The 72,089-nt window shown below is 33.9% G+C and overlaps 1 protein-coding gene and 1 long non-coding RNA gene across 5 annotated transcripts in view; one reads left to right on the top strand and one right to left on the bottom strand.

Annotated features, from left to right (window-relative positions):
- The first annotated feature begins 14,237 nt into the window (after positions 1-14,237).
- On the top strand, positions 14,238-69,158 carry LOC119641773. Of its 4 annotated transcripts, none has more exons than XM_038040613.1 (8): positions 14,238-14,576; positions 19,024-19,373; positions 46,965-47,065; positions 54,864-54,902; positions 56,022-56,219; positions 56,307-56,561; positions 56,630-63,176; positions 64,476-69,158. In XM_038040613.1, exons 3-8 carry the CDS (start codon positions 46,975-46,977, stop codon positions 64,576-64,578), a joined length of 7,233 nt encoding a protein of 2,410 aa, XP_037896541.1. In that variant the 5' UTR covers positions 14,238-14,576; positions 19,024-19,373; positions 46,965-46,974; the 3' UTR covers positions 64,579-69,158. The 4 variants fall into 4 exon arrangements, 3 of the variants coding, with proteins under 3 accessions (XP_037896541.1, XP_037896540.1, XP_037896542.1); XM_038040612.1 differs by having other exon boundaries at positions 18,611-19,373; XR_005247887.1 differs by lacking the exons at positions 14,238-14,576; positions 19,024-19,373 and having other exon boundaries at positions 46,975-47,065; positions 64,476-64,756; positions 64,839-69,158.
- Positions 69,159-70,597: 1,439 nt separating this feature from the next.
- Positions 70,598-72,089, bottom strand: part of LOC119641802 — a 1,652-nt gene continuing 160 nt past the window's right edge. Inside the window, exons 1-3 of the long non-coding RNA XR_005247891.1 lie at positions 71,434-72,089; positions 71,065-71,351; positions 70,598-70,996 (exon numbers count right to left, since the gene is read on the bottom strand). The exon at positions 71,434-72,089 is cut by the window's right edge and continues 160 nt beyond it. This is a non-coding gene — a long non-coding RNA (uncharacterized LOC119641802). The remainder of the gene's footprint in view (positions 70,997-71,064; positions 71,352-71,433) is intronic.

Here is a 72,089-nt window from a genome sequence, read left to right as displayed (position 1 = left end):
ACACAAGCATTTTTTTTCACTAGACAGGTTTAGACTGTGGTGAGTTGAAGAAAAAGAATGCCGACTTGGAAATCTCAAATTGAAAACCCCCAGAACGCAATAACCGTGCTTTTACCTACCACATTGAGATGAAAATCTTTCCAACCTGAAACTAAAGAACGTCAGTTGCGCTTGGGTCTAAATCATACCAATAGTATGAATTTTTTTGTGGGCATTAAGCGAAGGTCCACGGACATGTCGTACATCGTCTATGTTATAAATCTTATAATGATTTAACCTCACGGCACTTTGCTTTGTTTGAGGTACCGATTGCAAGGAAACATGTATATCATGTATATTAACTCAGTGGTTTTCATTTTATTATTTTCTGCACATGTGTCAGAATTGTCAGATGCAAAGTTTAGTAATTTAATATAAAGGTACCGCCAGAAAAACACATGCGGCGCTTTGCTTAACACTTTTGTGTATTACATGTTGAGTTGAAAACTACGTATTTTTATTTTGTTTTCAGACCCTTTTACTACCAACGATGATAAAACTGGACCACGAAATGTGTAATTAAAAAAAAAATTTCATCCCTAAAGTGGAATAAATATTACATTTGAACTGCGTAAAGTGCTTAGAAATAAGGAGTTCGGTTGGACGTACTCCATATTTCACTACCTTACATCCTTTACTACATGTTCGCCAATTTTCAAGGGAAGAAGGAGGAAAAAAAACAAAAAAAAAAATATTTACGCATCTAACCTAAAAGCAAAATCATAGCAGATATAAACCAACTAACGGAGCACCTTGTTTAATGCATCTAAGCCAAAGCTTGGCAAAAATATAAATATATTTATCACATAAAGAGATTAGATTTATAAAAATAATTTCGATTTTTATAAAGACTAGTGAATGTATTAAAAAAATCATAATTGAATTTGCTTGGGGTAAGTCTTATAAAACAAAGAATTCTTGAAGGATGAAAAAGAGCCTTAAAGTTTGTAACAGTGAGTCGATACCATTTATCAACTTTACCATATTGATTGGAATGATAGCATTAAGCATATTTTTACGTACTAAAGAAAAAACTATTTCGGAAAAATACTAAAAAATGGTAATGCCGGAAACACAAGGCATCTTCAATTAAAAGAGCTACGCCTATTTTCGTGCAAATTTGAATTTAAAAAAGCTAGAAAAAATCCGTTAGTCTACATATCTTTAGCTAGAGGAATATGTAGAAAGAATAAAATATGTTACTTTTGAAGTATTAAATTTAAAATTCGAGTTCTGGCTAAGAGGAATAATTGACTTGATACTGCAGATTAGAGACTCTAGAATGGGCTCAAAAAGTTTATGTCTCTCCAATTTTTAAAAAGATGTCCCGTAAAGTTTCTATAAACCGGAGCAAAAAAGCTAATTCTCCACAAACAGAAAATCTGCCTATTTTGATAGCGTTCTTGCATATGATAGCAATAGCCTAGTGAAATTCTTCCGCGTGTATTCTAAGAGTCCAAGATGGAGGAATTTCTGAACCAGCAGATAGCTGAGCTTTAACAACTTTAGGCATTGTCATACCTAATCGTCAGCTGTAATTATTGCTGAAAAAAATTAAAAATCATCTATTTCATACGGATAAGTTGTAAAAATATATGATATTATATGATAACCGGACGTTTTGCAGCTATCAAAAGAAATGAACAAAGAAAATAAAGTAACATCACTTTTTGAGTTGACAGATAGAATCGCTTTAGGCTGCTTAAGTGTGTAGATATCTTCTTAATCAAGAACGAGGAGTACCGCTGGCGGCTGGACTGGCAGAAGTATTCTGGCCATAGAGCATACTCACAAGAACAATCAGTTTCTTTGAATTATTCGAACAAAGTATTTTCCTAATTTTAACATTGAATAGCAGGTTGGATGTAGAGCTACCAACCAAGGTCTTGGAATTAGGCATCCACGAGAGATTTAAGACTTCAATCTTAGGCTTGTTGAAATTGTTAATTTTAAGGCTATCGCAAAGTGCTAACTAAGATCATTACTGATGTAGTTATAAAATGTTGTCTTTGTCGCTATTAAATTAATTGAAATAAATGTTGATGGTAGTGTTTATTTTTCTTGCTATTGTTATTATAAGGTTATAGTTGTTTGTAGTTGCTATTGTAATCACTACTTATTTGTAAAGTTCTCACTACTGCTATTGATTGCTGCTATTATTTTTAAATTCTTTCTTTTTGTTATTTTGATTCGTTCTAATGACTAATTTACCAGCTGCTCCGCTATATATGCGGTTCGTTTTATTACTTCTAACGTTAAGCAGTTGATGTTGTATTTTTAAGAGGTATTATATTTATTTAACTTTTCTTTAACGCTTTCCATCAGCAGTTCTAACGTTGCCATTTACGTACATTTGCTTTCAACGATTCATATTGGTCCCAAATTAATCTGATTTTTTTTGTTTTTTTTAATAAAAGGGAGCGGTTTTCTCGATGTAACCACCAGTTATGCGTTGAATTTACACAAATTTTTAGGGAGAAAATAAAAACAGCATTAAGTTGCGAGGGGAATTATAGATACAGTACATCATTTTGAATGCTCTACTTGCATCTTAAAAAGATATCTCTAAAATATACAAGATATCGTAAATATATATGATTTCACCGAAGCGTAAGCAAGAATGAGGCCATTACCTCGGAACGCTATATGTTCAAAGACATCCCACATTGAGTCTTCTGGATGACAATGAAAAGACCGTCTAGAAAACGTTTACGAGAGTGATAGCACTATATTCACGAGGCATTGTTCTTTTTGATCAACGCTGACTCCAGTCCTGCTTCCTCTGCCTATAATTCTTAACGGTCGCGACTGTCAATTGATAATTTATGGTTTTTCTGAACCGTTCTCTTATTTTTATGACAATAATCAAATGTAGATCCCTTCCCGTAATGTAGTAAATAAACACTTATTTTGTAGTTAGTTTCACGATTTATCCGTGAGATATCACTGCAGACGCAGAACAATTACTTGAAGAATGACAGAAAAGGTGTATTTTCTTCATACCGAGTTGTTGACATAAACTATATCAAGGGGTCTTGTGTTAAATGGATTTAAGGTAACGGGCACGACAGTCGGGATCAGTTTTTTTAAGTGTACTTCAAACTATATAACTGTATCCTCAATCCTTATATGTTACGAGTACATTCACTCTTTCAGGACTGTGAATTAAGCTTACAAGCACAACTTATCAAAGATGTATTTTGCTAAGAAAGAAATGTTAGGAATAATGCTAGAAAGAGCCTGCTATTGTGGTTCTATTGTTTTGCGCAAATATTGGTTGTGCAACTATATGTCTAGAAAAGTTTTTTTTGTGGTTCTGGTTGGAGTTTTGATAAAATCCCTTATTCAGTTCAATCTTTCTTTTTGAAAAGATGAACAATAAGTTGAAAACTTATGTAAACATGTTTATCCAATCTAAGCGATGCATTAAAATATTCCAAGCTATATGCATCTGCGTAGCTGTTGTAGCCATTACTTTCTGTCAGAACCGCAATTACGTTTGAGGCATGCAGCTGCATAGAAATTTAGTTGCATATGTATATATACTTGAAGATACATTCATCTTAATTTAGAAGTTCTTTAGTACCTTGAATGTTTTGCGTACTTGGTTTAAAGTCGTTATCGCAGCCTCTAGCTACAATCACGTACGCTCATCCTTCATCACCGTCAGTTATATGTATCATCGTTTTATAACACGTATGTATATATGTACCGTCAATATGAGCACACATGCTTCAACCTTTATCAACATATTTAAGCAGGGAATATAACGCGATGACTGCAGAACAGTTATGCTACGCTTCAAGCAGCTGGAGCAGTCATTTTCGTATTCCATTTTTTCTTATTATCACTGTTTTGTTTAGCTTTTAATATGTTTTCATATCGCCATCACTAAAAATGTACAACAACTTCATAAGCCGCCTGGCAACGAGTTAAGATCCTTTAGCAGAGAAGCTGCGAGCCAATGAATCAACGGTTAGCCTCTACCAGATATACGTCTGCAGCGTTGCGGCAACAACGTTATCATAACAAGATGAGACAAAAACCGAATTCCGATTTCAAATATTTTACTCTCAAGATTATATGTGCCTTTAATATAGGAATAACGAAATGAATCTGTGCTTTCTTTTTGCTTCAGTTTTAAATCTTAAATAATATTGAATAATGTTTAAACTCTATAAAATTATCAAAAAAATAGTTTTGAAAACAATTTATTTAACTCGCTGACCAGCATGCTTTGCTTATATTGCAAAATCTTTATAATTTAGGGACTTGCCAGTACGAAGCATTTGTGTAGTAGAGATGTTGGACGTAATGGACGTCACATTGTTTTGAAAACGACACCCTTTATGAAAACACGGATGTCTTTGGTTGATTTGCCCATGTTTGTTCATCGGTGCGAATAAATATCACCAAATATGTAGTTGTTCAAAGTGCCACAAACGGTAATGCTGTTATCCTCTTTAAAATTAAATATACGAATGCTAATCTTTGTGAAGTGCAGGCAACAACCGTGTACCTGCAGGAAAAACAAATTTCTAGATATCAATAGTTTGTTTATCATTACACGTACACCATCAAGTGATACCCTCGCAGAGGTCAACTTGAATTTTTTCTACAATCGCCTTTTTGGGGTTTATAATTTTTGGTGTTTGCTTTTTCTTAGTAGGTAAATTGCCGTACCAATTCGCATGTCTTCATAAACACATGTACGCATTCCTTGCAGAGCATGTTTTTTGGGGTGGCTACTACACTGTATATTCGATTGGCTGTTAACCTAAAAATAAATACGGTCTTTTTGTAAACCACACATATCATCCCTTTTATATTTTAGAATACGTCTAGTTTAAAAAAAAGTAAAATAATTTTATTTATATGACAAGAGACTTTCCTTCAAATTAAGCGACGGCGAACATATAGATATCTAATTTACTCCCTCCGTATGTTACTAAATTTTACATAAACGCGATGGCTCTCGAATACATTAAAGGGCATATAAGTTCAAAATAACATTTCAATGCTCTAGCATGGCAACAATCGACTATTTTAGAGGTTCGATGTAATATAAAACAAATTCCAAAATCTTCTTCAGAAATCGTGGAATCGATGAAATCAATATATTTTCACGCGCGTTATTGTCATTTTCTACTTTTTTCGGCACAATCTTTATATCTAAATGCATTACACGTAGCATATTACCATTCGATTTGTTTTGCAATTCAAAACTGTTGCGACCCAAGTCTCATGTACGATACTATGCTCGATTGAGATATCAAACGAACGGATATTTTCTCTGTCTTACAACCATATATCTGGTATGAACAAATGTACACTTTTAGGCAGTGAATGAAAGCAAGGAAGAAGTCCAGTATATGAGTAACGAAGAGTTTGTCGATTACTTCGCAAAAGCAAAACACTATGTGCTTTAACTTTTGCAACCCGAAATACAGTAAACTTGTGACAAAGAGATGACGATGGAAAGGGAAGAATTTATTGTTGTCGTCAATTTATGATATTGTTTTCTTTGATCTACGCAAACGCATTAGGTAAGAGTGCGCGAAGAGGTTTATAAGAGAAGAAAACTTTTTTCTTTTCTGGCAAAAAAAAAATTCTGGGCCTCGTTAACTTTTAATTCCTCAGAAGCGGGATGTAATATTTTTCTTATTATTTTTAGCACTATTATGTTCAATAAAAACCGATAGGCAGATCGACTGACATGAACAACAAATAGGAGTCCACATTTCATCTTATTCAAAATTGTAAGGCGGCGCAGATAGCCAAATTCAATTTTCAGAACAGAAGATATTTGAAAGTACCGGTTCAATTAATACGTTCTTAATCAAGCATACAATCCTGGCAGCAAATTTTAATTCTACATTTACACTGATAGCTTTGACAAGGCCTCTTTTGGCGCCTGAAATGTGCGACGAATTAATATACAAAAGCATATCAACGTCGCAAACTAATTGCCTTTAAGCTAACTAATAAAAGATTAATGCGCAAAAAAAGAACATATCTACTGTTAACAACAGCAACCACGATTTTTCCAAATGGTTTAGCTAATGCAACGCACGATCTATGATGTGAAGCTATGCACGCATGTGTTTTATTTAGTGCCTTTCGAACATGATTGCAAAGCACCTTATGCATTAAACGTAAGCTTTATAAAAATTTTGCTGGCGGGGGAAGGTAATAATCTTTGATATATAAAACGATTTAAATTTGTTTCATTCCGAAGCGATGCGAATCGGTTTTAGTTTCCTTTCTTTAATATATTTCATTCCGACATTACTGTTAAGAATAGCTGCTCCAAACGCAAGTATAAAATTAAAATTTTTTCTACCAACCTAAGTCAAGGAATAGAGAAAAGTAACGCGAGCGCCAAAACAACGTTGTAACATACAGAGATAATATTCGTTTGGAATTGTTTGTAGGGATTTTCGATCTTGACGCGACGTGCCAATATACAAAAGTTACGCTTGCTATGAAGCATTACTGCCCATGCGTACATATCCAGTAAGGTAGCAATACCAACACATCTTAAATCGGGTGTTGAGCGCTTGTCATACAAGCCAACTCATATTGGATTATCAATTCTTGTTTATAACTTACACTCATTTTTTGTTTAATAAAATGTATCTGCATAGCATTTTACTTGCACATTATGTTTTAGTTATCTAATAGTCTTGCTTTTCATCCCTAGTAAATTTTGAAACAACGATAATAAAAATTACCCCATGTACACGCAATGCCATGTAAGAGTTTCTTACATTTGCGCAGACACTTGTACACGCTAATGCCATAACAATTCAGGATTGCATTAAAAACTGAGAAGTTAGTGTTTCGAAGTCCTATCCCGATAAGAAATATATATACACTTCATGCTGTTTCTGAAGCATATTTTACGGAAAACCAAAACTCATACACTCTCTATAGATCTATAAAATATAAGCAAAGTTAATGTTAAAGGCAATACGAACAATGTAACCACGTAAAAGCAACTCATAACTAAGAACAAAATCACGTTATGTTAACAAATTGCCCTTGTATGAGAAAAGACGTGATTAGACTGTAAGATTCCAAGAGTAGAAATTGTACAGAATTGTGTGGGACTTTTGTTTTCGTGTATCACCTTTTCTTAACAACAGAAATTCGAAAAAATTGACTCAAAACATAGAAAGTCAAGCGTATTTGCATTTGAGCGTCAACATGCACAACACGCAAATTAACAAAACTCAGTCGTTGGGTAATTCCTTTAAACTAAACAATTCTAATGAATGATTTGAAATCAAAAGCGTCATGGAGTAAAATGTTGTTATATCCCTGTGTATGGGTTTGATATGTTTTTTCTTTATAATTTGCTTTGAATTTTCCATCAGCCTCTATTTCATAATCGAAACAGGCAGTTATGCTAATTTCTTCAGCCTGCTTATTATTGCAAGAAATAGGCATCAGAAGCCCGACGTAATACATGTCTATTCAATTCCACAGATGAACGGGACTATCTTTCAAAAGATCAATGGTTGGGAAAGTAAATTAATCGAAAATTTTAAGTTTTTTCTTAAACATATATGATCTACAACATTTATCCCTCTAGTGGAATTTGTCTTGGCGGGAGTATTTATAAGAACTGAATGAACTCAGCCCTGATTATCCAATATTCTCTTCAAGGTGTCAGGAAATAATGCACATCTTTATTAAGCGAAAACACAATTTTTTATGATAATGATAGAGCACTATATATTAAATTTTATATATTTGAATGAAAAAATGGATTGATCGGCTAGTCAATACATGCCTATATTAAAAAAGAAAAACTATGAAATGGAACCCAGTGGTATGGGATTTAAACACAGATTATCAAATTTGGAAGACAATCTTGTTTCCCTACTGACTGCCTCGATGCTAAAATAGTGGCGCGTAGGTTTACTCTTCGGTTAGAGTAGACCATATGAGAGTACAAGGTTCTTTGACGCAAAGATTATATAGTTACGTTTAATAGTAATGATGAGCAAAAGCCAACGCAAACGTACCGCGAAGTCTTGCTTTTATTGCGCAACATTGGAAAAGAAGTGACGTTATTATGAAATACTCTCCTACCAGAAATTCATCAATGACTATCGATGAATGGTTAATTGTAATACTGGTGACTTGATTCTTTGTAATTTTCCCTCTTCAACTTGCTATTCCAAAGCAGACAATAACGTAGGTAATACCTGGCAGTCGTCCAAATCCCACTTCAACTAATGTGGCAAGTTATAAAAAAAGAGAGATTTGAGCTTTGATCGAACTCTTTAAACCTGTAAGATTTGAATTTATTTTTTTCAGGTATTTTACATATAAAAGAGACGAGACGTAGGTCGTCCATTATTTAAAAACCCATATTTCATATATATTGCAAACAAGCACGCATACTAACAACCATCTTTAAGTAAATGTTTCTTCTTAGTTATAAAATGTTTTTTGGCAAATGTACGCAAAACTTTCAGTCATTTACACCGACTAGACGGTCTTAGCGAAACAAGATGAAAATTATAAGTTTCTTACCTAAATAATTTTCGAAATAATTTAATTAATTTCCTAATTTAGGCCGGGAATAGATATATATGTAACTATTTTTACAGAGAAAGCCTTCATGTCGTATTAAGAGTTGTAGCAGATATACGAAGACAATATAGGTTGTTACCTGTCCAACTTTTGACAAATTTAACATATCTTCTGCGGTGATAGAGCACAATTAAAAATGTCTTAGACCATCAGGCCCAACCCTCTTTAGCAGGCAATCGCATTGTGGAAAGCAATTTCAGGAAAAAAGCGTTTTTAATTTACAGAATTGTTTGTTCAAGAATCTGCGGATACTTTGGAGTGGCTTTTATCAAAAAACATTAAAAATATGGGTTTAAATTTATTGTTGCTTTTGTATATGCAATCCCTATATGATGGCCCAAACAAAAGATTCTTCAAATAGAAGTAAAAATATTTGTGATGAAAGCAAATTTGAAGTGAACACGTCAGGAAATTATTGACCGGCTTGTAACTTTATTCATCCCAACTTCGCTTGATTTTGAAACTTTGCACTTAATAACTTTAATCGCCGTCGACTTGAAACCTAAATAAAACTTTACCTTTTCAATATAAGCAATAAATCATAGCTCAGTGTATCAAATAATTTACAGATAACTGTTATTACTGAAATGATCAAGGCCCCTAGAAAGTTTCCGACAGACGCGAAGTATTTATGTTATTTTTATATGATTTGGAAGGCCAGACAATGCTAATTTGACGCTTGAGAGAATAACTTTTAAAAACCGCGGGCTAATATGATCGTGGCGAACAGGGTTAGCTTTTGTATAGTTTCCACACCTTTGGGACCTTTCAATTGATTTCCTCTTCTAAGGTTAGCCGCGAACTATTTCGCCTTAAAAGAATTAGCGGTGCAAGTTTTAATGGGTTTGTGGTGGTTGCATAAAAGTGAGAGATGGTGAACCAAGGTTTTAACATGTTAATTGCGTGAATTCTTTGAAGCACTTCTTTTGTCGCGCTAGCAACTCATTTACGTTTTCGCTCTGTTTGTACGCCTAGGTTTCCAAGAGTATAACATATCGTATTTGTTCCTATGCTTTCTGTGTGCGTATAAGCGATTCTACTTCTCAGTCTCAGTAGCGCTATCTAATATACATTCTTTCCAAACCAAAACTAAACTTTTGAATTAGGGGCAATAGTTTATTGAATATGTATATAATTGTTCCCATGAAAAGAACACCTTCACATGCCAAAAATTTTTAACGGAAATGGAAATTAATGGAAATTAATCTGTAACATTACCTTATTACCCGTAGCAAATCTGGACCACAGTTGTATTTTCCTCGAGTTAAACTTTGTGTAAGGGCTCCCATAAAAATCGAAGAAGCAATTGCCTTTCTACGCTAAAGCCAGAATAATAACTGTGTACTAGTTGCGATAACTGTGTGGGTGAAATGATGAAAAATATGAATGAAATATGAATGAAAAATAGTTTCTCACAGATGAAAGGTACACTTCGGTTAAACTGTGCCACAATAACAAATTCAATACGAGAAGTGAGGGTGTAGCTTTATGCATTTCAAATAGACGCAGGTTTTATGTTGCTTATGGGAATTTCATTGATGGAAAACTTATTTGTTGAAGTATCAGGGCGTAAACTGCTAATTGGCAATTATTTGCCATGGGACGATGTCTACTCGCTTAAATATGCAATCAAAGATATTTCAATCAAATACTCTAATGTTATTGTCATGGGTGATTTTCATTGCAATTCATTTAAGCCGTAAAAATATGCCTTGAGGTTTTACTTCTGTCATCGGCTAAATATATTGATTGTTCATGACAGCCTACTTATCCATTATGATATTGTTATGAAATTCGCTTTTACTAGATACAGTCCGTATCACTAGATCGTGGATATTTTGATCAAGAGAAATACACTTCAAAGTTATATATTATATTCCCTAACAGTAGAATCATTTATTTACAATTTTTTTGCGGCCGTACTCTCAACTTCTACGTTCTTGCCAGACTAACTCTACTTTTCACAAATATTCTATTTAAATACAATTTTACAAGCATCTTACTATACCTAAATTTATGGTTTTATGTCTTGGTGCAATTGTAGTGAAATCAAATTTCATATCTCTTTGCTTAATCTAATTTATTATCATGAGAAGGATGATCACTTTTGGAGAATTGTGTAACGAGATGAATAAAGCCAAAAATGCAATTAGAAAATCAGAAGAAATATGCACTAACTTTCAGATGTTCAAATAATAAGTAAGTGTGACGGAAATTACGTCAACTAGTATTCAAAGACTCGAAAGATATAAACCTAGACACAGTTGAGATAAATGCTATCAATCAACATTTTCTCAATAGTCATTTGAAAAACAGGCTGAAATCCGGTTAGCTTAAACGGCTGTTACGGGCTGCACTACTTTCGTGGGATAAACAGGCTCAAACTCCTAATGGCATTTGATGGAGTCATGTCTAATGCGCCAGGAATGTATGCCGTTGTTATAGTCGCCGGATCTAGCTAAGGCCTTTGATAGAATGCCGCAAATATTTTGAAAAAATTCTTCCTGGGCTTTAAATTTTTGAAGTCAGCTGCTGCCGTCGTAGAGTCGTGCCTCTCGGATTGCTTACAACTTGTAGCTGCGGATGCTATGAAATTAAGGCATTCAAGGTACGCAGTGGTTTACGTCAGAGCTCAATCACTAGCCCTTTGTTATTGAATAATTTCTTTAATGTGGTTAATTTTGAAGTAAACGGAGCTAAAAAAATGTGTGATGATTTCTCGGCCCGGAAATATACATGTAAATTTTGCTCCAAGGATGGATGGTGCCAATCTTAAAATTCAAAATAACTTGAAATACCTGGGAGTGATTATCGATGGTACTTTGATACACATATAAATTCCGTCTATTCTCTTACTTACAAAGTTTTATTCCTTGAATGTCTACATACTCACTCAGATCCAAATAAGATTGTTGTGATTTACTTTAATATGGGGTTTTCTACTTTTTTAATAAAATAGCCGTTTTAAAATGATATGGTGTTTGAGATACTTCGATACGATTTTGTATTCTTTCCGTCACAGTTTTGTTTGTCGGTGCAAAGGCATGCAGAAGGTTAAAATTTTGCCAACTACCATGAGGAATGCAAACTATATGCTCAACTATACGTTAACACGCACTATCAAAGTTGACTTTCACAATTCAGGCATGACATCATCATTTTCAGCCCATAAAGCCATCTAAATAGGGTCGTGAAATAACTTACATAAAACTTGTTAACCGTGGTTTGCAACACCGTGCGGTTAGTTCAACTCTTGTGTGTCCCTTGTATAAATCTCTATTTATTCGTTTCATTTTTCGCGGACAAAAAGTATTATTCTCTTCGGTGCAATGAGTAGTAAAAGAAAGAGGAAAAAGGACGTTAATACTCAAAATAGCTCTTCTTTTCACTCAACTTTTTCACCATGTTACAAGCGCTCAGTAGATGAAACTGAAAATCATTGTCATGGTTCAAAGTTCTGGAATTGAATATCATGTTCACGCACTTATTGCTAGAATTTAATTAAGACCTAAAATATCGTAAGCAAACAATTTCAATGCCCTCGAAGGCTCTTTGCGATGACTTAACTGCTTTCGAGAAAATCAAAAATTTGTTATCCTCGAACAATTAGCAATTTTTCACGAATCAACCATGAATCAAACCGCTTGTTTAAAATAATTCTTTTCGGAATTGAAAATAAAAAAAAATCCTACACAGTACATTACATTCTGATATTCCATCGCAGGGCTTAGCAAGCTGAAGTTAAAAAATTCACAAGACTCTATGATACCTATACGCCTCTAGGTGTTGTAAGTTTTGGAAATGGCTCTGTCTAACTGGCTGACTTAAAGAACGAACAAAAAATGTTCTTTACAAAACAGGTTGATTCAATATCATAGTGGTCAAACCTAAGGATATGGTGAAAAGGTGAAGGAATTGTGCTTGAAAGCACGCAATTAACGGATGCGTATCTACAACCAAAATCAAAACAGAAAACAAAACTTGTCTCGTAGTTTGCCTAAGCGTACACCTACGAGCTCTTATAGCCAACAGCTCAACTCTACAGCTTCCTATAACTTATGGCAAAGGTTTATTTTCTGGATGACAATAAATTGAACTCACTTTTGACGATATTACTCAATTCAGAGAATGTAATTCTGGACGAGAAGAATTTCAAGTCTTAGCTTGTTTTTAGATCGCAAACAGTGTTCGTAATATATTTATTCAACCAGTTAACTATTTAATTAATAACAATACAGATATTTGCTTAATTTTATAGACTTGATTGTCAGATACCCCAAGGATTTATTACCCTTTTGTCAACTGTCTTCCACCTGATCGACGAGACAAAAGAGGCGGCGGAATAGCTGTCGAGAGCTAATCAAGATTGTAGAAAACGTGAAATTAGTTTGTGTGTTATTCAATTAATTTCAATTAATAGTCAAGTCAACTGCTAGATATTGGTAGAGGAACATTGTAATTTGCACATAATTTGCGCACTTGCTTTAATTTTATCACTATTTTGGCCGTTTTTTTTAACGAACCAAGAGTATGAGTACAGGAATGTGATTTTCTCTCTAATATTTTGCGTTCGTAGACTTTTCAACATCATAAAACGAACGAAAAGATATTCCTCGATAGTAGCCATATTAGAAACTTGTAAAACTTTGTTGTTTCACATACAAATGTGAAAATAACAGTTTTGAGTCCGCTTATCCACTTATGTACAGTGTATACTCGACAAATTATCACCTAGCTAAAAGATAACATTCACTCATACTATTACATCTTTGCAATTAAAAAAAAAACGCTTCGACTATCCTGTTCAGCTGTCAAAGAAGCCCTGTATAAGTCTGCACACATTTCAAAATTTATATCTAGCAGATAGACATAAATATATATACGAACGCATTTATTCCATTTTATACGATCATATTTCTCGCACCAATTATTTTGAAAAAATTTAAATGCAAATGTATATGTATATGCTGAAAAATATTGGGCGTAACAATAGAGAGAGACTTAACAATGTTATCGAACATAAATATGAACGCGATTTATACGCGAATACGAAATATGGTTTCCTGAGGACTCTACGTTTTATGGACTATCTGTAATTTAGTGTATGGTATACTGTATGTATGTAATAAATGCTGACGTTCCAAGGCGATATAGAGGACACTAAAATTCATAAGTATAATGAATAACATTCACATTTTCTAGGAATAATGAAATTAACAAGAGCAGCTGAGCCGCGAAATGTCTGAAATTCACAGACATTTGCACATATGTGACGATACATACTTATTTGTGTCACGTTTTTCTTTTCTTTAGTACTCACATAACAACATAATCCATTCAAACCGTTAGTTGGAATTGTATGAAAGACGCGTGCGTACTTTTAACAGCATCGCAATGAGAGAAGATATCGACTCTCTCTGTGCAACTTAAAAGGATTTATGGCTGCCTGATGAATGGTCCTAAAAAGGATGCCGGCTCGGGGTAAATTCATTAAGTCTGCACATATGCTCGTATACAGTCTAATAATAATATTTGCAGTATTTAAACATTTCAAAGCGGTTTAAAGAAAAAAAAGAAAAAATGTAATAATCAAGTGAAAGAAAGTAGATCTGAGAAAATATGTAAAAAAATACCAACTATTTAAATTCGCAGCTATTTGCATCCCTATGTTCTTAATAGTTTTTAGTGGTACTACAACATACAATAAAATAATTAAATCATTAGTTATTCAATTCTTTCAAACTTACCAAAATGAAATAAAAAACACTTTCCCAGAAAAACATAACTGGTTGAAATTCAATGTTCTATGTTTTGCAAAAATTTAATTACGCGTTAAAGGTCAAAATCCAGTGTTGAACTTAAAAATAAAGAAACCGGTTACATTCTGCGTATCAGTGTAATACATCACAATCAACCCTATCGTTACCAAAGTGCGTATGTACATGCATCTATTCATATATAAATATTTTTATAGATACGTTCGGTATATGTGCGTGAGCATTGTGCGCGAACACGTACTAGTATATGCAACATACACGCAGGCATGCATATATACTTATATGCATAAAATCAGATAAATATATACACTTATATATAAACACATGTCTGAATCTTTTATAATTCCGCTGTTTCTACAGACGTGTAGTGAGTAAGGTCGTTTTTGATTAGACGTTGCGTTGGGGCGTACGGTGAATAAAGCTAGAACCCCCGCACATACCTGCCTGTACGACTTACATGCATTTATGTTTGTTTCTACGTACAACATTTTGAACGCTAGATGCTCGTTATTACTGATGAACTTTTCCACTTTGCTCTTTGAATATAGACACGTGGAAACTTGTTTGTTATCAAGGATTTAAATATTTAAATTTTCATTTAATTTTACCTATGATAAAAAATTGTATTCCCTGTGATAAATATCAAAATCAACGCAATGCGAGGAGAAGTCGCTAATAGTCAGCTTTTTTTAGTGCAATAACAAAGCAAATTGTTCATCACACTTTTCCGTGTCTACGAAAATCGAAAATTTCCACTTGAAGTACGTGTAGGCTTGCCGAAAGGTAATGAGCATCCGTCTTTGTTCATGCATATTAAGTTTGAAATTTTTATTCGGTAGGAGATTCGCGTTCGGAGGCGCGTTCTTTCTCTTATTTTAAACTGAGCAAAAGTTGTGACACTTTCCCAAGGCCAAATTATTGATATCGTCTAGTGGCTTATGAAGGCTTATGCACCCAAAGTTTGGACGATTTGAACAAATCATTGTATATATTAGTTATTGCTCTCCTCCATTTCCCTCGTTTAGTGCCGGAGTTTAATAGTTAATTAAACATTCATTGCAGAAAAAGCATTTCATATTTCTTAATTGCTGATGTTTCCGAACTTGTGGAAACTAACTTTTATATAAGATTTATGTGTCATATTTTTTCCGTAGCAAATTACTGAGAAAATGTATAAACACGTTTAACTTTTAAATAACTCTAACGAACGTACTTTGATGGACTCAGAATTAAAATCTAACTGATAAAGTACATAATCTTTAAAATATACAAAAGTGGAACCGGCCTGATCAGCGAAAGAGCCTAGAAGCAGGAGTATATATTTATCAAATGGCTTCTACAGTTGAAAATTCGTTTAGATTTCGGTTTAAAAGCGCAGTATGAAAGTAACTCCAATGGGCTATTTCCGTTTTTTTTTTTTGCAGAATAATATACGGTGAAAAACTATTTTCCTTCGATTTCTTCAACCAGCTCGCCATTTTTTTAGTTCCACGCTCATGAAAGATATGTGATCCAACGTACCTACATTCAAAAAACAACCTCATAAAAAAACGTCTTGTAAACTTTTTCTCTAAAACTTAGTATTTCAATAGCGTTGTTATTAATATAAACTAAATTCTGAAAACTATTTGGGCTGCATGCGAAATTGCTTTCTCACCTGTGAGGCATGTTTTCTGTTATATAATATATTTTGGTTTTTTTCAACATAAAAAAAATTTTATTTTGCTCATAAGTTTCAAAAGGCATGCAGTGCCATTTAACAAATAAAGAAGTTGGACCAATTTCAAGTTAGGCACTTAATCTATGTTGTAAAAGTTGAACATATGCGTTCACTCAACACTGTGTGATAATGTTAATAAATTCAATCACAACACCAAAAGAGCTCGGACAGCATGAAAGTAAACTTGACAACTTCTTCAAGCTCAACTTGCTTTTTCGAATTAATCCGGCTTAAATTTTGGAACGCTTTAAAAAATTCACTCCACAGTCATCTCGCAACTAGATTATATAACATTAACGATCCGAAAGGCCGTGGCAATGTGTTTTCAAGGTAATTGTAGAATCTTGCTTATCTGTTAATCCTAAAAGTGGCACTTACAATTCTGAAGTAGCTTAAGAAGCACAGTTCAACCTTTGTACCAAGTTTAATGCAATTTTTTCGCCCATATCCTATTCGGCGTATCCAATTTTATGGAAGCAGCACAACAGTGATCATCTCTACTCAAACTATCCCCTTAAGAAGAAAGTCTTCTTATTGACAAATTAAAAGGATGAATATCGTAACGCGCGCCTACAGAACTGTTATTAAATAGACTCCTAAATATGTTTTTTTATTAATATGAAAATAAGTAGCTCGCAATTTCGCATGAAGATTAAATTTGAGGAGAAAAGACTTATTTGTGTTCGGTTGACTCAGTTGCTCCTTTGCGGATAACCCAAATGCCAAATTTTTCTTTTTCTAATTTATATAAAGAAAATTTCAATTACATTACCGCTATTTATTTATTACATCAATAAAAGAAATAAAAAGTCTGCTTATGTGATTTCATGTTACATAAAGTACAGATAGATACATACGTTCACGCATGCCTGGCAGTGCGCATTAATTCCACAACATCCACTACAATTTTCGTTTTAATTCTTACATATATGAATAAAAGCATGCTCGCGTCGTAGATGCTATGCATACATGCTTACATTCAATATCAATACCTGTAGACATATACTTGCGTGCATATATTACGAGAATGCTACAGAAACGTTTAACTTGCATTGATGTCGTTTTTGTTTGTGAATATAGAAAGAAGTCAGCATCGAAATAAACAGTATACCCATCACCATATCATCGTGATGGCAATCGCACAAAGCAACCTCGAATAGGCCAAACCTGTCTGCGGCCAAGAACTTGAATATAGCCAAAGTTCTCACCACACAAGAGCAATAAAACCAAAAACGAAAAGAAACTACTTCTACATGCTAAGGACTAAAATTAAAAAAGAAGAACTAACTAATAAGACAATCGAAACAAAGACAAGAACGAGCCAAGCATAAACGGCTTTAAAGATCATATATTTGTATGTTGAGGCTCCAACGTCCAAAAGTAGTATGAAATCAGTAAGAACTGACCAGCCAACTCACTTCTAACTTGAAAAATTTTTTCATTATTTTTACTTTATTTCTCATCTGTGAATATGTATGTTCATACATAATGTATATATATAACTGTGTAGACGATAGTTGAAAACTAAGAGGGAATAACAAAATTTGCCGGTTATTGTATATAAATAAAATAAATATAAAAAAGCCAACATTCGCGGGTTTCATATTGGAAAATAGTCTTATAAACTTCCTTATTTACATTTAGTCTCTCTCTTGGTTCCGTGATGCATGTATAGGGCAGAATGAATGAATATGCTTGCTACGATAGCAAACTTGCTGTAAAGACCCTCGCAGTAAGCTTTGGTGTTCAACTTGACCGTCGCAATTTCAAATGCTATTGTATTACAGAGTACAGCCGCAAATGCTTGCTTGCTTGATCATGCTCAAGAGAAAAATATCAGCCAAACCAACAAAGACCGAACCTCAACCTCGAATAATATACTGAAGTTGTGTGTGTGTATGTGCATTTTTATTCTTTATATACACAATAAGATCAAAAATTTGCAAATTATTTTAATCTAAACCGGCGCAGTAGAAAACAAACACATTTTATTAGTATCACAGTTGCCGGCAGAGACGCTCTTGTTTGATTATGTCAGTTAGTTACTCAGTTCTTATACAGTATTTGACTTGTCCAAGTCTGATGTAAATTGTTTGATCGTTTTGTTTTGGTCTGGTGCACCACACCGTTCGTTTATCTCCATCCCAGTATTGCAATTTCGCTCTTTGGAAGCCAGTGCAGCGTATAGAGCACCGTTGCTGTTGTTTGCTAGACAAGACTGACGTCTTTTAATGTAAAAGCATTGCCACCATCATTTGTTCTTACCTTTCTTATTCTTCAAATCCGTTACGTTGGAATCGTTGTTCTTTCTGTTAATTCTATTTCATTGTATGTGTACGTGTCTGCAGTTACGTAGCGAGCTTTGTTGCCGTTTTTTTTATTAACGCGGCTATCGGTTTCAGCTCAGCGGTTCTGTTTTTATATCTTTGTCGCTGGCTTTTGCTGATTCTGATTCTCTATTCGGTAGCTGATGACGATGCTGCTGCTGAACAACGCGTAGTTGACTAATGTCCAGTAGTGACGCTGGTGTTATTGTAGTTTCTGCTGCTGCTTTGGTATGCCAAAGCGCCGCTCTTCGGAAGCTATATAAAGAAGACTAAAAACGCTATGAGTCCAAGTCTCTTTGAATTTAATGAGGCGATTGTGTCTGATGCTAACACATGGCATCAATTAAATAGTGAAGTTAGTTCTTGTCGTTCACACCAAATCTTTACAATAAACGGTAACAGCATCACAATTACATATTTGATTACCAGAAACAAAAAATACGCGCTGCAAATATGTTTTGCTTTTTAACCAACAAGTGAAAAATATTAAAAAATATATGAATTTAAAGAAAAAAATATGTATATATGTTTACATAACTACGTGTGCTTATAGGTATATATTTACGAACACACAAAATTACAACACAGGAAATTTTAAAAACATAAATGTGATCAAGAACAAAACTTAAGAAATATAGAGAATAAAGTTCACAGAGATATAAGAGTGGAAATAACTATACTAATGCAGGGTAACGAAAGGTTTACGAAAATTACGGCGAATTTCTATGAAAGGGAATAAAGCTAAGTGAGGACGAGCGATATTTAATTACAAAAATTACTTAATTAGTAAGAAAACTGCCGAGGACGAGGTGTGCTTCTGAATTCCCAAAGAGAGTGGAACACAGTGTGGAGTGAAAATTTCGCATTTGTAACGGCTTAAATATTTGAAAAAGTTTTTTAAAGGTAAGTGGAAATATGAAAAAATTCAGCTCATTTCAACGTTATTGAAGATAATTAATTTGTCGAACGATATGGTGCAGAGCAAAAACTTTCATTAGTTCGGATGTACGGACGAGTATTACGAATATTAAATAAGCGCAACTGGTATTAAGGCTACGTTTCATCTAGGATTGAAATGTAGATGATACTAATGCCATTGAAAGAGAAAGAGTATGTGTAGAAAGAAAAATCGTTTTTCCTCAGGTATTCTTTGTTGGAGATCTATTCGATTTATTTGATTTATCTCTTGTCTTCCAAGGTAAGGTATCATGAGGACTAAAAGTTACGTGAACGGTAAAGGATAGTTTTCAGTGTTCCATTGTTTAAGATCCTTTTTTACAGTTTAAGTTATGTTTGTGCACCCTGAAGTTCCGATGTAAGGTTGTTTGATTTACTAAAATACTCAATTCATTTAAGAATAAGCCATAAAATATTTTCTCCGACTTAATAATATACGTTTTCTATTGCGTTTCGATCAATGAGATTGGATACATCAAACGTCTATATAGGACGGACAAAAACGTGTCAAAACATGTGAAGTAATCATATTACTTATCAGTGTCATTAACCAATTTAAGGTTGCGAATACAACTCCAAAATTTTGCACGTAAAAAAAACTTTTCCAGGCCAAATCAGTATTAAAACTTCTCTAAACCGGCTTCGAGTGTTTTACGCTCGGTAGAACATTGTGATCAAAACATAAGGATATTTCGTTTATAAAATGGAAAACCTTTATTTATTCTTCTGAATCTCTCAAGTTCGTCGCCTTCCTCGCCTTTAAACACCCGAAAAATATTCCGTGCCAACAGTTTGTTGGCATGGCAGAAGATACCACGATTAATGAAGGAAAGTGTCAGCATGACTTTAATTTTTTATGCGACATTCACTGTATAATTTGATGGGTTTCATGACGTCCAACCAGTAATCATTATTACGCAACTATGTCTGTTGAAAAACTCACACAAAAATTAAATAAATAACCGACACAAAATGAAATGCAAAAACAGGCGAATACGAAGTTCGTAAATCCTTTAGCTGATTAGTATTCGTATAATTACGGCCACATCTTACCTTACGAGCGATAAGCAGCTCTTTAAGCCTGGCAAGACGCATTGTAAAATTTGATTTTTCAGTTAACCCAATAAACGAAAGCATAATATCGGTTAAAGCACATCTTTCTGTATTGATCGTGTTTACCTTTTTGAAATTTTTTTATTTAGATATTTGGCAATGTGTTGTCTTTTCGAGAGAAACGATGATTTGAATCAACTTACCTTCCGACGCTTCTATAAGCATATATAATTGAAACAACATTATTCATATTTTACTTAATCAAATTTGTCACAATATGTGGGACATGCATTTTATGACAAAAACATATCAGAAATCAAGGCTTAGCGTAATCTTGCAGACAAAATTTTACTTAACATAACCCACGTTTTATAATAAGATCTTTGCAGGGTTAGTTATATTACTCTATCAAATGCAAACGCGTAGTCTCTAAGTGCTAGTGAACAATCAAATAAAAACTAATTATGTGTCTTATTTGGAAGTAAACCCAGAAGTCTCCTTCTAATAACATAGCATAAGCATGTTAATGAAATTGAAACAGATCTATTGCTCCATCAGGATCAAATTCCTTTTAAATTTTTCATGGAACGTAACGAATGGTAATGTATACCCAATATAACCACATGGGCCCTCTTAAGAAATAATCAAAAATTCTTCTTTAATCACAAATGGATTTTGGCTTATGCAAAGTTTGAAACCATAGACAAGTAAAAACATTATATTTGGGCAAGGCTGACCGTTAGATATCCTCCACCACTTCATTTAATAAAGTTATTCACCCTTTGTGAAAATAATACACCAAATACGTACTCTTTTCATGCAAAGGCACAGTTTTCACGAAAACCCGTATATTGAAGGTTGAAAACGTAAACAATTAGGTCGTTTTATATTTTCTGAAAATCCTTATTTCTAGTGGTTGCCAAAAAGTACACCTATGTGATACAAATTCGGTAAGATTGATTTCGTTGTCAATTTACTATTATGAACAAAGTATATATGAGATATGAAAACAGAGACTTTATATCAAATCAACATTTATTTTGTTTTTTCGGGAGATTAAAAAAAATGATGAACAGACCCTTTGTCTACCATTTTGATCTGTCCTGTCATCTATTTTTTGACTCAGTTCACCGTCCCCTTAGCGGAACATGCTATAAGTGCGACGCCAACTTATATATTAACAATGCTTATTTCAGCGTCAGTGTCTTCGGTGTAAACGCTAGGTTCAATTTTACAAGCCAGTTTGCTACCAAATACTGTCTAATTTGTAATTGCATGCGCAACCAGATTGCTTCCATCCGTAAAGCGACTTCTTAAGTTTCAGACATCCATTTGGTTAAGACCCAATTCGTATTTTACCGCAATCGCAAATGTCATTCGCGGCTTGGGAACCTTTTCTTAGCTAGCAATTTTGCTTTGAAGCACTCTATATTTTCATATTTCCCTAAGTCAAAAATCCACTTGTTTGTTGTCTTTGAGGCAGCTCCGATAATTTCCATGTATCATTTTTAAGTAACGCCTGGTATTCTTGTTGCATGGCTTCCCGCAATACACAAGGCTTCTTTTGGTTTTTTTTCTGGAATTAAGACATCGTTTTAACACATCAAACATCCCAAGTTGTACAATTTTTTAGGCTTACAAACCGCGCTTGTTCCAAGTACTTTCGTTGTCAAGCAATCCATGTGCTAGTAGTGTGTTAGAACAATCCACCGTAACGTGTTCTGCGTGATTTAAATTTATTTCGCTGACGTTTGTCTAAAGCAATTGACATAAGCCAGATATTTTTAAATGTGCTGCTGCACCTTTCCTGTCATACCGTATATCGCGAGGCGTTATTCCTGCTAGCGCTCTACTTGATACCCTATTATGTAGATTTACTGCCGTGTAAACTGCTTCAGCACATAATTATCCTCTCCTCCTCCATCAATCAGCATACATCTTAACATCTTATGAAAGCGTTCTGCGATACCATTCCGTTGCGGTGTAAATGGCACTGCTAATAGGCGCAAAATTCCATTTTGGTTCAAGTAACAACCAATTGGTTTATTGACAAACACTGCACCGTTGTCACTTTTGAGGATTTTCGATTTCCTTCTCGATTGTCGGTCAGTCATCAGGTAAAAATCTTTTAATTTCCCAAAGGTATCTTTACTTCACAAAAAGTAAGCGCATGCAAATCTAGATTTATGATCTATCGAAATAAGCATATATTTTGCACCACAATTGACGTTTCAGGCATAGATTCACATATGTCCACATAAACTATTTTGATTATTTATTTTGCTTATTTGTTGAACTAGTGAATGATTTCTGAATGCATTTGCTTCTCATGCAAAGGGCAAAGGAAATACCTATTGGCAGCTAATTTTGAAATCCTAGGACTAACTGCGTCTGGGACGATTTTTTGGACAATCAAACCTTAGGTGTCAGTAACGATTGTGTCATTTTACTGTTTAATTGTGTCATTAAATTGTGTAATGAACGATTATGCTTGCAAAAATCTGTGCCTGTTGATACTAAACAGAAACTAATCAATGACCTTCTTTGCGTTTATGAACTGAACAATATAACAATGACTCAATGCTTTGGCTTTAAACTTCTTCGTAACTAACTGTATAATGTCCTTTGGCCTTGTAATCTCCTGCAAGGACAATTGCGTCCTTATACTCTTCGAACCCTTCGACCAAATCTCGGTTACAACATATGTGAGATGATGCATAGCTGTCAACAAACCAACTATCTGACGATAGAATCTTCTCATTTATTGCCGCAAAGAATTCAGTTTTACTGTTGTCATCATTATGCTGCTCAAACCTTTTGTCCCACCATCCACGCATATTGCCATTTTTCTTGTTAACGCTTGTGCTACCTACATATTCGTTGCTTTTGTGTATAACATGATATTTGCTTTTGACGATCGTATCTTAAGCCATGCGCACTTAGCCGCTGGTGCTTGATTCATTTGGTGGGTGCGCATGTGTTGCTTCGCTCTTCCTTCTCAATTAATTTAATGTTCAAACCAGGCAATTCGTCTCACGATTCCAACGCAATCGACTTTGGAAGACTAATCAAATTAAAATAACGAGCAACTCTTCTTGGAGGCTTAATCCGATTGTCACTACTTTTTCTGCTATAGCGTTAAATTTCCATACATATTTCCGCGCACATTCATCTTCTGCCATTTTCAAACCCAGCAACTGTTAAGAAAAACTTTCCTTGTTGACCTTTTTCATCTATAGATCATCCTTAGGGTTATTCTCCTCGCCACGTTTACTGGTTAATAGTTAACATTCGAAAGAGCGTTGTATTGGGGGTAAAATCCAGAACAACAGTCACCATACTTTTAATATCTTTCGTTCTCTAAGTCCTGACTTAGTCAATTTTTTTTGCGTTCGTCTCGGTCAATTCAGCCGGCATGACTTCCCACAAATCTTGTTGTAAACATATCGCAGAGTTAGTTTAATGAAGATGGTAAGTCTTTTTTATCGGAAAATTTTCTTAATCAACGCTGCAAATAATGTCTAGCATATATCTAGCTTGCAAGTTTAGTTCATCGCAGGCAGAATCTGTACCCACGTCGCGGAAGAGATTTTGAAAAAATACCATTAGATCTTTCGGCCTTTACGGCAAGCGAGGGTTTCTTAAATAGCTATAGTTGCTACTCAGTGATGTCTATGTATTAAATCTGTGGAGATGCAATTCCTTATGTTTGTAATCTAAACGTAAAGGCACTTCGTATACCAAAGAAGCTACTAACGTATGTAAATAAACTATTAACCCACTTATTATCTGCAATTAGAGAAAGATACCAAAAGCTTTTTATTTTGTAGTAAGAGAGCTCAGATATTATATTCCAATTAGATTGTCCAAATGCTGAACATATTATGTGCAAAAATTTTAGCGGCAATCAAGGAAAGGTAACATCTACTTACAGGTACAACAAGGTTACTAAGGTAGTTATTAGCAAACACGTGAATATTTATATGATCAATTAAAGAAAAAATAGTTTAATACATGTTAATGGATCATTAACATTCCCATTCAGCTGACTGAATAAGGAAACCTATTAATGGTTTACGTAGCCTAAAATTTTCTTGCAAGTGCGCCTTAAGCGCTTACCTTTTTGCTTTCTTATTTAATGTTTTGAAATACGTATTAAACAACTTATATGAGTTACTTTCACTTTACTTTCTCGACTAATGGTTTCCCCAATATTTATAGATGCGGCTTCATTCCTCCAATTCATAAAAATTGTAGTGGACAGTATGTTGACGACTGTAGTGGTATTGCTAACATGGCATATTACCTAACATCTGTAAGCACAGACTTTTTCTACTTAGCGTTTACGTAAACCTGCCTAAAGTTTGATCTCCATTCGTCGGAACTTTTTTCAACGGCCTCCATGTTTTTAATTAGATCGTATTGACGGGGGATTTTTTAATTATTTATTTTATTCATTTAGTCACACATGAAACTCAGCTAAAATAAATTAACAGCCGAATTCAATTATGTCTTAGAAGTAAATCTTACACTAATTACTATTAAAAGCTAATACCAAGTACGTAAGGAGAAGTAAGAAAAAAAAAGAATAAACAAAAAAAAACATGTACACCACTAGCATACAGGCACGCCCACAATCGGTACAAGGTGTATGTAAACCCTTAAGTGGTTGTAAACGTGCAAAAACTTGGCAATTGATAACGATAAACAACACCAGTTAATTTTCGAATCATAGTAAGATGTTAAAAATGCAAGTTACTTTAAATGCAAATGGGCAAGCCGCACGTATTAAGCATAACTACTTTAATAGATTTCTGCAAACAACTCTGAACGGGTTATATAACTCAAAATTACATTTACATTGAGTAAGATTTATGAAAATAGAGTGCCTAGTGCGGTTAGGAGCAATATCGCTTATCTCACTAAGTAATGTGGATGAATCAATAGTACCATTAATTAATTTAACTAAGTAGGAAACACCAAAAATAAATCTGCGTTTCTCAAGTGACGGTAAGGATAACAGAAGCCACCTATTCTCATAAGGAGGCAGACAAACAAGAGAGAAAGTTCTAACTCAAATTCAATTGGACCTACATAACACCTATAGGAAAGATACCACTCTGTAGAGGGATACTCAAGTAGTGGGCACATGTATAGCCTCTTTGTATTGTAACGATCTTTAATATGTTTAGATTACCTCTTAATGAAGCCTAGCGCGAACCCAGCTTTCCTTAAAGGGAGCTCAATGTGCAAGTTGAATAGAATCCCGAAATCGATGAATGAATCTATGTTTTCCAAATTCCGTAAATGATGAAAAACTCAATATTGAATGAATTCCTCATATATAAAGAAAATGTCTTGCATTTTTTTAGATTTAATTTCATAACATTTGACGAGCACTATGTAACTAAATTAACTAAGTCAATTTGAAGCTGATAAGAAGAAAACAATTTAACATCGTCATCGTATATTAAGACAGTTTTGATGGCCATATTAGTTTAGTTTCCATCCTATTTATTTGAATTTCCAGCTCCTGCTGAAGTTGAAATTTGACAATGAAAACATTGCATTGGATGTGTCTGGCTATGTGAAACATGACATTCTTTTTCACGATGTCGTTGAGGCTTTAAAATATACTGATAGTGGCACTATGTTGGCAGATTTTAACTTGCCATACGTAACGTTATAATAGAGCGATAATTCACACTATACGTTGGCATTTATTAGAGCTAACGTGTTTGTATTTTGTTTGTAATTATAATGGAAATTCTTAGTTCTTAATTTGGAAAATTTTGCTAAAATACTTTTAAATTGCTGTCTCCCTTTCACTCTACCTAATGATAAGTATCATCCAGAATCTTAGCTTATGCTTCTATTACGACTGCGCTTGTTCAGTGAGCCACTGTATCATGCTAAATCTCCCGAATCCACAATACTCCGATTATACAGCTCTCTAACCTAAGTATGTACCCACCGCGGTTCAACATAGTAATTAAATACTCTAAAACATTCTCTTTAAAAAATACGTGAAAACCGGATTTACGTATGACTTCAAATAACATACTGAGAAGTGTCAAAGCAATTACCATAACCACAAAAATTGTTGCCGGTACTTAAAAAAGTTAAATCTTCACTTTCTTCTCATTCCGTAACAATGCAAAACACTTTTGCGATTTGTTAACTCTAAAAGAATATTTCCTACATAGTGCGACGATATTTTTTAATGGGCTACTACTTCTAACAAATGCATTTTCTACTGCTACTTTCGATTCTGCAGTAATGAACCACTTAGAATTTACTTACTTTTATTTTAAAGGATGTTAAATTTACAAATATGCAAAAAGTTGTCATTATTAAGAAGAAAGTCATTTACCACTCAATATCTTATTGATTCACAAAAATTGGAAAATGTAGATACATTCAGTGGCTTAAGGGTTTTATTTGAGCAAAGACCTCGTTTTAATATGCAAACTGAGGAAAACTGATATGACTCAAAAAAATATGACTCAGCCGTCTTGCTTGCTGTGGTATGATTTTTCCGGTCGATTCGACTTTATCAAGATATTCGGTTGACATTTAAGCAACTGTTGTACTGTACGGCTATGGTAAAATTATCGTTAAGGGTCTTCCCCCAAGTGAAAGTCTGCATATCACTTACAAACTTTTGTTTGTGCTGTAGGTTGGTAGCCCTACGATTTTTATAACATTTTCTTTTTTTTTTTAGATACAAATTTAATATAAATTATTCCCCAAATGAATTTATTTATTTTCAAAATTTCGCCTACAGCAATTTTGAACTTTTACAGAAAACTCATTAAACTATAAACTCACAAACCGAACAACAAGTGTTAATACCACTTGTGCCAACCTAATGTACAGCACGCATATTTCAAATAAAAATTTCACGCAGTTTTTTTAACATAAGTACAAACATTTCAATTGATTGGTCATATAATATAATGATTGTAGTGGCACTCTATCTTTATTCAAAGGTAGGTTGAGGATTTTGCATCAAGATCTAATGCGCCTTTTCTATAAATTTTTTGCGAATATTAATAAATAATATATTTACAGCACGGGAATTCCATAGCGCATTGCCGGTGAAAGAATCACGAATTGGATGCTGGCGCAGAATAAGAATATATGAGAAGCTCATATATAAACACAAAACCGTTTACTTAGGCTTCGTCATAAAGTATGAAAGAACCAGCCACAATAAGTAAAACTGACAGTGTTCAGCTATAAGAAACTGTAAAACTTAAATAAAATACGGCAAAATACATACGGATTGTAAAGATTTAAAGCTACTACCATAACACCAGTATAGGACCATCAGCAATAAAATAACGCTTAAAGCAAAAGAAAGAAATTAAAAAGCGTAGATCTTATATAATCTTATTGTGGATTTAAAATGTGTATCTACGGATTATTTATTTTCATATATGTTTGCATTTGTGAGTACGTTACACGTTGAAGAAGCAAATTAAAACAATCTTGAAATTGCTATCTGGCTGAAATGACCATTCTCTTATATTATGCGTACATTTACTCATGCATTCGTAAAATATTCTATAGTATCGTTGACGATTGATTGACCCTTTAACTGTGAACGCTTGTAATTGTAACGCGTGTAATGAAAAGTTCTTATCAACGACAGGTGTTATTTGAAAGACGCCGTAACTTTATTTGATGATCTCGGATGCTAAAAACATACATACATTACGTGACTAACATATACTTATTTAATTCACCAATATATTGATTACTAGAAGTCATCTGTCTCTTTCTATTCACGAACTTCATTGAGACTTACTTTGAAGAGACGTCAATTTGTCTATTGGTTCCCTCCTAGCCTTTCGTACCTACCGCGAAAAGGTAACTGTACATCCATTTTGTAAAAAAGTTTATCATGCCCAAAACGAGGATTTAGAGGCTATGAAGTATATATACTTTAGACAAGTGTCAAAATCTGAGTCGGTCTAACCATTTCCATCTACCTTACTGTTCGCCTGTATAATACCCGCGATACACACTTGCTTGCTTGCAAAAAATAAGATATCAGCTTCAAGCACATTGCAGTGATTGCAAGTAAGTCGAAATGCTTCAGATCAAAGGAAATATCTTCAGTAAAACATAAATTAAGAAAATGTCAGGGTTCTGAGCTTTGCGCTCACAACTCATAGAGTGCATACAACGTCATTCTTTGGGTGGTCCTGGGTACCTACATACATATGCCAGATATCGACAACGTACTTTTAATATTATAGAAAATAAATATGTTATTCGTTTGTTTGTAAGTTTTTTTTAACATAAACTTTGTGGATATAAAAGATTCGATCAAAGCTGAATATAATTCTTGTATGCTAATTGTTAAGTATTCTTTAATATAATACTCACGCGCAACATATTGGAGAAATGGTACAAGTGGCACGTAATGGTTAGTGTGCAAGACATCTAAACAATATTTATATACAAATGACTTGAGTTGAACATTGTCGATCGAAATTGTTCGTCTGTTCTACTTTCATGGTAAACGTTTAGAAGCTGATTGGAAGTCTTTGTAGATTTCTACCCTTTTTCCCTTTAAAGGACTTTCAGTAAGTGGAATGATTTTCTACATGTATCTTTAGTCTTTTCTCTTAAGGACCTCTTAAAAAAGCTTTCCTCTTCTTGTAGACTGTAGTGAAGAAACAAGAACTAAGTATTAAACTTAAAAAAAAAAAATTAATTAAATCGAAAATATAAAAAGAAGCACTGGCAAGCTGTGTTCAGCTTTTCCATGAAAGTCATTATTCAAAACCAATAAATAAGAAAGAAAAGAAAAAGTCTTCCCGCCATCTATATTAAAAACTGTAACCTCCTCTTTTTAGTTAAAAGAGCATATGTACGTACCTACTTTTATTAAAAACTCAACCGCACTTGAGATTCGAACCCACGACCATCGAGTTGCTAGTCGAGATTCCTCGCCTTCTGCCTTCTGGCGGATGTACCTAATTTGCAAATGGCCAGGCAGTCTTATTCTTTCCTTCAAAATGTGATCGGTGTTCGTATGTTTATTTTTTCAAATTTTCATACATGCATATACCATGAAATCGTATGCTTCTATGATAGGTTATTCTAAGGAACCATTGTCTTACGAGAGATTTAAGTATAAAATGTGAAAATCAGCGGCTTCACACGGAGAATTGCGTAAGAATCATTGAATTGAAACCGAAATACTTTGAAAACTCTTAGGTGTTTACAATTTTGTGATCTGGAAAAGCAAGGAAGCTTCCTCATGATCTCTCTCAGACGGTCTTAAGTCAATAAACTCGGAATACACTCAATGGGCTATATTTAATTTTGAGTCTACATATAACATCGTGAATATCACATGGTGAATGCATATAAATAAGTAGATATAAATAAATAAATATGCTCTCATATAATCGTAGCAAAATGCACAAAGTCAAAATCAAGAAATCGACTTATTCATATCTGTTAGGCTGTTCGGATAGTCACCTCGTTGTTGACTCGCAGAACTCAAATGTATTTTTCATGCCCAAGTTCATGCGTAAGTAGCATTCTCACCATATATTTTGACAGCTGATCTACTGTTATCAAGTGAACGATTCACTTAAACAAAAACGAAAGAATTTATTATATAGGTTTGGTAGCCCGCCAAATATTTTTAAAGATGTGGTTGCTATAACACCCACCATATTCCTTAGATTCAGTACCTGCTGCTTATTGATCGTTCCGGTCCCTACACAATTTTTTAGAGCCCGAAACCTTCAGCTCGAATGACGAAGCGAAAAATAAATTGAAACAATACTTTGCTATCAAAGGCAAGAAATTTTATGGAGTTATGCTACTAACAAAAAGATAGTAAAAAGTATTGGACAAAACGGGGAAATTATAATTGCAAAGAATGTTTGCGTATTATAAGCTAACCATCTTTAATTTTGTCTAAAAAACGAAATGGCTTTCCGGAATCCCGAAGGTTGGTAGTCGTGGACATGACGATGTTTATGGTAATGACTTTTTTAATGTGCCTCTACATTGCCACGTGTGACAATACGATGATGGCTTTTCTTACGCCATTCGAGTGAAATGGAGAACTACAGAGGCATGTTGAACATGCTATGAAAACCGAAAAATGTGCTCATCAAATTATCAATTTCTCTGTATCTCTACTACGGTAGTTTCGCTTCACCTCAGCGAAACGGTCAAGTTCTTACTTTGATAACACATCGTTAATGACTTCTTTTAACGGCTTTGCTTTTTGATAAAAATCCAGTCCCTCACGGCGACCACTTATATCCTATTGTATTTTTCCATTACATTAACCATGTAGTTAAACCATGGGCCCCTTTTAATATCGGTGACAAAGACAACTCGTCTTTCCTATAATCCAATTCAGTATGCTTGGCTATATGGCCACCACCTACTTCTGTGATATTAAACCCAAAAAATGCAAGATTCGCTCCTGAGTACTTTATTAACTCATATAAATTGGAAAATGTAGATTTGTTCATTGAGCTAATTGCTCTCTACTTTCAATCTACAAAATGACTTCCGCATAAATAAAGATAGAGTCGTGCTGGCTTTACTCAACGTTCATCTATAGAGTACTATTGACTTGCAAAGAGCAGGAGTTTGATTAAACCAATATTGAAATATCCTTCTTTTTATTGTCATGAATCAATTAAATATTGTTTTGAAACGATTCTTAGTGAACAGTTCAGAACGAAGGCTCTAAACAACGTGGGTTGTGATCTGCTACAGCCGGTGCTATCACATGAGTAAAAATTATTAATTGCAGCTCTCTTTATCTTCTATCTTCAATAGAAAAGCTGAAGTTTATATTAACTGATATCTTCTTGACAAAGTTTATAAATAGTGTTACTGATTTGCAAACTTTATTAACTGAAATAAACTTCTATATTTCTACTTTTCTTTCTTCGAATTTTCTTTTCCTAAAAATTAGCTTACAGAAGTTTAATTATGAGTTATTTAACCCCTCCTAGTGTTCCTGTGAAAATCTAAATGACGTTTGCAATTTAGTCTCTCCAACAACTTACTTCATTGTCATAAAGTCATTATATTGTTACGAAAATTCCAAATTCAGTTAATGTCAGCTAAGTAAATTTCGTAATAATAAATCCCCTAAAGAAGAAAAAATCAAATGAGCTTTTGCAGGCGCCTCATGCAGCTGCAGGCTGATGAAAACGATTAGCGGAAAAGCAGACAGGTAAAAACTAAGTGCACATTCGTAGGCGCGTCATGCAGGTGCAGGTCGATAAAAACGATTAGAGGAAAGCCAGGCTGGGATTAGAAATGAAACCATAAATTTAGGTATAGATAGTATAGTAAGATGCTTGTAAAATTGTATATAAATAGAATATTTGTGAAAAGTAGAGTTAGTCTGGCAAGAACGTAGAAGTTGAGAGTACGGCCAAAAATAAATTGTAAATAAATATTCCTACTGTTGTGAAAGACAAAGTAGTAAAATAAAAGAACTTTGAAATGTATTTCTCTTGAATAAAATATCCACGATCTAGTGATACGGACTGTATCTCTAAAAGCGAATTTCATAACAATATTATATATGTTAGGTTGGAGGGAAAGTTCTGCCGTATTTTAAATAGGCAGATAATTTTTGTTGTATATAAAAAACACATCTGGCTAGAGAGTCATTCGGTTTTTTATTTGTTTTTTTAGCTACTGTATGATATAAAAATAGCCTTTTTACCGCTCATCACTTACTTGTGATATTTAAAGTGAAAAGCATGTTAGTAGATAAAGTGCATTTATGACACTGCATTTTGCATGAATTCCAAAAAGGAAGCAGCGCATCGGTTGCATGTAAGAATTTATGTGCGGTATTTGCAAAAGATATTGTAAATGTTCGTGCAAATTTCGTTCCGGGGATCTGAGCCTCCAAGAAAGTCATCGATAACGATGTTTTGCGATCCATGCTGTAAAATAATCCACATTTAACAAGTCGAGAAATTGCAGAAAAGTTAGGCATTCATCATACAACTGTTGGAGATCACATTAAATCTCTTGGATGTGTGTTAAAGCAAAGTACATGAATAAAATACGACAGAACTTTCCCTTCAACCTATTATATATATGTTATTATTTAAAATTATAGAATCTGCTCTCTTTAACATCCGTGTCCGATGTGGATTACACTAAATTTTTAATTTTTTGATATTTCCTATAATTTGCTTTTGTATTTTTACCTTGAGATCGCTTCTCAGCCTTTATAGATTTTTTCTAGCTCTGATCCCTGTCGGGTGAACGGATGCTTCTATGCTAGATAGGTACATACTTTTTAACTTTTTTTCTTGTGTTAGTTTATCGATTTATGGTGTATATTTATTATGTTTATTGTTTGGTTCATGTGTCTTTCGATTTATAAACTTTGCAAAACTATAAGCCGTATATACTATACTTGAATATTATTCAATAGTATCTGTATGTTGTATAGAATTAAATAAATAAGTGATTCTTAATAGATTCTGTCCTCCTGCTTTATAAAATGGCGATAGAATCTTAATTGAAAACTTTAAGACAATTGCCAAGTTTCTTTATTTGGCAGATTCCTCGCAAAACACATTTCTTTGCCTTTCTACTCCCTTTCGACTTTCGTATTTCTAATTGCACATGGCGCCATTGAGAGAAGAGAAACGGTTGCAGGTGCCATGAACATTTATTGCTCTTTGTTGTTTTCCTAAACTTTTCTCCGAGCTGCATACGATTTGCTAGGGTTTTAATGCTTACTGATCATGTCAAATTCAACCTCCTTTAGCAAACTGGCTCTAATTGAATGATATGAGTCACATTCAATAAGAATTTACTTTCCATTATTTAAAAAGTTATCTCGCGGGCTCTTGAAAACTTTAATGGGCTACTGTATATACAAACAAGTTCTTCACGCTTTCTACCCCCTTTGGAAAACGTCAGTGGCGAAAAGCCCGATTAGAATTGAGAAAAGATAAAATATTAAAAAGCAGCTGCGAAATAAGGATCTTAAGCTCGTCACAGAAATCATGGCCTTTCATTTGTCAAATGAAGTATTTTACAGTCTCTCATTTTTAGTCTTGTATAGGTAACTTCCCCGAAACCAAAAAGAACCTTGTATAAAGCAATACCTATGTACCCCCCTTTTCATGCAAATAAATATTTCGTTATTGTTATGTTGCTATTGATTTGTAAATGTATTATTCACGCCAGTTTGCTAACCAAACGCATCTGCGCAAACAATTTCAAAGGTGGGTGTCCATTTTGACGACGTAAAGACGAATTTTAATGCTTCGAATGCACTGTTTTTCAGTTTCTTTCTGCAGCTACCAGCAGTGCATAGCATGAAATCGCCTGCATATCAGTGTTGACGTAGAGAGCAAGAGACATAATATAAAAAATCAGCGTATTATTATTTTAACACAGGCTATCGCCTCCAATTTATAAAAGTGCATTACATATTGAGCCTAGCAGTTTTGATAAAGTAATAAATTGTATTGGTATTCTGTTTTGTAGATGATTGTAGAATGTCCATAGGGTTAATCGTTCCAAACGTAATACTTCTAGCCAAGGTAAGGTTAGGGCAGTTACAAGGAATGTGCTTTATAGTGAGAATTTGTCCGCCATTGCATACTGGGGAGGAAGAGAGAGTTGCAATTGTATGACCAAGGCGAATTCTCAAAAATGTGTGGATCTTGATTTTCTCAACCTGTCTGTTCATTTCCCAACAAACTGATATGTCTAGGTACCCATAACATTTTAATTTTTTCGCCGGGTATTGTAATGATATTCCTTAATTTGTTGATGGTGCTCCATCTCGAAATCGAAGGATTCCGTATAGATTTTAATACAGCCAAACCATCAGTAACAATGACGGTTTCGAGTTTGTTTTTATGGGAGAGGTTCGCAGGATAGCTCTAGCTTCGTTTGTGAAAGTTGAAGTACTTTCGTGAAATACGTGATTGAGAAGAACATGTCCTGAAGCATCTACCACGGTATAAGCAAGTGGGAGACCAGAAGCTTTTGAGCCGTCTGTGTATAAAAGATTCCTACCAGTACTCTCCAGTACTTGGGTTTTTTCAGCTGTTAGATTTCTGAAGACGTAATTTGGAGTACCTTCTTTCTTGTGCATAGATACCGAAATGTCAAAAGAGCAGTCTTTCAAAATCCAAGGACGTTTAACACCAAAATAGCGGAAAATTTTTAAGGGAATGTCCGATTCCTTTGCGACGTACAAACAATAGTCAATTGCAGATAGTGGCTTTGGATTGTTCTTCGCAATAATAATGTTTCTCACGTCATGTGTTGAATTAAGAAGCTTTTAGCTCTTAATTCATAAAGTCTATTTTCTAAAGTTGGGAGACCAGTTTTAATTATAATATTATTTATCGGCGTTGTCCGAAAAGCATAACAACTTGCTCTGAGTTGTTGCTGAGAAAACGATTGCGAAGGTGGGATATAGAGCGAAAGCACTGTAAATTTTATGTTTAAGGTTATTTGTCTCGCTACTGCTTGTAATTTATGCGCTTGTTTGAACAGCATTCTTGAAGTATCCAGTATATGATTTGCGTGGAATAGGACTAAAAGAGCTTCTATAATGGGTCCCTTGAAGCGATATAATGGTTGGATTAAAATCACTTATGAGTGTACGGAGTTCAACAAAATTATTAATAAATTGCTTCAAGTTCCATTGTAGAATTTTAAAAACTTTATTTAATTGTAGTGACATGGAAACGGAGTGGTAGGTGGGTTAAGTTGACATGTCAGCATGTCCGTCGAAAAGGTCGCTATAGGAATTTTGCGTGAATAATTTGTTCTTCCCAGCAGAATAATCTGTACTTAGGAGGTTGCGTATATTTGAAGTGCAACGAATGGGTATAATTTGAAATTGAAGGTTGAATAATTTGAAATTGAAGGTTGATTAAGGGATGAAAGATTGGATTCATTACAACTTGTAATTTGTTGACTAGGGTTAAGAGCTGTTGATTCTGGGGAATTTAGTATATTAGATTTTAGGACACGTGTTGCTGTTTTAATTTTTTCAGTATTTGCTATTGTTTTTTTCAATATTATCTTTGACGGACGGTGGAACTGGTTTCGCAGTATAATTTTTGGTTGATGGTAGAATAGGTATTTCGTTCGAAGGATTTGGAGTTAAAGGCTTATTACGCTCGATTTGCGAGGCAACAGCAGCGTAGGTATTACTTTTGTTAATTCTTTGGTAATGATTTCGACTTTATGAGGTTTTCGGTTGCGCGCGGGTTCCCAGCGAGGACAAGTAAATTCCCAACGCGTAGAATCGAGATAGAGTCTATATATGGTGCAATGCTATCTAGGGCATTTTTTATAGCAAAAGGACTGATTTGTGAAATTGTTATACTAACATCGGTTGAAAAAATAACAACATATTTTTTATCAATAGGAGTGATGTTACTGATTGGCAATACCGGAAAGTCAGAATTTTTAATTTTTTTTCTTGGGGGGGATATGTCCGGTAATAGATGAAATCTATTTGAGTTTTTATCTAGCGGCCCTGGGGCCATTATGCGTTATGGTTGTCTATTATTTAGTAGTTTGGGAAAATACCACTCAATGGAAAAAGATTTGGAACTACTAAGGGAAAATGTCAATTGTTTTAAATTTTTTTATTTTTGTTTTTTTTGTTCTTCGTTTTTTTTATTTTTTTATTATATATAGAGGAAACAAAACCACATAGGGTGTCCGCGATATCCGCAACAACCAGTTTTAGCAAAATATTGAAAAGACACGAGCTAAATACACAAAATCACCGAAACAATTAAAAAATAGCAGGCGAAAAAAAAAAACACGCACCACTTAGGATATAAGCCGACTACGAATGAAAAAAAAATCAGCGAATAAGAGCATCGTTTCACTGATTTTCATAGTTGACCTGCAATGAAAATGTAATCAATTGCCTTCCGTCATTTTTTCGTTCTTAATATTATAATTATTTTAAAAAACTGACAATCGCGGTAACTCGGTGTGGCCTCCCACTTTGGTAAAGGAGTCCCTGATTATATGAATTGAACTTTTTACAAAGCGCTTGGATAAGAATCAGCAGCGAATTTATAAGACAATATGAATTTTCAATTCCATTTTATTCTTAAATTTAAACAAAGCAAGAACATATCTCAAGTAGAAATTACGTGCGGTATTCTTTGCTGTGGAGGCTGCATTACAGTTTTGCTGCAGCTGAGACAGTACTTTAGTCAAACGAAGTGGAATTGTGACGGCAATAAATTCAAAATTTTTCCCTTTAATGTACATAAACCTTACTTCCCTTCTTTTCTTTCCTTTAATAAAAATTGCTTCATAAGAAGTCTGCAAAGTTTATGAAAACACAAATTTTTAGGTGTTTCAATGTGACCATCACATGACGCTGAAGTCCTGATAAAGTTGAACGGAATATATATATAGTATATATAGGAAATATTTAAGGAGTGAAATCTAGCAAAGAACGCAGGATTTTGCAAATGATTTTCCACATAATATCATGAATTGAATGTATATAACCTCGTATATAGACACATATATTCTTTGCTCGTAGGCAGCATTCCTCCCCTTCTCGTTTGTAGAAATTTCTAAAAGTCGTGTTGCCGTCAAATTTTGTTTTATTAAAACAATTTCCAGAATTTTTGTAGCACATCCAACAATGTAATCACTACGGGTAGCACACATGTCATATTTTTAATACATACATTTAGCTGTACACAGCATACAAAATCTTACACAAAAAGATATTTTCCACCCCATGTATGCAGAATTGAGTAAACTTTGCTTAGGAGAACTTGGCTGAGGTGACGGCTAGACAAAATAGACACTCCCTTTGAAATAACTTGTGTATTTGTCTTGCAAAATATAAAAAGTTTTTCCAAAAAATTTTCCTAAAGTTGGCAACAGCTTCACATTAGCAGTGAGAAATTAGCACGTATTATATTTTGTAAATATTTACTACCCCAGAAAACATAACAGCTTTACAGCAAACAAGGGAAGTTTTGTCAACGTTGTGTCATCCATATTTAGTTGCTAATAAGTTGAAAAAAGCAATTTGGTTCCCCTCCTTAGAAGCGAAAAACTCTATAGACTATTGCTGTTCATTGATATTTATATTTATCATCATTTTTTTTTGAACCAGAAATATATGAGCATATTCTTAGCTGATTCGATCATATTAAATGCGATGACCTGGGATTTTAAAAAGCTTTTTTTTTGTGTTGCATAAATTACATAATTTAATGGGAAAACAATGATCGTTTATACAGGTAGTTGATGTTATTGGAATTACTCACTTATTTAGTTGTGTCTTAAGAAACGCTGGTAAACATATTTTTACAAAAATTCACCATTTGATGATTTATTTTTGTATGAAAACCTTTCAGTTTCCTAAAAAAAATTGACAAAAATTATAAAACCAAATATACGTTCATTACGTTTTGGCTACCTCATGAGACTGGCGATTTTTGGAAAAATCTACAACAATTACCAGAATATTTAACAACAAAAATGATTAATATAAAAATGTGGAGCTAGGTACCAGTAAAAGTGTTTATAAGCACAATACTTTTAAAAGGTAAAACCAGTCGATACAAGGAAGTTGAATCGTAATATTCAAATTTAAAAGATTGTAAAAGTAAGTTGCTGTAAATAATTTATAAATACATTTGCTAAGAATCGTAAGTAAAACCTACGTTAACCTAAAAATCACAATTCAGGGCTGGACTTGGTCAAAGAAGTTGAATAAATACGTGAAAGTCGCAAAGGGAAATGTTGTGTTACAATATCACAGTAGCTTTCCTGGCACAATCTCCTTTATCACGAAAACAATGGAGGCAATATATTCCGAGTCAGATTTTCATACACAATCTGGCGATACTTAATTTGACTAACTTAACAATACGTTTACGTACCCTGTCCCACGTGGTACAGAGCCTAATGGTGGAATTGTAAAAATTAAAATTTAACTCCTACTTCAAATTTTTGAGGCCATCGAATAAAGAAAGAAATTAGCAGCACCCTTTTAGATCGACTAACACAATTTGGCTTAAGGTGGGATGTTATGTTAAGGTGTTTCAACAGCCGACTAAATTTGGTGCATTAGAAGAGGGATGATATATGCTCTTAACAGTCGGCTAATGCATAAGGACATCCTATGAAATCATCGTCCAGATAAAAATGTAGAATATAACATATAATAATACACTTTCAATTGCTTTCTAGAATGTATTGCATGCTTTATCAAAGCAAACTTATTCAGCTAATAAATAAAAGATAAATTTGAATGGCAAACACTAGCTTTCAATAAGCGACCGCGAAAGTAACTTGTATGATTCACCATTTTCCCATGTCTTCTCACATCCTACCGTTTTCATAATTATTATTATGTTATGATTCTACTATTATTATTATTATAAACTCTAGGGTTAACAGAAGACTGACCATTGTAACTAAGACTATCGGGTCTTCATTTTTTAAAGATAAACTAAGCGGTTTATTCCTTCCTTGATTCACATTGTTTTGGGTTTTTAAACTTGGTTTTAAATATTTTCTTTTTAAAATTACCAAGCCCCTTGCCTAATCTAAGAACCAATCGATTTAAGGGCTCTTAGAGGACAAAAATTGACTAGCAATGTGTTCATTCGATAATTTGTAAGGAAGTAAGATAATATATTTTATTCAATACTGAAAATTGCAACTAATTCACTTTAACGAATCGAGAAACTTCACGTTGAAATAAGCTGATTTAATGTTCTTTTTCAATTATTTATGCTTAGAGCAAGTCTTGCACTTACAAGTCTGTCGACGATTTGTGACCAATGATAGACGGAATGAAACGTAACTTACGTTTTTGTTTTCGGTTAGTTTGGCTTCCTATGTAATAGCATTCAGCATTATTTGATGATTGTTGATATTTTGGCTTCAAGTACGCACAGTAGCTGTTACATACATTCTCTCATGTCTTTGCGTGACTGTTCCAATTCCCTTACACTAGCTAAAAAAAGTTATTTGTATATTGCTACATGGTCTGCAAAAGCTTTGAGTTTTTAAAAGCGTCTCTTAAATTAAAATTATAAACAATTAGATCAAGCGATGCTTTAAAGACAACAAACATACCATCGGTGATCCGTTTAGTTATAACTTTGGAGGTGTTAGATTCTGTGGAATTTCCATGAAATTTTCTTTTAATCCTTGTTATTGCTTATAATTAAGACTGCCTCCATTTTATAACTTATATCTTTAAAAAATTTTTCTAATCCACAATCGCAATTAGCCTCTTTTTTTTGATACCGGCACCTGATAAATATTACAATTATCTATTTCTATCATATGATATTATTTTTTAAATATTGACAATAATACTTGTAAGTTTGATATTTTTTAATGCGCATTTGCTATGTAAGTTCGAAAGATGGTTCGAAATTCTTGCTAAAAATAAATTGCCGTCTTTATGATTAACAACAAATCAACAACACCACAAGTACTTTGTGATGGAAGTGGGTGCAGAACAGAGTGCATTAATATATAAATTTATTCCGGTCTATTGTCTGCATCCCCTTTAATATCACACTTCTCACACTTCTTTGCTGTTAAGATTCACAGTTTGTGGTGAAGCCTTAAACTTACTTACAAATCGAAGTAGTGTCACATATACAATAGACGGCCTTGCCTTTTTGTTTCAACGTAGAATTTCCGATAATAGATGACACACGATCATGTGAGGGTTCGTATGGATTCAAAATCGTATAGAGTCTTTCATGTATTCGATTTTACATGTTTCAATCGGAATTAAAACTTTAATATGTTCACATTTTTTGGCACAAAGCAGAGTTTATTCCAAAAGCCAACGCAAGAACGATCTGTATTGTTTTCCATTGCATACTTAAGTTAATAAAATAAATGTAAAAAGGTTGCTAGGATATAAAGGATCTATCACATGTCCGCACTAATGGTACTCTCCTAAACGTAATCGATGCATGTTAATAGTGGCAAAAGGAGGATGGAGGGAAAAGTAGAAGAAGAAAAAGAAGCAGATCTGTTGTTTTACGAAATAATACACTTTCTAACTTCGTCATTTTAAAAAGTGCACTAGAAACTGACTTACTTCTTACCCTTTAACGACATGTGTTTATTCAAGCTGTTGGCAATTCTTACGTCAGGACGCGTCCATTCCCTTCTCAGCAAATTTGCGAATCCCCTCAAAATGAAAGTTGTTCACTACTTCATCAATAGTTGGCCTGTTCATTAATTTATCAAAGAGAAGAAGAAGCTGTTATGTTTTGAATTTGACAGGCCGAAGAAATAATAAACAAAAATTTACTTCCTTGCAGATTTAATTTTGATTTTTGTTAATCGTTTTACTTGCTTTTACCGTAAATGTTGTTAATTTCTTTGTCAACCACCACCTGCATAACGCGTCACTACTTTATGACAATGGCAGGTGAAACATCGTAAATCTTTGTTTACTTTTACTATTTTAAGTATTTTCATTTTCTAGAAAATTGGAAGTAGTTTTCATGCAGACTTATTTTGTCAAATGTGCAATTTTCATAACAATATGCGTATAATATATAAGAAGGTTAATAGAATTCAAAATTTAAGTTTGTTTCTTTAGATTATTTATAAAATGTATTACCAAAGTTTACAATAACTCCTTTTTGAACTGCTCCTTTTTTGATGTTATGAGAAAGATCTGTTCGAGCTTAGTTCGGAATATAGTGCGTACAGATAGGTAATTTATCCACAAAAATAATAAAACGTATCATATAAATATCATAACATATTCAAGAGTTTTCGGTGTGGTGGCCTATGCCTTAAGAGGCTATCGTTTTTTTTTCCATTCTGAATGAATTCTAAAGTAAAAAAGAAACAAGATCATGATAAATTCTTAACTTACTAAAAGAAATGACAAAACCAAAGAACTTTATAAACGAGGTGATGTTATGGACGCATTTATGAATTAAATCCCATTTTATACCCCACACCACTTGTTCTACTTTAATGTGTTATTTTAAAAATGTCTATGTGCACATTTTGCTACGGCTAGAACGAGAGACAAACAGAGGGAGAGAGAGAGACAGAGAGAGAACAATTGTACAAATTGTACAATTGACAATTGTACAATTCTCAATTAAAAGAAACTATCATCAAAAGGAGAAAACTATCGTCAAAATATTATTACCACTTACGATCGCTACCAATTTACACATTCTCTGCTTTCAAAACTCGTCTCATGCCTATAATTTTCTTTTATTAGCTTAAAGGTACATTCACAAAGTTACAAGGAGAAAACCAATACTTTTCTTTTTATAGCTTTTTTTGTTTGATTTTGTATCAACTCCAGTATTTCGAAACTTCTGAACTCTATCAATAGTAACCTTTTGTGATTTTTACAAACGATTTTAAGTGCGACGACCCCTTTCCATGCATGGAGTAACAGACACCATAGGCCAAACCCAAGTCAATCCTATCCGGCGCAAATACTTTCAACCGAAGCTAAAGCTTCTCTTCAAACCACAAACCTCGCAAATAGAAACTTATCATCAAAGATAGTCTGTCGGTCATAACGACTATTAGAAACACTTTAAATTCCGATTAACATTAACACGTTGAAACTCATTTTAAAATCAGTGGCTGCTGCCAAAAAACCTAAATTTCCTTTTTTTTTATATAATGCTAAGAAAATACGACTGCTATTTGCCTATCGCGTGCTTCTACAAGGACACGCAATGGACGAGTATGGACGCCATTAACGTCAACGGGTTAACAAACTAAGGAATACCATTTCCACTTACCGCAACAACATTTAAATTGTTTATTATTTGGAGTCGTATCGGAGTTTTGGGAAATAAGCGAGCAGCCCTAACAGCCGCATGCGTCATCTTTGAAATTAACTTTCAAAAATATATTTGAAAGAAATTTAAAGAAAAAGTTGACGAACAAAGTCGATGGTGCTACCACCGACATTAGAGTACGCCACTTACTTGAAGTGATCTAAAGAGAAAAAGTCTTCGTCAATCTAAAAGGCATTATATTATAAAATTATGTTCGACTGTCCTTGGAGAACAAATTTACGGCACAAGCACGTTCTCCTGACAAAATCACCACACGGCAACGTTTTAATGGTAGATATTTATAAACATTTAGAGGATTGACCACTATAAATAACCCCATCATCATTCAATATCTAAAGTCAGTTTACAAAATCTTGTCAAAGTGCAACATAATGAGCGATGGATATAAAAATGTTCGGTTCAAGCTGAATTTAAATTTTTTTAATTTTCCTTTTGCTTATTAAGAATATTTTCTTCCCATTGCCGTTGCTTTGTGCACATGCGATTAGCCGGCTCTGTACAATCGTTATATAAAAGAAAGCGCCCTTTTAATAGCATTTACATAAGCATTCGCCTGCTTCTGCGTAGTATCTGATGCTTGGTAAATTGTCTCGTGATGTGAGATTTCCATGATTAGACACGTATTCATTTTAAGCTGAACTTGAATATGCATTTAATTTATTTTACTTAAAATTTCGAAAATAAAATTTTAAACAATATATTATTTTTCCATAAACAAAATTGAAGAAAATGGGTAATTTAGTTTTTAGAGATTAATTAATTTTGTATTATCTAAGATTAAAGGGAAGGGATGTACAACCGCTCTTTCGTAAGATTTAAATATTCCACTTTTCATATTTGCATTACGTATAAACCCGAAATTCCGAATCGACTGTTCTCAGTTAGAGCTCCCTCCGCTTGTTCGCACAACACAACACAAAATCAAACTAGTGGAAAAGTTATGTACCAATAATACTGTCCGAGAAATTGGTTTTTTCTAAATGCCCCAAGACTATACTGACACGATCTCCAACTCCTTTCATTTGATGCTAATATTGAAGGTATTTTTAAAAAACATTTATTCCCTAAATCGTGACGCCTACCCAATTAATTTAGAATTAACACACTTAGCTTCTCGCATTGTACTCTCCAAACTCTTTTATTTGAATGATATTAAAAAACAATTAATCCACCAGGTCGCGGTGTCTACCATATTCATTTTAGAATTAATGCATTTTTAACCAAATAATATATCTTCATTTGAGGAATGTACAGTACAAATGGTTTTAAACATTCGTAACAAGCACAAAACGTCAAAAAGTGAAACAAATAAAATTTAACCACTTGTAAAGTCATAGCTGTGCAGTCATGGCCGATTTTTTCCATTTTTGCATGTAGGGAGTAGAGTGTGTCTTAAAATTAATATGGAAACTTTTAGCCTTCTAACTTTTACAATTTCGGAGTACCGACCAAAAACCCACAAATTTTTGTTACGGAAAACAGAGCTGCATTCAGTTTACGCGTCATTGCAGGCTTGTGGTCTGCGCATTTTGAACCATTTTCAATAGCAACTTGCGCGCAGAAATTTCTAATGTGTCCACCAAATTTGAAGTCGATATTTCCATTTTTGCGACCAGGTTAAGTGCCGCCAACACGCACCACATGGTCACAAAAACGTGCAGGCGGACGGACATGGCTTAATCAGTTTAAAATTTGACGCTGATCAAGAAAAAAAATTTTTTATAGCGTCTCTAAAGCTTCCTTTTGGATGTTGCATATGTTATGAAGGGAAACAAAATGAATATACCCCCTCCTTCAGTAGTGAGTATAAAAATCGTAAAAAGCAGGATGTTTTCATAAAATTCCAATTTAATTAAAAAATATATGTTATAAAGCTTAAAATCCAAATATTCCCCACCAATACTTTTGGTCTTTTGCATCTTATCAGTCAGCTTACGGATGCTCCCGCTCTGTCGATCTCAACCAGTGCTAACAAAAAGAAAACACTTTCGCAATCAGGACGAGTTTCAATCCCAAATTGGAGACCGCTTCCTGGGTTGCTTTTGCTATAGAAGGACGCTTTTATATGGACGTACATGGTCTTCAAGACATAACATTTTTCACACAAAATTCTGTTTTTCCCCTAGTGTTTCTTCACTCCAAGCCAGCTTAATTTCCATAGCTTCAGCCGCATTTTTTCCAATTTAAAGCAGAATAAAATGCAGTGCTATAAATAACTGAAACTTATAAATAATTGAAACTTATACCATGAAAGTATCAATGCCAAAGTTATCTATGCTTGAAATTTCAATTTAAAGCGACCAATTTCGTTACGGGGAACTTATTTGTACACCTTATACAATTTGCGGCAACTGCAAATCAATAAATTTGTTGAAAAACAATCTCGATCGGCAATAGGGCACTATGAAAAAGAACTACCTCTTGTAGATTTGTCGAAGATCGGTTCAGCTTACCAAGTTCACGAACTTCACATATAGGTTGTTGTTTAATTTTGAAGCCCCCGGTAAGATATCGAGAATGATATTAAAGAGCTAGAATTTGCTAAGGAAATATTGATGGCTGGCGACAAAATAAATTATTGTTATTTTGATCATCTTTCAAAATGTTCAAATATCAAATTTGATCCGTGGCCATTCGCTGGGAGTGTACATACAAAATTTCGAATTTCTATCGCAATTTTTTGTCAGCGTTCCAATTAGACGAGGCACATCGACATAAGCGGACGTGCGGATTCAGATCGTTCATCGAGAGTATATAGACGTTGCACGCATTTCTGCTTTGCAACTATAAATGGGAGGGTAAATCTAGTCTTTGATTATCGTCCGGAGTCAAATGTAAGAAAATTGGATAAGCTTTAAAAGATTTCTTGGAAACTATGTCTTTTATTTATGAATTTTTTTCTAATTCCTCAACCATAAAAATCTTGTAATCTACACATATTTGCCTTGCTTAACGCCTTAAATATTTCGATACTTACTAAACAAAATATTTTGAAACTTGCCAATCTAAAAAATTCAACTATTGAAAAATTATTAAGCTCTTGAACACACATTTCCAATAATCTATTATGCACATTTCGGAAAATAAAGGAAACAAAAATCAAGAGATAATTTATGTTTAGTTCAGATTGAATTATTTATATGCATCGTTAGCACGCCTAGTAATGAGAAAAACCGGCAATAGCTTCTGATTCATTTTAGTGTTTATAGATAAATAAATTATAACATTTTTTATCTACATGTAGCAAGCGGCGTATAAAATTATTTTTGATTATACCGATATTGATTGGAGATGTGGAACAAATGAAAAATTAAGAAAGAAAAAGAAAAGTAATTCAAGAATATCTAACAGAAACAGTAATAAATATAAAATTATATTGTTTTTCAAAAGCAAGCTAAACAAAAAAAGAAACAAATGAAAAACAAAACATTTTCATATTGGCTAATTGTAGTGTGTATGTGCGTTGTGTGTCATATAGTGCGAAACCCTATATACACGGCGCTTTCCTATATACACGGATAATTATGTCTAAGGTTTCATTAACAATGAGGCTTTACCCAAGTTCTGGTTCTTCTCCTTCTACGAGAGCGATCACCAGTACGTATGTTAAGATGCGTTCACGCATTTTTCATAGAAAAAGAAAAATTTTAGAGCAGAAGAGAACGAATGTGTGGGCTGGTATCAAACAATTTCGTTTAACTGTTCGAAACGATTGCGCTAAAAAAGTGCAAAATTGGACACATGGGCACGAAAAAAGCAAGTCCAAACAGTCAAATCTAAGTGAACCGCATTCGTACACTATTACTAAAGGTCAAAATTGAAAAACTATAAACACAAGCACTTCAAACAACGGATATAAATAAATCTAAATAAAATGTAAAAAAGCTCAAAGAAATATTATCAAGCGAGCCAACAAAGAAAATTCATAGAAAACAATCATCATGCATATGCGAGATTCCGTGGAAATACACATTTGCCTGAAAAAACAGAAAAAGGGAACAATGATAAAGCATATAGGCAATTCCCCGAAATAAAAATTGTCAGGAAGACGATGGACTTTAAACACATAGGAGATTGAAAGGGACCATAGGAAGAAAGTTTCTTGTAAATACCATGGTAAAAACACAATCGGGAAGTCATTTGGAAAAAGACTTTTACTCACAATTTATGTTTTGGCTACAGAAGCACGAAGCCCATTTGTGCACTCTATGAGTTCTTAGACGTAGTTGAAGATTTCTCTGTGGCTTCAAAACCGTAACTTCAAAAGTTAATAATTCGTAGCGCCAGCCTTAGAACCTCATTTTCTGCATCAGTCAGAAAATTGACTTTCTATCAGATTTTTATTTGACTGCCTTTTAAAGACCACCCACCTTATCTGAAAGCATGGATTTATATGAACCTTCAGTATGGTAACATTGACATTTCAATATCATTGATTTAAAAATGTTCAAACCTAAAAACTTTTCCGGTACAATTCAAGGTAAAAAGAGAACCTATTAAAAAAATAATGATAAAAAGCAATAATTTTAGTGTATTTTCTAGTTAGATAATTAAACAGTATTTTTACCTACTACTCTCTTGTTATTTTCTTTTTGCTTTTTAGACTGTAAAAAATGGAAAGAAAACGTTTGAATCATTTGGGTTTCGATATGCATGTATGTGCAGTTGTAGCGTTTCTGATGATACCTTTAGTGGCGGAAACTGGTAAGTACGTGGAACGCTCAACACATTTATGTCAAATACATTAGACCCTTTAAACAAAACATAAATGCAAAAAAAGAGAATATTAAGGAGCCAAGGGCATATATTCCGCTGTTCAACTTTTCATCCCACTTTCTAAATTTTTATTTGCGTACGCACATCCAACGGATGAAGAATAGATTTACCCTTCCAATAATAATGGTAAATACCAGCATCAGGTGTTCCACAAGCCATAAATTTTCTTTTCCGCGTAAGATTACAAACCTGTTTGGGAATACTCGTCTAGCCGTACGTCAGCTTGAAGGAAATTTTGTTTGACTCGTTCGGAAATTCCATTTCTTGGATTGAAGCTGAGCGTTGGAGAGGCAAATGCCTACAAATCTAAGAGCATTCTACCTAATTTTTCACGATAAGTGAAGTAGTTTAGCTTAGATTAATTGAGACGACTATAGAATAAAAGGGAAAGCGAATAGGGTACACACGTTGCCCAGTTTCTAAAATCTGCTCTTAAAACTTTGTGTTATGTATATGATAAAATATTCTTGATATATGCTGTTTGCTATATAATTAGAAAACCTTTAGTATTTATTTAACTGTGAATATTATGTAGCCGTTATAACGTATGTCTTTTAAGGCTACTCATTATGGCACAGTCGATATATATATATATATATATATATATTTTAAAAAAACTATTCTATGCTATTTAAATGGACGAGTTGGTATAGAAAAAAGAACAGCTACGAATTGTGATTTGTTATTGTTAAATTAATACAACTTATTGTGATTGTTATTGTTAAATTAATACAACTTATTAGATGGCATGATTCATATTCAAATGCGCAAATAGGAATTGAATATAAAGCCTTTGTGTGCTTTCTAAATCTAAAAGCCTTTGTGTGTTTCTAAACTAATGTATATTCATTTAAAAATAGTCTAAACTGTCTTATAAAAAAAGTAAGAGGGTGTTATATTGGTTTGAGGTCCAATCTTGTACATCTACCACCACTGAACAACAATTTCCAATGTTTTTACCAATTCTGACGTAGATATATTTATATTTCTGATCAAGATTAAAAAGTATTAAGAACCCACAACCCAGACCAATAGACATAGTGTAGAAGTTACATAGAAAAAAATTCATGATTGTCTTAAATTTCTGCTATATTGCGAAAGGCTGCAGGTTTCGGAGTTTGAAATGCAAGCCTGGGATCTTCCGTGAGCACTAAATGATCTGTCAAGACTGAAAAAAGGAGGAAGCGGTAGAGCGTTTCAAGGAGGAGACATCTTAAATTTTTGTGGGACGAAAATAAGGAAAAGTTTTTAGAAAAAAAAAAGGTTGAATTCAAACGGTTGGAAATTATATATTTGGCTTTTAAGGTGAATGTTTTAACTCTTTAAGTTACGCGATTAACTACGCATAGGGAACATTTATTAAGATAGACAGTAATTTACAGACTAATTATCGGTGACGTGGCTCCATTTTTGCTAAATGACTCGTTCAAACAATCATTTGACACAAACACTATTTGTCATTGGAAAAAAACGCAAACCAAATATGTCTGAAATACGAACAAGAAGGATATGTGCGTTTACAACAAAAAAGCTTATTTACAAAACTATATGTGAGCTTAAGGAATGTATGAAGGTAATGAATGACAGTAAATGCAAGTGTGAAAAGAATTGTTATTTTAAAATTTATTAAAAGCAGATAGTTGCAGATTAAGGAAAAAATTTTAAGAGTATTGTTTAATACGACTGAATGTATACTTGTAGCTAGTAATGAATAAATAAACAAGTAATTAAATAAATTGTCATTTCAACCAAAAAAAAAAAAAAAAGATGAAAACCTCTATGATCTTATGTTTGCTGGATATAGTATATATATATATATATATATTTATTTATTTATTTAACATTGTGAGCATACTTATCAGCTAAAGTTACGAACGTGATTAACAAAAATTAATAGAGGATATAATATCGTAACAAAAAGTGGTAAATTTATCTGTCTTATTATTATTATTATTATTATTATTTTAATTTTAGACTAATGAAATGAATTCTTAGACTAAAAAAAGACATTGAGCACTAGCAACACAGGCTATCGGCTCTGTCTTAAAACTAAAACATTGAATAAAAAACAATATTTAATTTATTTATATTGAAATTTGGACTATCGACCCTATATACTATATATATCTATATATATATATGGATATATATATCTATATATATATATATATATGGATATATATATCTATATTATTTTTTTTTTATACTGTAGGAACAAAAATAGGATAAGAAGCAATTCTCATAAGACACGAAATGGATTATACGAAAAAAATATAGTACGACAGTGTGTTGTGCGCACAGGAAACGTACTGCTTAAGACCCCTACACGGAACATTGAAAGGCACATCATCTAATAATGCTAATGCGAAATATCACTCTTCATTAATTTAGTCATAAAGAACATGCTCATTATTTCTCTCCTTTTCTGAAGTGAAGATAGATTAATAGGCTTCAACCTATTGTCGAATAGCGTTGACGCCCCTGGTAGATGTTAAGCCAAGCTCCACAACGGAAAAAGTAGAAACTGACGTTGGAGAGGCTGAATAAGATCCACCTAATATCACTAGTTTGGTACATACACATCGACTGAATATTCTAGGATTGATGTAACCACGGACGTTAACAAAATGTTCGCAATACACGGATCATCATTTTTTAATGAAAAGCAGAAGAGATTTGTTAACAGAAGTTTCAATATGAACGTTGACTATGAGTCAAGAATGTTTCGTTAAAGCACGGTACGTTCGCCATAACTTAGTTATTAATTAGATACGACGTAGGCTGCAATATTACCCATGACAACAACAATTTTTTGAATTTTTTTTAAATTCGACCACATGAAGTTATTTCCGACCAGGCCAAATTCACCTTAGAGAAAATGTGTACCAGTAAGCCCATCGAAAGAGCAGTAAGTTTTTACGTCATCTGCAAACTCTGGAATTCTGTGATTTGAAATATCATTTTAACTTACAAATCAGTAGATTAAGATCTACCTTACCAAATACTTTCGAAAAATCAACGTAAATTACGTCAGTGTTCTTGTACCCTCGATCGCTTTATAGGCATCACCAGTAAGCACCAAAAATTGGTAGCCGTGTATTTTCTTTTCGTTAAACCATGTTGGGACGAAGGAATTACTGACGCAATAATCTATGTAAGTTACTTAATAACCAAGACTTCAAACACTCTCGGCAATGCACAAATCTTGGCAATTCCACTCTTCTATTCCTCTGTAATTCTGAAGGATATTCCTTGATGCATCCCGAATTAGTAGTCAAGTCTACACCTCTGACCTGATAAGCGAGCTTGCTTTTGTTTTGTGATGATTCATCAAGGCATTGCACTTGTTAAAGCCGGTATTAAACTCTTCGAAGAAACCGGGTAACTCATCGAAGGGTTCCTTACTTTTGCAAGATTCTGGCCTCGCTTGCAAAACGAACAAGTGAAGATTTACCCTTCAGTCTGCAACTCTCATAGGACCTCGACAAGGTTTTTGCTTCGTTCATAATCCTATTTATGGTGCATTTCGGCCAAGTTTTGTTTTTTACACATAGGATGTGTATAATACATGTTAAAAAAGACGGATCCGACGTCATTGCCAAATATACGTACTTACTAGTTAGTTCATTTTCACTATTTGCATCTTTGTTAACAATTAGCAAGCTAAGAGAAGAGGCGGCAATAACGCGTTGAACCACTACAATGATATTACTTTTGCTGGTAGTTCCTCTTATTGTCGTATTAACTACATTTGACATTTCGATGGATGTGCTGGTGGCTTTTGTTACTAAAGTCCTGTTACCACTACTAAAATTAATGTAACATTTGTTGTTTTCGAATTTCAGTTTAATAGCAACTTCACAAACTCAAAAGGTTTCGATTCCAAAATTCCCCCTTCCAAATGTGAGTACTATCAATTTCATGCGTGAAATTACCCAAACTAATAGTACACAATTTTATAATGACCGCTTAGGAAAACATATTGACCAAGCAATGACAGGTGAATGGCGCATGGAGGCTTTAATAAATGAGATCCAAGATGAAGATCCATAGATAAGGATGGCAAGGAGGCGATGAAACAATTTGAACATCACCGCCTACCAAACAGCTAGCTATGTTAGATAGTCAGGTAGTGTAGCAGGCATCCCTTCCTTGAACATCATGTTGCTTTGAAATAGAAAGCGTGAGCTGCCCACCCCAGGAACTAGAAGTGTGTCCAAAATTTTCACCTGGGCAGTGACAACAAAGTTTACTTATGCCAATTATTTCGAAGCTTTCTCTTTGATATTGCGAGCATTACGAAGAAATGAGTACATCCCCTTCCTTCAATTGTAGGTATAATAAAAAATTACTTTTTCCTCATTGAGATATGACGTGGGTTAACCACTGCAATGCACAACGCGTAAAATAAATGTTTGTTCTTCTAATAAAAAGCGACATATTTTTTAGAGAAATGTTTTCAATTATTAATAATCCTTCCGCATAGATTCCTTACAGTGTATATGGATCCTCCAACATTATGCAACCCCAGTTCTCTTATAGTATTCATGTACTACGTTATTATTTTCCACTTAAACTTAAAAAGTAACTCAATGTTAGCACGTAGTAATCTTCTCTCGTAAACTTCGAAGGCGATATCGTGATGTACACTACTTTCTCTATTCCAGACAGAACTGTAAACATTTACCTCTGTATCATTTATGTAATTTAGGTAACCAAATGATGACAATCACTACATCATACATATAATAAAGTAAGTAGAAAGCTTGATTCTTAGATGCAAATATTAAGTAATTATACCCTATACCACTTGTATAGGGTATAGCGTATACGGTACTTCATGCCAATCGATTCAAAATCATTTTCGAAATCGAATCTAAGCTTGTCAGCCCATGGGATATATGTCCACGTAAATTTGTGTTCAAGCCGCAAGAATTTTTGAGATATTTTGAGATATTGAAATTGATTACGCTGATATGCTTTGACCCGAAGACAAACGCTATTAAAAATGACTCGGCTCGGTCCACCTTTCGGCCATCCCCCATATAAAACCCCATTCAGAAAAGTCGTTATATGGAAAAAAGTTCCAATTTTCAAAACTTCTCGACAAAAGTGACTAAGTAGCAATATTTCCGCACTCTAAATTGGTGTGAAAACTTTGGCTGGGACAGTTTTTGGAACCTCTTTCACATAACCGTTCCTACGGAAGGTGAACTTGTATATTTTAAAAAGATCGAATTTTCAATCTTTCAGGACTCATACTAGTAACTTGACGAAGAAATCGACTTTAGTGAATTCGGGCATGTAGGTCTACGATTTACATACCATGGCAAAAAAAAATTAAGTGAACCTGGTCTATTTCTTGACCTCACTCCGTATAAGGTATTATGAGTAGTAAACCTTCCGAAAACGGCTTAATTCTCAATATTTTGTAATAAAAAGTAATTCAGAGAAAGGAGCGAATAACTGTATTGAGCGAATTGGTGTAGGGTATGTAATGGTCAGATTTGCTCGAGTATAATGTTCTTACTTGTTTTTCTTTAAAAACGAGGACAATGAAGAAAAGAAATAAACTATGTAGGTCCCTTTATTCGTCACTAATGAAGCTTGAAGATATTGTTTTCTTAATATTTGAAAGTTTATCAACAACCCCTTTAAAGTAAATGTTTACTTTCAGCAATCGCCGCTTGATTGTCTTTTAGAGGTCGCTAATGTATTTATTTTAAGTTTATAACACTAAGCTATCCAAGCTAAAGAATGCAGTGTAGAATATAAAACGTATTAACCATTTTTTGTTTTAACATTAATGGCGTTTTATTTTACTGCAATTTAATAGTTAGACTAATTATCCGTATATTTCGTTTCAGTATTTATAGCAACATCTTTGTTACATGTGAGTAGTGTCCAACATTCTCTTCTATATTCGGATGTTTTCGCTGCCAGCATTATTTGTATGTTCATCTTGAATACCAGAGTGTTCATTTCGTCTCATTTGATGATTTTCCTCCGCGTCTCGAAGATGCTTCTTTCCAAGGGTACAAATGTAGTTCAGTGACAACTACAAACCAGATAGCCCTGTTGTAGCCACAAAAAAAACTAAGGGCTTCAGCTGTTGGCTGCATCATATTGCGTCTCCAATCTTTGGAAACAAAACGTTCACATATTTTTCACTAATTGGTGGTTCCTTCTTAGGCGATAGCTACGTTAACATTCTTTCAGTATGACAACGGACAGGATGAATTAAGCTTCACACAAGTATTAGCTCGGGAAACAATTACTAATTTTCTTTAGAACGATCGTACTCACTTACTATGATTATTCGTTTTGATGCGTTCGATTCCTCTGATAATCAAACAAAAAAAGATGTTGTGCGCATTAACAGAACTGACGCATATGCGTGTACAATATTATTACATCATGATATAATCATGAATTAGTAGATGACAAACTAACCATCACGTGAACATCAGTTACAGGAACGCCTATATTTAAGTATATAAGTATTTTTGTATCTAAATAAATAATTCATGATGTCGCATTAAGTTCCTCTCCACACTCAGCACATGCATGACACAGCCCTAAGAGTTGATACATTGACTCATTACTCATTTCCTCATTTCAATACAAAGTCTACTCGCTACAATTTACTTGCGCTACGTTAATAAAAAGTTTTATTTACATATGGCATAATTATGTAGCCAGCCGATGCAAGTTCAACGCTTGGCGTTGTTTTGATGAAATAAAGCCCGTGCTTCGCTTAAATTTATGCCAACAAAATAAGCAGGTTTCTCACGTTTATAATGTTTGCTCACAATTTTAGAATGAAAAAACCTGACACTGTATTTAAAAGTATACATATAGAAGGGAATAGAGATGCTTTAAGCCAAAAGTTACACAGAGTGTTACAAAACAGAGTTACAAAAGAGTGGGTCACTATTGAAACTGCGAATAAGTAAATAGGGCAAGAAAATCATGTGCCGAAAAAATAAGTGATAATAAATGAAAAAAACAGATATTAATGTGACTGTGGGGGCTGATCCAATTAGGAATCATTTTCGCTTTCGTTAAATAGTCCCAGTGGTGAACACAATAGACGGCCGCACTACCGTATTGTGTTGCAGAAAATGTAAGCAAAAGCATATGGTTTTAGAAACAAAATAAAAAAATCAACGTAAACATAAACAACAAATTTATAAATAATAATATTGTTAATCTTCAAAAAAAACCTGCTTAAATTTTAACACCATCGAGAACGTTTTTATGTTTTAATTGATCCATAACTTGGAAATTACTATTTATGGCTCTCTAACAAATCAATTTCCACTTTAACATTAAGGGTCTTTATTGCTTGTTTTTTATTTCCTACAAAATAATGCATGGTATAAACTAAAATTGCAGATCATATAATGTAAAAGAAATATACATTAGTGTAAAATAAGCATAAATTAGATAAATAATCTTAAAATTTAAAAGAAACGATCATCATTTCGTCTTGTGCTTTTTTTTCCTTTTTGTTTTATTTGATGTATACATGCAAAAAATATTAAAATGTAACGAATTCATTTGATAATCAACTTCTGGTGCGTTTTTTGACTGTGCCGATTAGGAAAAATCAAGTAATATATTATATATTTGATTGTATATAGGACAGATTAAGCGACAGTTCAATGTTTTGCCGGCTTGAATGTTTAGTTTACATTTAATTTGTCTTTCCATTTCTCTGCAGCTCCTTTACAAGAGTATAACGAAGTGCAGCAATATACTGGTAAGTAGAATTAAAAATAATAATAAGCTTCAAAGCGAATTTCCCCTCCATCTTTTTGTGACCATGTTCAAATCCTCAAGCTCTATAAGTAAAACCGGAAACTTGGACTTGGTCTAGAGATCCTTGGTTAGACGCACAAATTAAGTTTGAAGGTTTAAATATGAATAGAAGTACAGACATAAGTATAAGCATAAGTAAATATAGCCAAAAAGCTTTTGGTATCCAAACACATAGGACATTCAAGTTACAGATATTTTGTCGTTCTTGGCGTCCTCATAAAAAAAGTCCTATTCGAAAATTGAGAATTCGCACATAGCTATTTTCGTTCCTTAAATTCAAATTTAGAAACCGTCTCGTTTAGTTGTGAAAATAGCTTTGATAAATTGAATATTTATTTATAGCAATCATGCTGTTTTTTTTCAGATCTAGAATCGAAGTTGTTACGGATTATTATCCTTCTTATTTTTAAGGTTAATTCGGGTCGGGAATTTCTGTATTGCTTTTATCACACATTTAATGGGTCTAGTAATCACATTTTAGCCGATAAGTTTTTTCTTTGTGGCTCTCTCCATTTTGTTTCCCCTTAAGGATTGATTATGTTTTCATGATTTTGTAATTGGTCGTGAAGTCATGTAGGCTTTCGCTAATGAAAAAAAAGTTTTATATATAACAAACTGCTTTCCATTTTCATTCATCCTAAAAGCTTTCATTACAGATCACAGGACCATCTAACTATTGAATTCAAGTCATAATATAGTGAATAATGGCAAAACAGCAGTATGAGCTCTTGATCTATTTAATAAGGTGTTCTTTGATTTGCAGCAGCCCTGTGAGATCGATTTCGAAATAGTAGATTTTGTCGTAGATAGACGCAACGAGCACAAATAGTTCGCGAAGTACAGTGGTACAATTAAATGTCTTGTTTTTTTCTTGGCAGTAGAGGATTAAAGCTATGATGCTATTGTTTAAGAAAAGTTTCAAAACTGTAGTCATGAGTGATGCCCACCTAATAACGTCGGAAAAAATAAAAATTCAGTTGTCCAGTTCTATTCAGTTTCCTTTTCAAAAAGTATTAAATGAATGGCGTTTAATTGGACTATTTTTATTCTTATTTTCTAGAAGGTTGCTACTACAATTATAATCATTACAATGAAGGTGATAGAATCATGACGAATGAACCTTGTTTGAATTGTACATGTCACAACAAAATGCTTATGTGTTATTTGCGTGTTTGCCCGTTCACAAAACCAATCGGACATGATTGCATTGTTGAAAAACGTGAAGATCAGTGCTGTCCAATTATTACTTGTCCCGAAGGTTGGTTTGTGGTCTAAATACAGAAAAGCAGTCTACCATCCCAAGCATTTTAAAAAAATTGGAAATTTTTTCTGTTGTACATTATAGTTCCTGTTGATGTCGCCCATCATCTAACAGAGACTGATACACAACTACATGTGCCAGAAAAATATGGTTGCAATCTCAACGGAAAATTTTATCCTGAAGGCGCGCAAGTACCCTCAAATCCCACTACGCCGTGTGAGCTCTGCTATTGCATTAAAAACCGCACATCTTGTCTGATGCAGGAGTGTACTCTGTACATCGAGGGTTGCATGCCTATTTATAACCGAGGGTCCTGTTGTCCCATACGTTACAACTGCGGTAAGTTAAAGTCTAAGAAATTCTTACTATGTACTTCTACTATATATTTTTATTGTATACGAATGCAGATCACGAAAATGATGTTCTTGATTTGGAGGATAATTATAGCACTACTATTGTTACTACTGAACAAACCACTGAACGTCCAACACCTGGCTTTATACTTACCACTACCGCCATGTCCGCGACGAGCACTAAATGTGTGCAAAATCATCAATTTTATGTTGACGGATCTCGCGTACCTGGTGAAAATCCTTGCCAAAATTGCTATTGCATGCGGGGCGATATCATTTGCGCAGTGCAGGAATGCAAAAGCTCGTTACTTGCTACTAATGGGAAAATTTGCATGGCCGCGCCTGCTAACGGGAGTGAATGTTGCTCCAACAATTATGTGTGCGAAGACGACGTGACTACTTACCAAAATTTCAACACATCAACGTTGCCATATTCTAACTCGGATGAGAAAGTCGGAGATATCTCCTCGATTCCTATCGAACATCTTCATAGTTCCATATCAGAAGATGACATACGGTTGCAAGCCCATATTGACAAACATAAAAGCAACGGCATACACAGAGACAAATTCGGAATAACCGAATATGAAAATCTCGGACCCTTGACTGAATTTTTAACTACAGATAACCCCATGCAAAGAACTACATATAGTGATGATAAATATTTCCCCTCGGAAGCTATTGACATGAGTGATAATGCAATCCAGGCGAGCACTAAAACTAACGAAAAAGAAAAGTACCCACACATACCTACAGAGCAAGCAGCATTCAAAAAAAATATCTTTGTTAAAAATGGAAAAGAAAAAGCTGAAAGTGATATTGAAGAATTAATTAATGAAAGCACTGGTAAAAAAGACTACATCACTAATGAAAAAACCGACATATTTGCTACTGAAACGACAAATGCTTACAGAAAAGATGAAATTGATGATAGCAGTATGACAACCGAAATATCCACTACGATGCATTCAGTTAGCAACGGTCATGAGAAAACGTCGATTGACTTCGATAATAGCGCCAACCATCTGACATCGATGACAGCGAAGCCATACGAATTGAGAACAAATTCATTAGTCAGTTCTAACCCGGAAAGTGCGGATTATATCAAATATGGAGACATCCAAGACCATTTTACAAAATCGCCCGAATTCGAAGAAAAATTAGAGATAAAAAATTTGCAAAGTGATAAGACCGAATTTGAGAGCCCTTATTATTTTAAACACGAAACTCAAACCAAAAGTTTAGATAATGACAAAATCTTCGATGACATTGCTTTCACTGATAGTGAATTCGAGCCATTCACAGAACCAGTTAATAATCGCAAGTCCTTGAAAGAAGAAGAAGAACTTTTTGTACGCACTAACTTTTCCTCGGAACGAAACAACGATGTCCTTTCAACAAGAGCTATCGAAACGCATAGTATAACACATGAGCTTACAGAATTAGACACCACTTCTCCCACAGTTTATGAAAGACAACATTTAAATCACTACGACAAAAGTATTATGGACAAGGTGGTGACTGATGAAGAATCAGTTGCTTCTCCAGACAATATTACTGTTCGGCCATCAATTTTAGATTTCACAACTGATGCTTCAAGCAAGTCTCAATATTTAGTAAGTGAAAACCAAGTTACTGATATATCAGAAGAATTATTTACGAATGAATCAGATACAGAAGGTAATGAAGACGAGCAAACAAACCCCCATATTACTAAGTCTACGGTAGGAGACCAACCAGGCTTTATCGATATCAAACAATATAACGAGTTCACGGAATATACATCCGAAGTTCCCTTCCTTACAGGTGTTGCTAAATTTATAACGGAGAACACGATATTTAAGACTGCAATCCAACAAATAAACAATGGTTCTCTTGCATCAACACTCGACGAACGTATATTACCATTGTCAAACGATGGAGAAAGTGTTTCCTCTAAAACGAAGAGCGTTGAAGTCGACACAATAGCTGAAACTACTCCAAGAAGCGGAGACACGCCCCAATATTATTCGCATGAAGGAAACATTGGAACCCCAACAAAAACGACCGATTACGGGTTTCAAAATGAGGACGAACGTTTTAGTGAAGCGTCGACAAATGGCGAAAAATTTTCGTCTGCCAGTCAAACAACAGAAGGTATTATAAGTGAAAAACAAGATAATTTTGTTGTAACAAATTTTACGAATGTAGGAGAACGATCCACAGCAAATAAAAAAATCGTCGGAATGCTGGTTCCTAAATCAGAGCCTGAAACTGCTACTCAACTATCAAATACAGGTATTGAGCAGATCACAAATCCATCAATTGGCGATAACAAAAGTGACATAGCAAAAGAACATGTTCAAACAATCTTGTACAAACCAATGGAGTTAAACGAAAAAATCTCGTCATACTACATGCAATCCCAAGATTTTACTGAAGATTTATCACAAGCAACAACTTTAGAAAACATCGCAAAGAATATGAATAGAAGTGAAAAGTTAGACGGAGAATTTGCCTTAACGACGTCAATGTCTGATGAAAAAATAACTGAACGTATTGAAAGCACACGAAAAATTACAACTCATGGACGACCTACGAAAACTATGGTAATCGAAGAGCAGCCAAAAAAAATTATCCAAAAGCATCCTGTCGCGGAGGCAGCGCCCTCGAAATCAGTAACAACAGAATATCAAGGCACCGATGTGCTCACAAAAGATTGGAATCCGGAGCAGAAAGACAAACAAACGGAAAACTTCGAGTATGAAGAATACGAATCGACTGAAAAGCATTTTGAAGAGGATCAGAGCCGAAAAGTCGAGAAAGAAAGCGAAAAGGTAACATTTAAGGCAGAAAGTGGATTTTCCACTATGCAACCACTTCAAGGTACTTCAATACTTCATAGCAGCGCTAATAATGGGGTTACTGAAATTTCTGACTATGAATCTGTTGGATACTCCGATGAATCGTTTAATGCTTTAGATGACGAAAAGTATCTTACAACGACAGAAGAGTGGCCAAGTGATACATCCAAGAAAAGTGATTTCGGAATTTTTGAAGGAACCGTAAAATTCATTTCCACCAAACCATCTCGAGTTTCTCAAGAAAATCAAAATATGCGAATCCGATTTACAACATCGGGTGGAGAATTTGGTACAACAACAACCGGAGCAATTGTTAATAATCAAAGTGACGATCGTTTGACAAATCATAGTGTAAACTTCGAAATAAACGAAAGCGACATAGATGATGAATCCAAAACAATTCCAACAGATAAGTCAATGCTTGCGAAGAAGTCGTCAACTTTGCCCACTTTGCTTACTAAAATGTTTGACGACAATGAGAGCTCCAGCAGCGTGATAGAAAACAATGATTATAAAATCGAGGAAACTACAAACGAGCCTTTAGAATCTGCTGAGAAGCAGATGTTTACTAATGTCATTATGACTCCCTCCGAAAATGCAACAAATTTTATTAACCAATATACTACAGCTAGCATTCTGTTTCAAAAACCTGCTCAAAGTTACGAAAAAATGGAAAATGCGACTACTAATGTGAAAACAATTACCTCGCATTTTGCTTTAGGAGAAATATCTGATGTACATTTGCCACCAGTAATTCCTGGTGAAGGAAGCTGTCTTATTGATCAGAAAACCTACGAAAACAATGCAGTTGTTCCAATATCTGATAAGTGTGAAATGTCGTGCAAATGTGTTAACAGCGTTGTAACATGTGATCGTGTACATTGCAGCATGCCTATAAATGTGGACAGATGTATTATAGATGAGGACAAAAGTGACAAATGTTGCCCAAATTATATATGTGATACTACAACTTTTCCCCCTAAGATGGATTATATTACTGACTCAATAGAGAATTATAATAACTATGTCAGTTTGACTGAACCCACAAGCAATAAAGAGCCACTTGTTGCAGACGAAACGGACAATAATTTTACCAATTTCGAAAGAGTAAGCACAGTTGTTGCTGACGATAATGTTTTTATTGTGCAAACCACCAAGGAATCCTCAACCCAAGAAAGTGGGCTTGCTGAAGAAATTGAAGGAATTACCAGAACAACTTTAACAAACTCCGATGTCGAAAATAAATATCTATTTTCACGAATAAGTACTCATACCCCAAGTGAAGAATATGAAAAAAATTCTTCTATTTCGCAAAATGAAATTGAATCGGGGCTTCTGGACGTCTTATTAAATCGAACCAACGCAACAACGGAAATATGGAGCTTTGTTCCAACGTCCGACCAACTTACAACTTTAGCGTCTGTAGAGGATCCTACTTTTGACTTATACAAAAATGTGAAGGAAATTGTTACTACGGAAAATATAACCGTTTTGAAGCCCAGCGGGCTGTCACTTTCAACATTAGACACTAATATTACTAACGCGAAGAAACAAAATATTACTGATTCCAGCGGTTATTTTATAAACTCGGACACTCAAGCCGATACGAATATTTTTAAGACGGAAAGTCTGAGCACCAACGATAATAGATTAGAAAACAGCGTTTCTGATGATAATTTAACAAATTCCATAAAAGAAAATCTAGGACTTACCGAAAAAGATAATGGTGACGAAGTAACAACCACATTAAGGACATTGGAAAATCCCGAATTAATTACTTTGAGAACGAGATTCATCGATATTTCCCAAAAAGTTGTTGAGGTAAATAGTCATCCAGTGACGGAAATTTTAGAGACATCTTCTTTAAGCAGTGAGGACGGTAAAGAAGAAATTTCTACTGTGATTCCTACAAATATCTTCCTTCCAATTAATGAAAAAGAGTTGCAAAAAGCAAAACCCGCCGACAAAAGCTTAGTAGACAGCGAAGAGACATCCTCAGAGCAAGAAGATTTATATACTCAAAAGGAATTTTTCACGTCTGCTCACATTCCATTCACTGATGAAACTTTTGCCGCATCAGATGAAAATGTAATTCCACAAAAAATGCTTTCTATTCCTTCGACAAACGCGTGGAATAATAGCGGCGTTGCTGCAGTAAACACGGAAGAGAAACATCAGCCTTCTTTGAATGAAATCATAGAAAATGACGTTGTTGAAGATGGTGATTTAGCCACTAGAACGACACAGAGCACGGTCAAATTCCCCGCATTGAAAGTCGTCTCTGAGCAAATTAGTGAACCTTCTTCCACTTTAAGTTCCGTTTCGCATGAACCAACGACTCACAACAATTTTAAAATAGGCGAGATTACCACATATAAATCAAATGTGGCAGAATTTAGTACGCCAGCAGAACTCTACAACATGTTTGAAAGCGAAAATATGGTTACAGCACCGCCAGGGTATACGATGAATGTGTTAAAGGAACAGCCTAACGGAACTTCATTGTTTCAAAATGAATATATTCCTAATTTAGATCCTACGACTCAACTTATTACGGAATATATTGGGCAGTTTAATAATTTATCTACTTCTGAAGAAAATGAAATGAAAGTCCTTTACATGAATAACGAATTTACTACAGGAGCGACCTTTGAAAAAGAGCAATATCCTCTTACAGTAACCGTCGAGCCAAATATTAAAGTAATTGACTTTGAAGATAATGAAAAAAACTTCGATTTAAATGAAAAGTTAATTGGGCTTGCTACCGAGGGAAAAATAAATGTCAAAGAAAACAGTTCATCTTTATTTACGATCATTTCTAACTTTAAAAGTGGACCTGATTACACTACTGAACACGATACGCAAATTACTGAAACCACTGAGATGAACACCAAATTGACAAAAATAACAGAAAATATTGTGCATGTTGAAAATAAAGAGTCCTTCGTGGGAAGCCAAAACCAAATTTCAGAAAGTCTGTACGACATATCTGCCGTAACAACAACGAAAAATAACATTTTAACTGAAAATATTAACAAAAACATAATATCGATTGAACCCGACGAGAGAACAGACCAAAGTGTATATTCTTCGACTAAATATCCGCTTCTTTCGTATCACATCGCAACTGATAAGTTTTCAGAGATATCCGACCAAAATACTAATGCGGATGAAGGACAATCGCCACCCTCTACAGAACATATCAGTACAAAATCTTCGTCAGAAATTCATACGACTACGATGACAACCGTTACGCCTGTAATCACCACAACACTTTTAACTACGCAACATCCACAACAGCCTGCTACTTACGGACAACAACCTCAGTATCCTTCATACACAGAAGATGAATATACTGACGAAGATGAAACTGAAATCTTTGGTCCAGGAACTTGTCGATACGGTGGAAAACTATACGTATCCGCTCAGCAGATACCTAGAGATGATCCGTGCGACTTTTGCTTCTGCTTCCGTAGTGATATTATCTGCTTGCAACAATCGTGTCCCCCTCCAATTTCTGGCTGCCATGAAGAACCCATTTCTGGCTTCTGCTGTCCACGCTATGAGTGCCCTGTATCGATGGCAACTGTACTTAATGTTACTACGAGCACAACGACGACAAGCACTACCTTACCTCCACATTTTTTGCATCATTCATATGGAAACACTGTCCAGCGCGTTGGCTGTCTCATTAACGGTCGCTCGTATCGAGTAGGTGACAAAATTGAATCAACAAGCGGTCCTTGTATTAACTGCACGTAAGTATTTTAATTTATTTCGCATAAACACATTCATAATATACGTGAAAACACTGGCGGAATTTTGTAACTTTAAAGAATCTTCAGCTTTAACTACTGCATTGTCAAGATACCATCCTTGAGCCCTAGATATATAGTTATATTAAGTGAAGACACAAGATATATTAAGTTTGTGCTGAAGTATGCAACATGATTCAGTCTCACCTTTTGTATCTTGTCCATCTAATACTTTTCCATGTAACTTGTATTCAAAGGAAGAACAATCTTGAAAATGGATTGAATTGGACCATTTTTACTTTTTACAAAACATCGTATTATGAAAGAGTTTTGTTATTAAAAATATTGGTTTTTGCCTAATTTACCGACAAATATTGGTGAGCAATTTCCAAAATACTAAATTGGATAGGCTAGGCCTTTGAATCCCTTCCCATACACCCATTTTCATGAAAAATGAAGCTTTATGTGGTAAAACCGTCTAATTTTTTATATTTTGTAGTCATAGTAGGTCCAAGTAAGTGATTTAACACATAAATTTACTGCACTGAATTTGAATGGAATAGGTCTATATATGAACGTCATCCTTTACAAGAGCTCTCGCGGAAGCAAGCCTTTGTAAAGAAACAAGATTAAAGCTTTGATAATTTACCGCGAATTTTTGTTTGTCGGAATAAACATGACAAATTGGTTATCTATTCGTCCTTGAGGCGAATTTTTGATACTCACAATTTCATGGTGAATATAAAAACAAAAAATATTTTGTTTATTGGTAGCGTGTCATATGCTCGATATGTATCATTTCTATGCTAACTTTTCACGGGAAGAATATTGCTTATATTTTGTTAATCAAATATAACAATCATTTATTCTTTCGCTCATTTTACCAATGCTTTAGACATAATAGGTGCTTGCATATATTTTGATCTGCGACATCTATTAGTGAAAATGCGCATTATTAAAAACAACCGACTTAGACATGTCGAAGAGGTGCGAAATTGGGTCAATGATTTCATCGCTGCGGAACCAATATCGTTCTTTTGGCCCGCTATCGCCATTTTGCTAGAAAGATTGGGAAACCCTGTAGAAAATGATGAAAAAAAGTTTATACATGTATAGTGTACCAATTTTTCTCAGTTGCAAATCAAAAAATGATCAAAGCATTTAAATTTTATTTGAATCAAGAAGGTAAAATTATAGTGAAAGTAAGATGTTTAATGAGGTTGTCTGAATCGATTTTCTTTCTCCAGAATGTAAATCAGTACACGTCAAACTGCTTTTTAACATAAATTTTTCTTTCTGCAGATGTGGTGGCGATGGTAAAATGAAATGTGATCCCCAAGCCTGTGTTCCAGAACCCACAATGCAACAGGTAATGGCTGTGGTAGCAGCCAGTCATAAAAGATGAACCCACAGTCATGCGAAATACATTAATTAAGCATAACAAACTGAATTAAGTAATTGAACTTTGATGGATAGTCGAAACCGATCTTTTTAACTCCTTTAAAAATATAATCGCTCCAGTTATCAAAATTCTATCGTGTTGGAGGTGTTGGAGGGAAAACGTAACTGTCGAGCAAACAAACGTACGTTCAATAGAAACACACATACCTAGGTGCCAAGTAACTCGGATATAAATTTAATAATTTTATTAGCATTTTATTTTAGTAAATATCACATAGGAAAAAGAACTGGCAATGTGGAAGCTTTTATCACAAGCAATGAACAAAATCGAAAAGTGGAAAATAGTAATAATATACAATAAAATAATTTCTGAATTAGATTATATCAAGCAACCAGTGATATTGTACCGTAAAAATGCATAGTATAGTTGCAATTAGTAAATGCACACAAAATCGCTAAGAATTTTTCGATTATTTAGACTTTCCAATTTCTTAAGTATTGACCTCATTTCTAATAGTGACTCTTCCACGAAAGAAGTTAAAAAACAGATTTTTGCCAACAAACTTGGTGAACTTTCAATTTATCATGACAACCGTCACAAAGTCAACATGTCGTTAAATATAAAGTTAAATTAATTTTTGTATAAATTTATCGTAATATATTATCATTGAATTATGCAATTTTTGTATATACTCATACGATATATATAATATACAATTTTCATTGCTCTCTTTCTTTTATTTCTAGTTACATTTATTTGACCAACATCTACTAAAACATTTTCTAGCAGTGCTAATACTAAGTGCATAAACTAAAACTAACAGCATATTTAAACGTACGAACAAACGAACCCTGTTTATATATCAAAACAAATTCTATACGAGATACAAGTTTTTAAGAATCGGTCAATCGGTTAGTCAAAACTAAATGCTTCCATTTCACCTTAGCACTTTTTCTTTTATGCTACCGACACATTTCACAATTAAACATTAACTGTCACTTGCTTGTAGTAAAATTTTACAAACATTCATTTTCTTTTTACAAGTTGCAATGAAATATTTGGAACTTTTTTGAAAACCCTGGACTCCTCTCACTACGATATTGCGATGTTTTAGTCATCAACAATAATACTTTAGTAATAAGTATCGAAATTCGTAGGCCAAGTACATGAGATATTTCGTTCCGATAGGACAATTTAAGAAACAAGTTTAGAAATTTTCCAAAGTAAGATATTTCTTTCAGTATGGAGTCAAACACCTTATTAAGGCCTACAATTACCGGTAATATAGCACTGCTCATTTACGCTGAGTATACAAGGAGGATTATTATTTCGTCAACGTAAATTACCTTACCTATCGAAAAATTGTGTTCGCCCTTAACGGGATTCACGACATCGAGTAAATTCACGTTATATATAATAATTCCACACGCGATAATTTGGCAATCAAGTCTAAGACTACACTTTAGCCGACACGTTTATACACCTATTAAATCTTAATACTTCAAGCTAATCATAAAAATGCACATATTATTCACTAAACGTCTTTTCTATAAGGATAGAATATATACCCTTGACGTCGAAAGATTCTCATAGTGAAGGAGCCAAAGAATATATGAAATTTGTTTTAGCCTCAGAAAATTTCCATGTTGCAGGTAATCTCGGCTTGAATTTTAAACTGTAGACAATCAGAGTTTAAACACATGTTCCAACACTTTGAGAGACTGTCAAAAAGCTTTTCCACAAACCAAGACTCCTTACAATGCGCAACGGTTCACTAAGCAAAGAAAAAAGAGAAATTTCGATACAACCCATTTCCTTCCTTGTTACATGCAATGGACAGATATTAATAAAAATGGCAAACTGTAAAATTTCTTTTCTTTTCAGGTAGCCAACCCCGCCCTAAAAGTTTGTTTTGTAAGTTTTGTTTAAAAATTTCGCTCGTTATCGTTAAGAAATTTTACGTGATAGTAATTGAAGATCAGGTAACTGTTCGATCTATATACGTACTCACATAACAAGAATATAAGAAATAATTTTACACATGCAAATTGCGCAATCTTTCTATCCTTAATGGGCTAACCTTTATAATTCCATTTTAATTTACAATCCGGTGCTAATATCCCAATTGAGAGTCCTTAAATATCAATTAGAAAATAAAAAATTTATGACGCAAACTGTGGCTAAATGACGAAAGCTTGCAATACAATCTCTCTAAACAATACTTTCTTATTGAAATAAAAGAGGAGAGAATGTGCAATGTCAAGACTGAATTACAAAATAATTTAGAAGGAAATTGACATCTACGCACATTTTTAATTACATTAAAAAACGTCTTTTGGTTTTAATAATAGTGTTGTGACACAGCTATTGGAACAAACGTCAGAAATATTTTTACTAAATCCTGTATAACCGCATCAAGGGATGGTTTTAAGTGCTGCAAAGTCGCAGAAGAGAATTTTTTTTTTAATTCACATAGCACATTTCTGCGGTCGATGAAAATAGTTGATTGTTGTAACTGCACGAAAAAAAATTTTTTCGTTTTTTACTCAAAAATATAACTCTACGCCATACTAAACAATAACATATCACTTATGATAATTATGACAAAAAACTTCAAAATGGTAGTTTTTAAAAATTGCGACCCTTAGCAGTGGCACTCGTGGTATTGCGATCTCTACCTATACTATTATTGCTTCCAAAATATTTGCTTGGTATTATATAATACTGCTGTAATAATTCTTTTAAAAAATTTGCACCTTTTTCACCATTTGTATCTAAGAAAATTTTCTTTTCAACAAATATTCCATTGTCATTGGATCACTTATTGCGTAAAGGCCATGCGAAACTTCCCCATCTTTCTTTGCTCTACTTTTAGTTTTAGTTCTTTCTTCTATTTCTTCTGCCTTTAAATTTTTGAGAGACGATCGCTTGCAAGAAGTTTTACGGCTAAGTGAAAATACAACTGTATATGCATTTCTAACATAAATTTGTATATGCTGAAGAGGGATTAACGTATTAAGATACGAGCGCATAAATAGCGACCGCTAATTAGAGATTGCATACATTTCGTGATATACTCAAGCGTGTGTAATGCAATTTTGTTTTTCTTCCTCTTTCTCTGAGTGCTGGCAGTAACCAATTTGAACATTTCTTTTTAAGTTTTTGCAGTCTTTACTGCTAAATAATTAAACTTTTTTCCAGTGATACTTACATATTTTATTATTCACTTCAAACAATGTATACCTATTGTATTAAAATCCCGGATTTTCCACTAGTTTTACTTGCAACTTTGCCTTCAAGCTGGGCACAGAGCTGATCAATTATCATAATTTTTGGAAACTCGTGAAGCCAACAGAGAAGAATTACTAATATTTAGCAGCTTAATATCGACTAATGAAAATTCGCACTGAAGAACCTCTATTTACACATGTTCGGTTTCTTTAATAAATACGCTTTAATATGTGTAACATGTCAACGTGTCATTTATAAAATAGGGCAAAGAGCTCAAGTTAACACTTTGCAATGTTGAAAGTGTATGAGATCTTTCAAAAGATTCCATTAAGGTGCTGAGGTCGACCACGATCTTCTCTGTATTCTCAAACTTATTTTCCTCGAATGCGTGCACTCCTATATACCGGATTCATATATACGAAGGGAATTATAATAATAATAATAATAATATTAATAATAGTAATAAGAACAACAATAATAATAATACATAACATACTTTTTGAGTTGAATGACAGTTTAAAGCAATGTCAAACCGAAGCCTTTAAATTACGCAACATAACAGAACATAACAACGGAAAGTTTCATTTCTGCTAAAAGTTTCAAATGTTTCATTTTAAATAGTATTTAAATAATAATTTAAACTAAAAGGTTGATTTATTCCGGCTGGATAAAAAAATTAAATGGTAGCCAGGCTAGTTAATTAGTGACTATGTTTGGCACCCATTCCTTCAACCGAAGGTTATTACGAGCTCATATAGGTTTAGAGAAGGAGCTATAGGAAGTTATAGAACAGTAGCAGTAGTTGGAGAAGTTGATAAATTAAATATGGATTACAGCCGGTTTACGCATGAATAATTTATATTAACTTAATTTCATGTAGAAAGAAACTCCGTTGTAATTAGCAAACGATTCAAAATAGAAATGTGATAAATACATGCAATTAGTTTGACTGATTTATCGCAAATTATGAAAGTGTCTATACCCGCTACTGAAGGATAGGGCTATACTTAAATTTTGTTTTGATTAAGCTATGTCTGTCCGTCTGGGTGTCTGTACGGTGTTTGTTGTTGGCACTTTCCTGGTCGCAAAAATTTAGATATCAAGTTTAAATTTAGTAGAAACCTTTGAAGTTTTTACCTGCAGGCTGATATTGAAAATGAATCAAATTGGTCTGCCCAGAATCCTGCAATGGAGCGCAAACTGAACGTTTTTCTTTGTAATCATTTGTGGGTTTTTCCTCGCTACTTCGAAATTAGGGAAGTTAGATGGGTGAAATTTTCTACGTTTACTTTACGAAATACTCTACTCTTTACGTTGGAAAATGGAAAAAATCAGCCACGGCCACACAAAGTTACAAGTGCTTAAATTTTCCTTTTTCAGTTTTTTTGTGTTTTATGCTTATTTATCATAATGCAAAGAAGACAGAATGTTCAAAACTATTCCTCAATGAAGATATAATGTCCGTCTAAATATGAGTTCATTCTAATATAAATATGGTAGACACCGCGATATGGTGGATTTATTTTTTCCTAATAATATCAGCAATATGAGTATCAAATAAAAGAACTTGAAGAGTACAATGCGAAAAACTAAGTTTGTTAAAATAAATTATGAAGAATATTTTGTTATATAAAGTTTTATGTTAGCAAACTAAAAGATAGAAGCCAAATTCCATGCACTTCTCCATAACTATAAATAAAGGCATGGGGCGGTAAAAATTTCAATAGTGGTGGGTATGCGAGATTCGGCCCCAGCCGAATATAACTTTTTATTTGTTCTACTTAATTTTATGTTTATTAAGGTGAACTTACCTACGTTTATATGAACTAAGATCGAGTCAATTCAGACATATTCGTTCATAAGGTGAATTCAAGAATATAACCTATTGTTTTAATATAAAAAATGTATTAATAATTTAATATTATTATTAAAAGGTTATTATAATATTATTATTAGTAACACTCTAATATTAGTTTCTCGGATTGAATACTTTGCTTTCCACCAATGATTTTAACGCTAAATTTAATCCGAAATTATAAGTCCTCTACATCTATCTATTTGTTTCTCAGTTTAACTTGCCGGCCAGGGCATTTTGATCTTTGTATCTTGGGCATGCATCCGCTTAGACAAACAATATTATAAACTGTAACGTATATTATAATGGGTTCTTTATTATTAAATATTATCTTTGATCTGAACGTATTCTAATCTACGTTATACATGTATCGCTTATTTTGCTCTAATATATATTTATTTTATTTCGCATTAATATTTCCCTTCTGTTGAAAAAAAAAAATTACTATAATTGTAGATATGAAATACTTATGCATTTTTGTGAGTAGATGACTAAAATTTAACCGAAATCAGCGTTTTCCTAGTTATAACGAACGCTTATGATTAATGTTTAATGCAAACGAAATTATACCTTAGACTAGTTCTTATACATTCATATGTCCTGTACGGGTGAATAAAAGGAAAGAAGCTAATACAAAATATAAAAAATACGCAACATATATGTCAATTTAATATCTTCCTTCAGTAGTTTTCACACCTAGTCCGTAAGTGTACGTATGGAAACATAACCAAAACAGATATTAAGACTACCCAATATCACTAATGGCAGAAATTCCAAAATTTTAGAAAGAGCATATTATTATTGTTTACGTATGATGCGAGCTCTTTTCCACCAACATCTTTTAATAACAAATCGAATTGAGAATTACACTTGCAAAGGCGAAACTGAGAATAAAAGACGAATTTGAAGATTGCGTGAATTTTGATTGATTTTATTTGTAAGTGTGTGTTTCAAGGAAAACTGTGTGTTCCTACCTGGGAAATAGCAATTAATGCAGCACACCTATGTATATACGTATGTAAGCGAGTAAAAGACAACTTGCAATTATCTTAAATTATGTGTAAATCATAAATGTATTACATTAAAGTTGCGTAAGCTAAACGCAACATAGGCAGATGCGCCAGGAATATCGTCCATTCATTGAAAGGTTTTGGCTTCCAGGGTCATAATGAATAGACAGTACTACTAGTTTTGCTATTGCACGCTCAATATATTTGATGTTTACATATACGACTGTTTTCTGCCCATTCAAGCGTTGATACTTCCGCCAGATTGCAATGACCAAGTAGTGCAACGCTGCATGGAAAAATCTCTGATGGGAATGAATGACTGACACTTTGGTAAACAAAGAAATTTTTGGTAAAATTATGAATTGACAAAAATCAAAATCTGAGGTTGAGTACTTAAGTCTCCCACCAACACGAATTAAGTTTGTTGAATTGATAAATGTTGCTATGTGTGCTTGACGCTATGCACACTCAACTGTGGTACTTGCAGCTTCTTGTCCAACTGTGTAGTGAAGTGGCTAATGCACGCTTTCTTTCCGACAGTTCAGTTAGAAAGGTTACTTCTTTTAGCCAATTAGACCAATAGCTTTTCAGAAAATCTGCATCATTTTTCCAAATATTCGAAGGAAGTACTTTTTTCGGCAAAGTGCCTCTCGATAAAATATTCGCTAGATTTAAATTGGCTGGAATGGCGTAATGAAAAGGCATTTTGTTACTAAGCGTTTGTAATTTACTGTCTTAGCCGCAAAAATGTTAAAGTCTAACCATGATAAAATAACCATTGACCAGCAAAGAATTATATGTTCAGTGGGCAAAGAATGGATATCACTGTTCACAAGCACCGATAACATTAAAAGTGTTGATAATCGTGTTTGAGTACCATGAGAATTTTCGTCGGTGCTACTCTCGACTTCGAACATGATAGGATTTAATAATGCCTCAGATCATGCACCATACGCCGCCGAGTTAACATCGCAAAAGCGTGAATTTGTATTGCAAGAGTTGGGGTAAACTTTCGTTCCATTTCACTTCGTTCTTTCCAAAACATAAACACTTTGATCTTTGAAATTATTAGTCCGGGATGATTATAAAAAAGAGCTATTTTTTATTTTCTGGTGTATTTAGTCAGCTAAAGTAAATTATGACCCATAATAGTCGCTTAGAAGTAAATCTTATACTATTTATTATTAAATACGAGGTACATAAAGAGAAGCAATGAGAAAAACGGAAAAGAATAAAATCCTTGTATAAGTAAATTAATGAGAAAAAAAAGAAGAAAACATGTGCACATTTAGCACAGCACAGGCACACACAGAACCAAGGTTATGAGGGCCATAGCAACCGATAACAGCAAGCAACACTGGTTAATCTTCGAATCGTAGTGAGACGTTAAGATTACAAGTTAGTTTAACTACGGCATA

The sequence above is a fragment of the Glossina fuscipes genome, unplaced genomic scaffold, assembly GCF_014805625.2.
Source record: "Glossina fuscipes isolate IAEA_lab_2018 unplaced genomic scaffold, Yale_Gfus_2 177, whole genome shotgun sequence".
Classification (NCBI taxonomy): domain Eukaryota; kingdom Metazoa; phylum Arthropoda; class Insecta; order Diptera; family Glossinidae; genus Glossina; species Glossina fuscipes.
The sequence above is the reverse complement of the archived record's forward strand: the minus strand, read 5'-3'. Positions and strand labels throughout refer to the sequence as shown.

Bases quoted from the DNA above. Each gene is read 5' to 3' on its own strand.
- LOC119641773 (XM_038040613.1), top strand. From the start codon at position 46,975: ATGGAAAGAAAACGTTTGAATCATTTGGGTTTCGATATGCATGTATGT. The intron at 56,562-56,629 runs GTAAGTTAAAGT...ATACGAATGCAG, and splicing joins TCCCATACGTTACAACTGCG to ATCACGAAAATGATGTTCTT. The intron at 63,177-64,475 runs GTAAGTATTTTA...TTCTTTCTGCAG, and splicing joins GGTCCTTGTATTAACTGCAC to ATGTGGTGGCGATGGTAAAA.